The sequence below is a fragment of the Simochromis diagramma genome, unplaced genomic scaffold, assembly GCF_900408965.1.
Source record: "Simochromis diagramma unplaced genomic scaffold, fSimDia1.1 OVJJ01000304.1, whole genome shotgun sequence".
NCBI classification, from domain to species: Eukaryota; Metazoa; Chordata; class Actinopteri; order Cichliformes; family Cichlidae; genus Simochromis; species Simochromis diagramma.
In genome coordinates this window covers 9498616-9569570 of record NW_024387030.1, presented here as the reverse complement: position 1 = coordinate 9569570, position 70955 = coordinate 9498616, and the positions used below count along the sequence as shown (strand labels likewise).

The window sequence follows — 70955 nt, the reverse complement described above, 5'->3', positions numbered from 1 at the left end:
GTTGATGAGCCATCTCAGGTAATTTGGAGAATTTGATTTGATTAACAATGCATACATATCACAATTTATCAGTAATACTTTGATCACAAGAACGCTTTGACAGAATCGAATTACACTTCCCATTTTCCAGCCTTCTTTTCTTTTTTCTGTTTTTTTTCTACAGGGATTTATTACAGAGCATGAGTCGTTTGAGGATGAGCTTAATGGCACATATTCATCATCAAGACAAAAGAGTCGAGCAGCCAAGGGCAGAGAGCGCGGTTTTTTCGACTCCTCGTCCAGGTGAGCTCATGCAGTAGAAAAGGACATTGCATTTTATTATTTATTTAATTACTTTGTTCAGTAAGATTCTTAAAGTGTTTCATCTTCTAGGGTCTCACCAGAAAATAGGAAATCTCCCAATATGATGAGAGTATCCACAGAGTAAGTTCACCGACCTTCTGATTAGTAGACATAGACAAATTTTAACAATCTAAAGTAATACATTATCTAATAAATGAATTATTGTGTTTTGTCGAGGAATAGAGAAGAAGAATTAATGTACCTTGAATTCATTTCTGCTGTGACAGAAGATATCTTGTCCAGGGGACACATTTCTGACAGGTTGAAACATTTTAATTCTTTTACATTTTCTGTGCCATAGTTGGATGACAGATGTACAGACGTTTGCACAGCTTCTTAATAAATTTGTATGTGACTGATAAAGGAGTTATTGATTAAATAGTAGCTATGAGTCTTATTTTGAGTAATTACTGACATGTAAGTGTCTGTGTCCTCTGCAAGGGTCCTAGACCGTGTGTTAAATCGGCACATCGACATGAATCGTCATCAACTAGATGAGGTCAGCATGTAATTTCATGCATAATACAAAACATTTTAGGTAAGTCATGTTCATGGCTTTTTAAGCTATTCTTATAAGCCCGCTTTGCTTGTTTTTAGGGTAAAATGCGCCACCTGCTGGAAGTGTTGTGTAAAGACTTTGAAGAACCAACCAACATATCCAGCTCCACTGCAGAGCTTGAAAAAAAGAATTATCTGCTTGATAGCCTCCTACCGTGTCCGGAATCAGCGGGAAAACATGTAAAGACCAAAGAAGACAATGACTTGTTTCCTTATGTGTCCCCAATTAAACACTGTGATTTCCCAGCTTATACTGATCCCTTATTGGCTTCTACGCCCTTACACTCTCCTACAAGAACTCCTTCTCAAACTGAAATAACTGAAAAAGATAAGAAGGGTGACAGTGAGGGAAAGTTTATTGACTTTTCTTTGGTCAGTGAGCATGTCACTGATAATACAACAGCCAGTGAAGAGGATTTCCATATAGTAGGCACAACTGTTACAACCAGTGTCCACAGTGAAACCCAGGAGAATTCTGCTATAGCCAGTGATCAAGAGCAAGCTGATGGACAGTCTAATGAGCTTGAGGATCTAGGGAAAAGTTTGTCAGAGTCGTTGCATGTGTCCAGCAACACACACTGTGAAAGTGCTGCCAGTGAGCAACGTTCAAATACAGGGGATTCTGGCAGCGATGATGAATTTTAAGTTTTTATTGTACTGTGGGATTTTATGTCCGTCTACATTTTTACCGAGTGAAGTGTGTTCCAGAGAATGAAGTGATATTTCACATTTTTAAAAGGTGTCATATAAAAAGAAATAACACTGGTTATTTACGAGCCTCACTAAAGAGTGTTGTACTTCTGCTTTGTTTTCGATGAATTTTTAACAACAAAAGCACAATGAAAATGTCACAAAAATAAGTCTGAGCTTTAAAGTTCTCATTTAGGATGGGGATAAGCTTGATCACTGTAGTGGCTGAGCTGCAGTTTACCTCTGCAATTAGTTTCAGTATACTGCCCTGTCAGTTTTAAGTATGATGTAGCACAAGTTAACATTTTCAGATAAGGTGTGAAGTGTGTTCAACCTGAAAAGTCCACTGTTACCAGAAAGTGTCTTTACAACTGCAATAAAATTTGCTTTTCATTCACTGCTTGCTTCTGATTATTGAGACTATCATTGAGGTTCTTAACTTGGGAAATATTGCAACTGGGAAACTATAAAAAATAATCTATTATATGTATATAATAGGTTTTATGTACACTTCACAGGTAATCTGTAATATTCTACTGTTCAGTTATACATGTCTACATCCTCATACACATTCATTTTAATAACTCATTTTCAATGCTAATGTGCAACATCCTCAAGTAAATTCTTTTTTTTTTAAAAATCTTTTAAATACGTACCAGTGTTTACGGTGCTTAATAAATGTACACACACAAACACACACACATATAAATTATGTGTGTGCGTGTGTATTATTCTGTCAGTAAAGGTTTTATATTTATCTGTTATTTAATTTTCGTGCACTGTGTCAGGGATTTCGTTATGCTTGAATCTTGAAACTATTTATTTTGCAATATCGTGTGTTTGCCATTACAGCTGTCGACTAAACTATGGGTCGATGTAAAAAGTAAACAGACAGGTCCTCGCCAGCAGTGCCTGACAGCTGTCCCATTTCTGGCATTTTCACTGCTCGGCATTCCAGCTGTCTGATGTCATCGCTCTGAAAACCTGCATGTATCCTTCCGCTCCAGAGGAACTACAATAGATTTTAAACAGTTTGCTTATGAAAATACACCTAACCACCTAGCTTGTATAAATGTTTAGTTGAGTTGGTGTTGATTTCAGTGTAGTCCAGGAATGTATTGAAGGCTGATCAAACAAACGCCAAAGCAATAGCGCCGCGGATGAAGACCGAAACACTTGTTGCTCTTCTAATCCCAGGAAGCGAAACACGCTTGGAACTTGGAGTGAACACTTGGACCAAAAGGCATGTGGACTCTGTTAGTTTGGATCCAGAACAAACTACAGACAAACAAACTGCCTGTTAATCTAATAGTTATCCAGTAAGCAGCAATCCATTGACTTTGGTGGTGGAATCCCTAAGGACTGACCAATAGTTGGACTACCAAGTTGCATCTGGTGGCTAACGGTAACGTTGATGTTTTTTTCCCCAAAAAAATATTTACCGGGGGCGACGTCAGCTTCCCAAGGGTGTCGTCTATTTGCTGGAAGTTAGCGGGCTAGCGTAAACGCTAATTCCAAGCCAGTTGTAGTGAATGTAATGGATTTTCTTAAAGTGACTTAAAAGCAGCTAGATAATACCAAATATGTAGACCAAGCGTTTTAATTGTAGCAGTAAAGAAAGTCCAATTGTAACTATCAATAATTTGAAATATAATGGATGCATGGTTTATGATTTTGAAGTGCCTGCTTCTTATAGAATCGGTCGCACTTGTTGGTGTTTGGATCAGACTATTCGCCGGAAAGTGATTACTGTAGCCATAGGCGTAGTAAAAATGACTATTGTAGTTAGCAGTAAGTGCACAGGTCAGAGGGGACATCCGTAGGATTTGCCCTTTCTGCTGTGCCCAGATTGTTAAACAACTCAAGAGGTGGAGGAATTGTAACGTTACTGAAACCCAATTGCTGTCAAAATGAAGCATTAAGGGGATTACTTTACGGTAATCCCCGTGTTAGTCTAGTCTTTAAGGGTAAGTATCGTAACATATTCTTCAGTGATGAGTAAGGCCACGCTGTTAAAGCTAGATTTGGTTGTGGGTTTTGGATGCTCATCTGATTTGATTTTTCCGTCTGACTTTTCAGACCTGTGTGCTGATGATGACCCCCCTGACTTGTTACATTATCACAACTTTGTGGACATCAAGGAGAATACTTCCTCTGGCCTGAGTGGAGACCCCCTCTCCACTGTTTAAGACGCCTGAAACATGCCCTTGCCGTTTGGCTTAAAACTCAAAAGGACTCGAAGGTATACTGTTTCAAGCAAGAGCTGTCTTGTCACACGGATTCAGCTTCTCAATGGAGAGTTTGTTGAGTTTACACTCTCAGTGGAGAGCACTGGACAGGAATGTTTGGAGGCAGTAGCCCAGAGACTCGAGTTAAGAGAGGTATGTAGGTGTTTTTCACGCAATACAAGTGCTGATTGTTCTCTCTTATATGGACTCTTTAAGACCTGCCATCTCAGCAACAAAGTATTTTTGTGACCATTGTCTGCTGGTCACATTCTTACTTGAAACTAGTAAGCAGAACAACAGAAACTATGATAACCAGTTTGTCATTGTCTACTCATATAATGTCATTTCCCATAATATTTCCCAAGATGTAATGACTCAATCATTTCCCAGTTAAATGCTTTACATACACATATATATGTAACTCACGTTGAGAAACATGAAAGATGTTTGAGGCTCATGTACTGAGGCTCATGTCCAAGTCTGGCATTTATTTAGCATGTTTGGTTAGTGATGCTAATGCAAGGCCTCCACCTTCATTTACTTTATGTCACATTGTTTGCTTTTTTAGTGTTAGTAGAGTTACTAGGCGAATCATGTGGTGAACTAGTCAGTCTGTTAAACTACAAAAAGCACAATTCACTGTTGCATTTCAACCATGGATGTATCTGGGTTAGTAGGTCCTTTATTTTGAATATAACTTTTTAGTATTGCTATAAAAACAAATTTCTGTAATGTTTACACAGTGCTTACTCATAGACAGCAGCTATTGTCCAGTGTAAAATGCCAGTAAACACATTTCTAGTTGTTTTTTCCAGCTGCTCTCTTACCAGTGTTCATTGTGGGATATTCGGATAGAGAGGGCAGCACAATCTAGAGAAGTCTTCGATTTTAGATTTATTTTAGATGATACATAACAGCTACATAAAAAGAACCAGACAATTCGTATTAATGTTCCTATTTTTTGAGAAAATTTCATTTCACTGATGACGTTAAATTAAAACAGAAGAACCTCGTGTCTCTAGTCTTATTTCTATATAGATAAGTTTTTAAGCTCCTCTGTCTGTTTTCATATTGGTAATTATATAATTTAGCCTTTCTAGTTAATCTAAGTTTCCTAAGTGGGATGATATAAGCGTTTCATTATTTTGTAAATTTATCTTGCTGTGCTTATAACAAGAATGGCAAACTTTCCATTGAGTAGTTTTCATAAATGATTTTTAGCCAGTCTTCAAATTGTACTCACGTTTTACTGGATTTATTTCCCCGTCATAAAGTAGTACTGCCATTAAGCATTTGCCTTCATTCGTTGTTCTATGCTGTGACCCACATATACACTGTGAAAGTGTCAAATGGAAATGTGTTCTTAAATACGGTTTCTAAACATTTGTGGATATCACGCCAACATTGCCAGAATTTCAGACATTGCAACTTTGGATTTTAAGGTCTGTGTTATATTTATAAACAGGAGAAGACGAGCAGATTTACATTGGCACTGAGCTCTTAAGCGGTAACCTATTGGTCTAGTCTTTAATATGTAATATAAGTCTAAATGTGCCTGCCTGGATTACAGTTTACCCTAGAATGGTTAATGTTTAATCTGTCCTCTTGCATTTTTATTTTTATTTTTGCTTGTTAGATAACATACTTTAGCCTGTGGTACTTCAACAAGCAGAACCAGCAGAGATGGATTGACTTGGAGAAGCCACTGAAGAAGCAGCTGGACAAGTATGGGCTGGAGCCCACCGTTTACTTTGGAGTCGTGTTTTACATACCCAGTGTCACCCAACTGCAACAGGAGATCACAAGGTGATCAGTGGCAGGAAGTGTCTTTACAAAGCCACTGCTCTTTTTTTTTCTCTTTTACTGTTTGTCGCTCAAGACTACTGGCAAGAAAGACCTTAGAGAATTTTAGACAAAATTTAGTGCCGCCACATCAAGTATTAAAAAGTTGTACTGACTATCAGCTACAGTAGTTAAAACACTCTTACTTGATTGTACAGTTTTTTTGTTTTATTTATTGATTTGGCCATTAAACATTGAGTGTTAATTTATCTGGTGCTGTATGCTAGATGTTTTGTAATTAATGATGTTATATCTGAAACATGAAGATAGTTCTTGTTTTGCTTGCCAGTCTTCTGCTCCTAACAGTTACTTCCTCTCTCTACAGATATCAGTATTACCTGCAACTGAAGAAAGATGTTTTAGAGGGCAGGATATCGTGCTCACTCGAACAAGCTATACGTTTGGCCAGCCTGGCAGTGCAAGGTATTGTGGATGTATTAAACTAGCCTGATGGCAGAATTTGTAGTTTGGTAAGTCCTGTGTTCCTTCTTGCCCTCACAGATGGCACAACGTGTTCAGTGTGGTGTCACGTCTTCTGGTGCAAGCTGCTCTGTGTTGTTTCAGTTGTGCACATTGCAGGGTTTTTTTTGACCTGGTACAGTGCTGCTGATACTGCAGCCAGGAAGAAGACATGAGTATGTGTTCATGTCAGTTTTCACTACCAGTTTAATGATGGATGTGTCATTACAGAAGCATAGAAGTTACAGCATCAGCACTGGTACAAGACTGCTCCTCCTGTACCAGAAAGAAAAAAAGCAAGAGGACAGATTAAACATTAACCATGGTCCGCTTTAAGCTGTGGCGACGTTATTTTTGCGAGAAACACGACGAGTGCTGTGAATATAAAGGGGTCTCAAGTCTCAAGCAAAGAGATTGGAGGAGTTGTACTGGAAATGAGTTTTCATCAATTATTTCTGAATAGAAGTCTAGTTTTCCTCCTAAAGCACAGCTAAAAAAATTGAAATCAAGTTGCATACAAATTGTTGGGATTAATGGTCCTTTTTTTTTTTTTTTTTTTTTTAAATCTCAGCATCTTGTTTTAGAGGTTTGCTCCTCACAGTAGTTTGTCAGAAACCTCCGTTCAGCTGTTTAACGGATAGATTATAAGAACATTTTTACAATTTTTGATATATATATATATATATATATATCTCAACGCTGAAGGAGAACTCTACATCCTAAACATATCTATGAAACTGATCAACAGTGAGTGAATTTGAACACTCTTTGCTTGAGTTTGAGCTCCTGTAACGTTCGCTCAGCTGGAAGAATCTCAGACAGTGCTGGCAAAGTTATATCAGGCGCTGCAGCTTACTTGCCTGGGTGTTACAGCATAGCTGTGCTGCTGAGATCACTTACTGCTGCAGCCATATTCAAATGCCTGACTAACATTCAATGTTTAGAAAAGCACACTGAATCTTCTTGCAGTTGCCCTTCATATTTAGTCTGTGCTTTGTTTGCAATGAAAACTTGTGCAGTGTGCCGCGAGTAAAGCTGTGTTGCTCCTGTTTTGTGTAACGTGCAGCAGAGTTGGGAATGGAGGACAGTTGTAGCCTTTAAGCACAGCTGATGTCTGGGGAAAAAAAGAAAAAGAAAAGCTGTTAATGTTGCCAGAAGGAAGCCTGAGGCTGTAACGGTTTAGGACCTCTACGTTATCAGACGCTGGCGGGCTAACAAACGAACATCTCCCCTTCTAAATTTAGTCCATCATGTCATCATACACTACAGCTTTCCAGAAGGCATTACACCGTTCTGCAAGTCCTGAATGTCTATTTTGAATTATACTGCAAGCAGAAATAGACATAGGATTTATTGAGAGAGCCTTGGAGTCTGCTTTGCTACAAATGTCTGTACTTTATGCTCTATTGTTTCTTCTTGCCCACAGCTGACTTTGGAGACTTTAATCGATATGATTCCCAGGAATTCCTTCAGAAGTTTGAACTGTTCCCCATTGTAAGCATTCTCCACTTGTTCTCCATTAAACTCAGATGTTCTTTTGTGTGGATTGGATCAAACACGTTTCTCTCGCTCTGTCTTTGCAGGACTGGATTCAGGATGAGCGAGTGCTGGAAGAGGCTATTCAGAAAGTGGCTCTTCTTTATCAGTCCTTCAAGTAAGCCAGATTTCGAAGTATCAGTCTACCCGGTCACCAGAGATGGGCAGTAACGCGTTATTGTAATCTGATTACTTTTTTTCAAGTAACGAGTAAAGTAAGGGATTACTATTGCAAAAACGGTAATTAGATTACCGTTACTTTCCCGTAGGAACGCTGCGTTACTGCGTTACTAAAACCGTGATTTTTTTTTGCGAGAATGTCTCACGACAGTGACGTAAGCGAGTGCGCCGTTAGTGACAACAGCTGTGTGCAGATCAACAATGGATCACATATCGATTGTGGGAGAGAGTATGAGCGTGCAAGCGTTTAAAGCGTGGAAGCACTGACCTTACTTTGAGTTTGATTCCATAAAAAGTGACAAAAACATTAGCGTCCATCGTGCGTGGGAAGAAAACTTCTTTTTACAGCGAAAACACCCCCCTAAACTTCCAAGCAAGCACCGAGTGCGCAACGACGTAATGGGAAACTCACAGAGAAACTCGCGGATTCTTCAACTGACCGCGGCACACCTGCACCAGGGTAAACCTCCGCCTACCGCAGTCCTGCTTTACAGGTGAAAATAGAGCAACAGGACCGCTGAGTCTTTGACTTTATTTATTTTCTGCTGTGTTTTACTTGCATCTATTTGAAAGAGTGAGTGTAAACACAAAAAATATTTTATTTTATGTGCTGGAATGTGCAGAAAATAGGTTTAAATGTTAAACAAACTTATTCCAGTCAGAGAATGTTGCATATAATTAAAGTTTTGCTTGATGCATAAAGTTAAAAGATTAAAACTAATAAAACAAGTTTTAAAAAGAGACTTTTCCATTTGATTACATTTTGTATGATGGATTATGTAGAAAAAGTAGAATTGGGCTGAGAGATCTATCGCTTTATCACCTATTCAGGGTTGTAAATCGTGTTTTTAAAAAGTAACTAAGTAATTAATTACTTTTGAAAATAAGTAATCAGTAAAGTAACGGGATTACTTTTTTGGGGAAGTAATCAGTAATTAGTTACTGATTACTTTTTTCAAGTAACTTGACCAACACTGCCGGTCACACAAATGGCGAGCAGAGGAAACTCACTGGCTCTGATTTGGTCTGTTCGGAGATTGGGGCTTTTGGTTCTTGGTCGTCTCTATTCGGCGTAGAATGTATTATGTAAACGTTTAAGGCAAATAACGCATTTTGTTGATTTTTGTAACAACGGTAAACAGTTAATTTAACAAACTGTGATTCATCAGATTTTAATGACTATCTTTACCTCATGAGATTAAAAAAAAAAAAAAAAGTAAACAAATTGTTAATGAAGCTGTGTCACTTCTACTTATAATGTCATTAACTTTTTAGTATCTCCTAGGAAACATGAGGTGATGAAAGTTTCAGAGGACGACAAACTGTTTTACACTCGAAGCCTTTCTGTTGATCCTTGACCATTTTACAAACTGGGGTTCCCTAAATATCTGACTGAGGATGCACAATAAGGGGCTAAATGTTGTTTCTCCTAACAACAAAGCTGTTGTTAGGAGAAAAAGACCTTTTAGTAGTGGTACAGAGGTGAGAGGTTGGGCACTGTCGCCACACGGCAAGAAGATCCTGAGTTTGGATCCACTGGGTTGCATGTTCTTCCTATACCTGTGGCTACAATGGCTTCCTCCCACAGTCCAAAGATGTACAGGTTAGATTAACTTAAGCGTGAGTGGTCATCAGTCTCCGTGTGTGTCCAGAGTGTGCCTGGCCTCATGCTTCAGCTGGGATTGGCTCCAACCCCACCGTCACACAGAATTGGAGCAAATGCACAAGCAAATACATCTAAAGCCTGTTTCGATTAATACACATCTCTTCTGATTAATATGTTTATATGAGTCACAGTACTGTTATCATTTTCTTGATATTTTTTTAAAAATCTTTTCAGGGGCTTGCCAGTTCCAGAGGCAGAGATGTTGTACATGCAGGAGGTTGAGAAAATGGAGGGCTATGGCCAAGAAACCTTTCAAGCCAAGGTAGGTCTGTGAAAGCCACTGGATCATCACTGGATCCTTTAACAAGTATGACACTGGCTTACAAAATTCTCCTTTGGTCATAACAGGACAATACAGGTGCAGATGTTACCCTGGGTTCCTGCCTTGACGGCATCTTTGTCAAGCACAAAAGCGAGCGTCCGCTTGTTTTATACAGGTGAGCCTAGGAAAAATGATTGCAATTATACCTAAAGAACTGAAATCTGATTTACTTCTAAGAATGGGGGGGAAAAAAAGTGTGACGGCCACACAACTCAATCTGGAAGACCGAGTTTTGTGGCACAGCTTACTTACAAGCTATTCTTGGTTAAGGTTGTCTCCTTAATGTTCTCCAGCCTTGAATATGGCTCAGGAGGTAGTGGGTCAAGTAGACTGTGATAGCTGATGAGGATGTTTGGGAATGTTATCTGTCAGTTTTGTGAGTATGTGAACATTAAAGTATTTAGCTATGTACCAGTATGAGTTCTAGATGGCTTTTGATTGACTCCCACATATGCATGTTTTTAAAGCAACCATGTCTGTAAAAACGCCCTGAGGTTTTGTGACCACCATGACATCATGTGTTGTTTTTTTTTCCTTTCTTCCCCCCTCCTTTCTTCCTCTGTGCCGCTGTGCTTTAATTGGCTGTGTAGGTGGCATGATATTAACAACATGAGTCACAACAGGTCTTTCTTTGCCCTGGAGCTAGCCAACAGAGAAGAGAGTGTTCAGTATCAGACCGTGAGTAACTGCAGTGTCTTTTCCATCCCTAGTGACATTGCTGTCTGTTATTGGATTTTGATAATTTGGAGATGGCCTTCATCATTAACCTTAGCATAGTGTGTGTGGGGGGTCATGAAATCACACTGGCATTCCCAGGATTGCCTTTATTTGTCCATAACTAAGCAAATACTAGTCCGTACCACATGTTTAGCCATCTAATTTTTGTTTTTCTTTCTCATGTGTAGGAAGACATGGAAACCTCCAAATATGTGTGCCGGATGTGTCTGGCCAGGCTCAAGTTTTATAAGATTAACATGAGTAGCCTGTGAGTGTTTTTTCTCTCCACCCATCTACCCCAAGCTGTCTCTTTGTTCATCGTTGTCTCATGCATGGGTGTCATCTTTGGTGTAGTCTCATGTCTGTACTCCTTTCCTCCTCTCTCTTCAGAGAGGAGTGTGACCCCCTGCCTTCTGAGGGCTCCCAGAAGTCCCTTCTCTTTCTATCCTTTCCTCGTTTTCCAATGCTCTCTCGTCCCTCTCTGCCTTCTAATAAGGGGTGAGGAACACAGTCAGCCAACGCCTACAGTATGCCTGCCAGACAAGTGCCATTATTCATTCCTTGCAGCTGCTTACCCAACAGTGCCACCACAAATACGCTTCCTGCATATTTGAAATGGGCCTTGGGTTTTGAACCACACAGTGATTCTTAATTTAAGTGAAATACATTTTTAGATTTGAGTTACTACTTAAAGCCAGTACACAGGGATGCACATTTTATTGACTTTTAGATGAATTTCAGCATCTGTGAATCTAAAAGTAATGTAACTGAACTGCGTTGGGTTGAATCAAGGGACTATTAAGAGTGTCAGAACTCTATACGTGTTGAGTAATGAGTCAGATACTTTGATGAGACGAAGAGCTTAGTCACGTTCTTTCACTTCTGTGTTGCATATTTTCAAGTCTAAAACAAGGTTAGACTGCATTTTATTTGGGCAGTGCGTTGTGTTGTTAAGAGAAAATCTAACTTCTGCTAAACTGTCTTTAACAATTGGTAAATGAAAAGTGAATGTAAAATCAAAACATGACTCATCAAGCATGTACACTGGTGTGCTGGAGAAGAATAGCACGACAAGTTTTATGGACTTAACCTGGTCTGCACCTTTCCAGGTGTGCCATATCAGTGTCCAAGAACAACATCAAGTATTGCAAAACACTTTTTTTGTAACAGCAGTAGTGGGTAAGTTCATCTTTGCTGACTCACGTTTTGTTTTGGGTTTTTTTTTTTTCCTCTGCTAGCCAACCCCAGCCCACAGTTGTCAACCCAGTCAGACGGAGATCCTCTACTAGGGTATCTCTGGTAATGCCCACACTCACTTAAAACACACAGATTTAAAAAGTTGCATCTTTGCTTTATTAAAAAAACAAACAAAGAAAATGTATTTAATGTGGGGGGAAGGAAAATACATACAGCTTACAACATAATGGTCTTGTAAAACAGTAGTTTATTTTGAAACGCGTCCTTAAGAAAAATAATTCTGCATTTGTTTTTTAATTGAAAAGTTGACAAATTTTTGCACTCTTTCTCGTGGGTATTGTTATAATGAATAATCATTGTTTAGAAGCAGTGTTTGATTCTTTGCTCCTTGGCAGCGTTTGGCTCATATTAGCACTGATTAAATCCCTTTCTTTCTTTCTTTCTTGCTTTCTTTTTTCTTTTTTGATTTCCAGCCAAAGCCGCAGACCTACATGATGCCCCCTCCACAAATGCACTACAATGGCCATTTCACAGAGCCTTACACATCATCACAGGGTAAACTCTTCTTCTTGTCTTTTTTGTTTTGGTTACATCTAAATGCTTAAACTGTTCTTTAGTTATAATGGAATTTTCTCACTTGCTCATAGACAACCTGTACATGAACAGTCAGAACGGTTTCTACTACCACTCTCAGACCAGCCTGGACTGCTCTCCTCTAGAATACAGTAGTGGAGGACGTTTACGTAATGGCAGCGTGTACAGTGCCCACAGTACCAGCTCCCTAACCAATCCCCAGCACTACCTTCAGCCTTCACCCATGTCCTCCAACCCCTCTATTACAAGCGACATAACCAGACCAGACTACGTCCCCTCTCACCGGCACAGCGCTCTCATCCCACCTTCTTACCGTGCCACTCCCGATTATGAGACAGTGATGCGTCAGAAGAACCGAGGTGCAGGGGGAGGAATGGTTTTGTCTCAAGAGCACAGGCAAAGCCACTCTATGAGGAACCTAAATATTGGAAACTCCTATGCCTACAGTAGACCAGATCCTCTAGTTTACAGCCAGCCAGAAATCAGGGGGGAGCATGGCGGGGCAGCTCAGCACCACCACTATCCCTTGCATTTGGGCTCCAGCTTCCACAGCCCTTCTCCATACCCCTACCCTACAGAGAGGCGATCTGTGGTGGGGGCAGTAAGTGTCCCAGAGCTCACAAATGTCCAGTTACAACAGGCACAAGAGTATCCAGCCCCCAACATCATGAAGACACACGTGTACCGATCGCCTCCACCTTACCCATACGCTCATCCTAGACCAGCTAACAGCACACCTGATCTGTCACGTCACCTGTACGTCAGCAGCAGCAATCCAGACCTGATTATAACAAGGCGTGTGCACCACTCAGTCCAGACCTTTCAGGAGGACAGCCTGCCCGTTGCACACTCTTTGCAAGAGGTCTCAGAGCCTCTTTACAGCGGACCTCCACAAAGGCAGCAGTACCATGCTCAGAAACGTAACTCCATTGAGATTGCTGGGTTGGCGCAAAGTTTTGAGGGGATGAGGGTCAAAGAGCGCACGGCGTCTTCTTCAGCAGCTGAAATGGCCACACCTCCTCCAGTGCTGCATGGCGGGCGCTCTCAGGGATCCCAGCTCAATGTGTTTTTGGAACAAAAAAATCCAGAAGACATTGAAGACATTAAGGAAGATGTGCAGTACGGACATAAAAAGTCCCTTTCAGACGCCACCATGCTAGTTCACAGTAGCGGAGAAGAAGAGGACTTTGAGGATGACAGTGGACGTCACACACCACTTTCTCAGGAGGCATTCGTTCCCGAGCAGCCGCCACAGCAGCATCACAGTCTGACATCTCTCTCTTCCCTGACACCTCAGCAGCAGCAGACTCCGACGGAGCCTCCTCCTGCATATCCCATAGGCTCCTCTCTTGACCCCTCTATAACTGGCACCTTAACCTATAAGGTTCATACCCTGATCCATGAACGTGAGCCACTGTACCTAGTATCAGAGTTACAGCAGCCCAGGATTATGCCTTCGGTTTCAGAGGGAGACTTGAGTGGTCAGGAGAAGCCGAGGCCCAAGAAAGACTTCAAGAAGAGGCCTGTGTCTGATGTTCCTCCTGGGAAGAAAGCAGTAGAAGGTTTACCTCCTGCGGTGAGTCTTGTTTCCAAATTTCCCTCGTTGTTCAGAGTATTTTAATAATATGCTGTTTCTTTTTTGATTTTTTTTTTTTTTTTAACTGGGAGTTCTCCCAACCAGTCCACATGTGTTTTGTGGACTTGGAGACTGCGTCCTTTGTAGTATCCTGTGGGGATGCGTCATGAGTATGGACTGACTGCCCTGTTACTACAAGCCATTTGAACACTATAACTGTTGCAGGAGCTTGGAGCCAGCAAATAAGTCAGACTCGTTCTCAATGCATGTAGGACTCCGCCAGGGCTGCCCTGGTCACGGATTCTGTTTATAATTTTTATACAGAACTTCTAGGTTTAGCCAAGTGGCAGAAAGCTTCCACTTGGATGGCCTCAGGATTTCACCTCTGCATTTGGCAGCTGATATGGTCCCACTGACTTCATCAGGTGGTGGCCTCCAGGTCACAATGGAGCCGAGGATAAAGTGGCAGGAATGAGAATCAGTCTGGAGAAATTGCATCTCTCAGCTGGCTTGGGAACGTCTCGCTACTGCCTCACATTAGCTGGTGGAGGTGGCTGGTGAGAGGGATGGATGAATGGACCTACATTAACTATAATACATCAATGTATTTCTTTACAGTAGGAGCATAGTACGGTAGTGCTTTAATAAAAAAGTTGGAAAAGCACTCTTCCTGGGCTTTTCTTTTTTTGGTCATCGTTCCAGATCAATTTTCTTCTCACTCCACCTCGCTCCAAATTAGCTCTTTTGGTGCCTATAGCCTTAAAAGTATTGAAGCTGAAGCCACATATCTTTCAGCAAAAGGAGCGGCCAATGGGAGTACAGCACATGTATATGACCTGATTGATAGAAAAGACGTGAATTAAACATTCTAACTTTTTTTTTTTTTAAACAGAGCCCTAATTACAGTAGTTGTTTGGAACTAACCCAAATGTTGATTTTGTCAGCAAACAAGAGAGTTATAAAAAAATAAAATAAATTTAATGCAGAGAAACGGCTTGGGAAATAGCTTGTAAGAGGTGGCTGGTTTAAAAATTAAACAGATCCCAGTTAATGGGTTGTGTTTGTGTCCCCATTTTATACTCTTCCCATAGTTTTATTGGGAACTCAACTGCATTAAAACACAGCAAATAGGAGCACAGAGCAGGAGAGAAACAAACATCTAACGGGCCGAGGGGAAAACAAGCCAGCTGAGTTTGGCTTGTTCTGAAGCACGAAAGGCGACATGAAAACCAGTGACCCAACCCAGTCCTTGTTTATTGGATTCAGATCGGTTTTAAAGTTTCCACAATTTCTGATTATCCCTCAGGGTTATAATTACGACATAGCTCTGGCCTGTGGGAGTACAATCGGAGCTAATGTAATGTTAGCCACAAGTATTTCACTGTTGTTGTGGTGACATTGCCCTCAAAAAATCAAAGTAATCTGCTGGGTCTTCAGTGCCTCAGATGGCAGAATCGCATAAAGATACTTGTGTTCGCACTTACAACAAAGAACAGAGCATTTGCTCATAGCTCAGACATTTTAGAGCTCGCAGAAGCATCTTTTGCAAGAAGATAATAATGGCAGGCTGCAAGGCTGCTGCCTGAGGTTGGAAGGTGTGTCTGGATAGCCATAATTGTATAGCTGTGACACACAGCGTTATATAAGCCCTGATGGCATGTTTACAGGCAAAGTTCCTGAATATGGGCTGTGTGCATTTCTTTGTATCAAGTGTTTTTGGTATTTAAATAGCTCCTAGACCCACTTGATGATCAACAAAGACATGGTAATATCATTTTCTACAATATGCAGTTATTTTAGGTTTATTTGTTATTTATTTTAGACATTTAATTTTGTTGTGTATTGCTTCATTTTTAGCAACATTGTCATAATTTCACAATGATGTACAAATTACTAACAAGAAAACAAGTTTTTACGTGACACTAGCTTGGTTTGTCTGAGACGAGGGTTGTTGTCTTTTGGGTTTTTTTTCCTGTGTTGGTGTTCCTGTAATAATTACCTACACATAAAACTGGTTTTACTGTATACCTAATGACTTGTTACTGTCGCTAAGCACACTATGTATTTATGGTGAATACATTCGAAAGCAAAGTGGTTTGGAGTCGTGCAGTTGCAGCAGACTGTAATGTAAGACTGTAATGACATTGAAGACGCAGTCACCTGTGCTTATTAACAATAATCACCAATAAGGGAAAAACATACAAGATTTTCTTTGTTGAATCGTCAGTGTGATTGCCAGTAGTACAAGCCTAAGTCTGTTTCTGTTTTGGCCGGTTGCTGCACTGTTAATGTCAGAAAACAAAAACTGCTTTCTCTGTAACCTGATGCCTCTGCCCTACATCAACATCACATGAGTGCAGATCCTGAAAGAATTAGAAGAAGTTTCAGTGGCCAGCATGTAATGACGCAAACGTATTTGAAAAGAATGCGGTCGGTCTACCTTGGTAAACTAGATAGGTGACATTCCTCTAGAAACGCCCAGCGAGGCTGCGTTGTCCCCGCCTCTTGTCCGTCTGTTCTCTGGGGTTCACTGTCATTCTCACTTCTTCTCTGTCACCACTTTAACGTCTTTCTAGGGCATGAAAAAAGGAGCCAAGTCAGAGGTGAAGAAGATGGGCCCTCTGAAAGTTGCCCACCTCAATGGCCTGTCCATATCCAGGCAGCCAGTCCACAGCGAGATTAAGGATGAGCCTGAACGAGCCTCGAATGATGAAAGGGTATGGCATCTAAAAATGTTTGAATTCGTGAGTGATTTTCTATGTGAATGGGATGTGTTTGAACTTCGTTTAGACTCTTGGAGGACTTTTTATGGAGGGGTACGTGTTGTTGTTCAGAGCTTTGAAACACAACTGAACTTGTAAGGATTGCTAATCTTTATGGTTGTTGTGCTAACAGTGAAAGTAAACCCAAAAAGTTGGGACACTAAATAAATGCAGAATGATTTGCATATCCCATAAACCCATATTTTATTCACAATGGAACATAGAAAACATCAAATGAGAAAAAGAAAATGTTTTGAATTTGATGGCAGCAATGTGAGTCAAAAAGGCAGGGACAGGGGCATTTTTACTACTGTGTAGCATCTCCTCTTCTTCAAAAACAGTCTGTAAGTGTCTGAAGAACTGAGGAGACCAGCTGCTGGACTTTTTGGAGACGAATGTTTGTCTTTTATCTTCTAGCTGCTGAACAGGTCTTCTCTGTCATATTTTTCATTGATGCTGTGATGTCAGATGTTTTTAGTTGGTGAAATATCTGGACTACAGGCATGCTAGATCAGCTCCTTCTACCACGAAGCCAGGCTACTGTAAAAGATGCAGTATGCATATGCCTTTCAGCATTTATGCTGGCTTTCTAGAAATATTCAAGATGCCATTTTTATAGGCACTAATGCAGCTACTTGTCATCAGAGATGCAGACTTTTGAACTGAGTGCTAATAACGAGCATGATGGCTTCTTCCCTCTTTAGTCTGGAGGACATGATGTGAAAAATAGACTTTGCATTTCCAATTAGTCTGTGAAAAGGAGCTTTGTCCCAGAACCAGACAGTGGTGGTTGTGGATTATGATTACACATTACTACTTTGAATTTGTGGGAGACACGGTGAACTCTGTTCAGGCACTAATTTCTGGATGTGTTCCTGAGCCCATGCAGCACCACACGAGTGTAACCGCAGATTAGACATCCAGTATTGATTTTACAGTCATTGTTGTGACCTGTTTGTTAAAAGAATGCATTTTCTCAGTTTAAGCATTTGATATATTTTCACTTCCATGCAAAATTTCTTCTTTGACAGCATTGTCCATGACAGTGACATATTTTCCGTTTGCATTTGTCAGTGCAAAGTGTTGGAGCAGCACATGGAGAAGGGTGAAGTGTTGAAGGAGTACGAGAGCATCCCAAAACGTCCAAGAGGGGAGTACACGATCGCCCAGCTGCCAGAAAGCGGAGACAGAAACCGCTTCCAAGACGTCCTGCCTTATGACGATACTCGAGTGGAGCTGGTTCCCACTAAAGAGAACAACACGGGCTACATCAATGCATCACACATTAGAGTAAGTTGTTTTGGGGATGTATGTACATACATTTGCAAACCAGATAACTAGAAATACTGTGCAAACAACTCTTTGAAATTTCAGTCGTGCTTAATGGTTTGTGGTAAGGCAGCGTGTTAGTCACCTTTACTTCCTCTTCCTGGAGTTTCAGGCATGACAACATAACATCTTCCATAGATGAATAATATTTTCTGCTGTACTGGCTCTCCCTTTTTAAAAGAAATGACTGAGAATGCTCCTTATGTCTTATTTCTCATTAGATGACAGTAAGTGGGCAGGAGTGGAATTACATTGCCTCGCAGGGTCCCTTGTCGCACACGTGTCAGGATTTCTGGCAGATGGTGTGGGAACAGGGTGTCTCCATCATTGCCATGGTCACTGCCGAAGAGGTACGTTGATTTAATTTTAAACCCCTTCGTATTTTTTTCCCTCCCTGTCTCTATGTGCACTGACATATGCGCATCATCTCCTTCGTTCAGGAGAGCGGTCGAGAAAAGAGCTTTAGATACTGGCCCCGACTTGGCTCCCGGCACAACACAATGACGTACGGGCGCCTCAAGATCACCACGCGGTTCCGCACAGAGTCCGGCTGCTACGCCACCACTGGGCTAAAGATCAAACACCTCCTGACGCAACAAGAGAGGACTGTCTGGCACCTGCAGTATACAGACTGGCCTGACCACGGCTGTCCCGAGGACTTCAAAGGCTTCCTCAGTGAGTGGATCAGTATCAGTTTATAATCAGATCTTTACCTTTTTGAGCCTAATAACCTCTGCTACATTCAGGTTTCCAGAAATGTAGTTAAATATAAAGTTTGCGTTCTCATCTTTCTCCAGCCTACTTGGAGGAGATCCAGTCTGTGAGAAGACACACAAATAGCATCAGTGACCCAAAGAACTCCAACCAGCCTGTGCTGGTGCACTGCAGCGCAGGAGTGGGTCGGACTGGAGTTGTCATCCTGTCTGAGATCATGATAGCGTGTCTAGAGCACAATGAGGTAATTTTCTTACCCTAATGAAGGTTTTGTTTTGTTTTTTAAGTGATTTTTTTTTGGGGGGGGGGGGGGTTTCTGTGTATTATCTTTGTATTATCAAAAATGAATATTTTCTCTTTCAGCCATTGGATGTTCCCAAGCACCTGTTGGCGCTACGCAATCAGAGGATGCTGATGGTTCAGACCTTGTCCCAGTACACCTTCGTGTACAGGGTCCTCATCCAGTACCTCCGCAACTCCCGGCTGATCTGACCACGGGCATCAGCACAGATGATTGCAGTGGATTTTGCCCCACAGTTGTGCCAAACTGCAGTGCAGTGATGCAGATGTTTGAATCTGTTCTGAAAGGTGGCTGCTTACATTCTGTTCTGGCCGTGTATTAGAGCCGGCAAGCCGGGAGGTGCCGATTGTTGAGATGTGCAAGACGCTGTGCCACATGAAGGGGCACAAAGACTTGTGACCTGTCTCTAAACAGTATTATATATTATTTCTTACATATATTGGCTACTTTATAAAGCCCAGCACTTTCAGAGTACCATGCTGTACATAAAGAACCAATATTAAGCTGCATTAAATTCTTTTAGATATCTATCAAAAATCATTGGTTGATTTTTAACTTGCCTAAGAACACTTTTATTGTCAGTATGTTTTGAATTGCTGTTGCTTTATTAATTCCGATAATGAAGGATTTATTTTTTTTAAGTTTGGAAAAGCTTGGAAAATGTGTTTGATATGAAATCCATGGATTTAAACTTTATTTAGTGACCTCTGCTGGTGCAGACAGAAGGATGACAATTCATGCAATAAACACAGATATGGCTGTGTGATTTAGTGTAGTCATCTGTATTATTAATAGTACTTTTTTTTTTTTTTTTTAAAGATGCCATACCTGCCCAATATTTGTTTACTGAACCAATACACCTGCTGAAAGAGGCATGGGAAGTGATGGGGAAAAAAGAAAACACACACTGGACTGATCAAAGTAGAAATTTGCTGCATGGGTTTAAAAAGCTAAAATAAATGCTGGGTTTAGAGTAAAATTGGAAAATCTTTTTTTTAATACATTCGTCTATTTTTATCTTAAACTGAAGATGAAGTGTTACGTTTCTGCGCTGTAATATGGCGGGCCTCCGTAGCTTGGTAAAATATGAAGGAGTGCAGTGATGCCTTCAGAAACACGAGGGTTGCAAACATTAAGAAATTCAGCTCATCCCCGATATCATGACAGCAGCGTCTTTGTTTCAATGAAAGGCATAAAACTAAAAAAACAAGGAGGTGGTGTTGCAACAGTGTTACCATAAGAGTGCATGCAGTGTGTTGAGTTTTGCATCACCTCTGTTGGCCATGGCCATGGTGCTCGGTTTGAAGTGCAAACTTGTATGGATGGTGTATCTCTAGTTTCAGTATTCTGGCTGCCACACTTGTCCCGACTCCAATGAGAAATGTCACTCTGTAGATACACTTCCTGCTTCCACAAATGGCTGCCAGACTGTTAATGAACACTTGTGCAGTCATATTAAACCGGAATTGGGTTTAGCTGCTCTGCTGCAGCTGTGAGTTGCATCCAGATCTATTTTTTTCCCTGTGCAGAACAAAATTGTTCTGGATGCCAAAGTAATACTAGTTTTACTGACCTGATGTTTGGGGGATTTTTTGCATCAAAGGAACATGTTACTCAACAGGAGGGGGTGAAATGTTGCTGAGATTTATTAAGTGGAACTTTTTTGGGGGGTGGGGGATGACCATAATTTCCTTCTGATTGTTTGGTTTTGGCAGAAAGACGGAGTCTTAGTTTGGAGACTGAAAATATGATGCAAGCGTTTTGTCCATGTACAGGTTGTTCATAATGTACACAATGTAAAAGTCTGCTTTGATGAATATTGGTTGTTGTACAAACTGTATCTATTGAACTGAACTTGGTATGCCATTGGACAAAAACAAAAAAAAGTGTAAAAATTATTTTCAGCCAAGAATAAAAACTTGGAAATAAACTGTCGTCTGTAGCTTCAATTTATGTGAGTCCAGGCTGCCACCTTGTGGTAGAAATGTGCTATACCACTTCTGCTGTTTTTTTAATAATTTCAATACAACATGATTGTAGAATTGAAAGAGGTTTATTAATTAAAAACAACAAGAAAAGGCTTCTCACCATTATATAAATAACTATTACAGGACCCTGGAAGGGGAAAAAATAAAAACAGTCTCCTGTGCTTAAAGGGGCATACTGAAGGATCAATCAATGGAACTACAGTGTAGTTGTCCTCATTGTAATCAGGTTATTCAGATAGCAGTGGTTTCAGTCATCAGAGTCCATGCAGCATAGGGAGCTATTAATTTATAAAGGTCACATTTAAAATGCAGTCATCATTTTAAAAATCCTTCAATCCATCTGCCTCTTAATATTCCAGATGTGCAAATTTACAGTAATATGCACAAGAGGCACGACGTTACATTTTGTTCTGAAGCATGGATATGGTATATGTGCTGAGCAATGTTAAAGATACAGGCTGTGTCCAACTACTGCAACACTAAATACTTAACACCTGAACGCTGCAGAATGTGTTTTTGTTTTTGTAGTATATAAAAGGATCTCAGCTGGATTTATCACTTAAAGTCACTTTGCCAGTGTTTAGAATGCAGTCTTCATTTGGAGTGTAACTGCAATATTATGGCCACAGTGTTTGTGTTTGCCACTTTTGTATGAGTGAAAACTCATGTACTGAGTGCTACTTTCACTTTAAAAACACTGATGACAATAGTGAGGGGGGGGGACGATGAGCACAGATAAAAGCTTAAGGTTTTCCACCCAATACTGACAACCATCCATCAGCTTTTCATCCATAAAAACCAAACAAACAGTTGAGGTCATGTGAAAAACTACGTCTAGTGTCGCAAGAAAACAAAAACAACAACAAAACCCAGCAAAGGACAATGAGTGGAAGCTAATACTGGTACCGTCCTCGCTTCCCTCCATGCCCACTGTGTCCTCCGTAATCTCCGTGTCTGCCATGTCCTCCTTGATTCCACCCACCTCCTCTCCAACCACCTCCACCCCCTCCTCTTCCTCCTCCTCCTCCCCATCCACCTCCACCACCTCGTCCTCCTTGTCCCCAGGCTCCTCCACCTCGTCCCCCACCACCACCGCCACGTCCTCCCCAGTCACCACCTCCGCCCTCTTGTCTTTTCTGCCAGGGGGGCATCTCAGGAAGCGGGGCTTCGATCTCTGAGGGACGTCCTCCTCGATCTGGTACTCTTCCCATCAAGATCTGCAAAGACAGGTTAAACAGAACGTCTATGAAGAAAACGTCCAAATCGGCCCGACTATTCTGACCGTGGGAAACGTTTGCTGCACCTTGTTGACGGCACAAGCGGTCTTCTCCCTGCTCGAGCCGCTGCTGGTCTTCACCACATTGCAGAGATCTTCTCTGGCAGCCAGCAGCGCCGCTATGTCCACAAAGGACTGAGGCCTCAGAGAGTGTCTCTTAGGCTGGTAGGCTCCTGCCATGCTGTCCACCTTCACCTAAAACACAACACAACTATCTGAATGCTTCTCGCTATACGCCAAATAACCACAAAACATTCTTCAAACAAGCAGACGTTAGTTTGAAGTGTGACTGTAAACATACCTTGGCTCTGTCTGACCACCCAAATGACTGAACAGTGACGTCGAGCCGTTTGATCAGCATCCTGCGGCGACATTCGTACTCCGACGATAGAGTTGCGTTGATGCTTTGTAATTTTTCCTGCAAGCATTAAAAAGAGACCTGTAACAACAATACAACCAGATACATACACAGTACAGTGTAGCTACTAGCCGATCATATACATACCCACTGTTCACTACTGAGTGATTTCTTCAGCACTGGGTTTCCAACAGAGGCACCAGGAAGGGTTTTAAGCAAGTTTTCAACCTGTTAAACAAACAACAACAACAAAACGATCAAAGAGAGACAGTGATGTAAAAATCCAATGATTAATGTATCACACACAACAATTTCCTCCTAACTTGCTATCTCAAGTATTGACAGCTAATGAAGCAATGCAGGAAGAAAATGTGTCGATGTCTGTCTGTGCCACCTAATAATAATGAGCAGAGAGTGCTACACATTTAAATTACACGGCCAAGAGGGGTTTTTTTTTATGTGTTACTCTGATTATTTTGGAATGGGTGGGACGGTAGTTGGCTCACAGCAAGAAGGTCCTGGGTTCGACCGCACCATCTCCCCAAGGCCTTTCTGTGTGGAGTTTGCATGTTCTCACTGTGTCCGAGTGGGTTCTTATCTACAGCTTATAGAATACTTTTTTTTAAGATTGCATCATGCCTTGTGTTAAAGAAGGAGGAGCAGATCTTTGGTCATTTTCTTTTTTTGTTTGACAGTTTTGCAATTACCGTAAAAGAATTGCGCACACTGCTACTACTATACATACATTTTGATCAGTAAATTGAGCCTTATTCTTGCTCATCCTAACTGAAATCACGTGCAGTTTAAACAGCCTCACCTTATTTTGAAGTTGAGAGAAAACTCCTGCGGCCTCCTGTCCCTTTGGCACAGGTAGTTTCAGAGTTTCACAGATTGCTGTGAGCTCCTGGTTCACTGGACTCTGGCCTTGTTTATCAGAGACTTGCCTGCTTCTCACAATCTGGGCGGCCTGAAGCTCAGAGCTTAAAAACACTGAAAAACAGACACAAAAATCTAATCTTCCTACTTACTTACAGTTTACAGCCCACAGAGTGGATTACACAGAATGATACATACAGACAAACTTGAGATGGTCTTTTGTTTTCTGCCCAGTGCCCTTGAGAATCCCTGAAACTTCACAGGGGCAGTGCAGCTCCCTCAGCAGACCACTCATCTCCAGCTGGAGGCTGTCCATATCGTCTTGGAGGAGAAGAGCAAACAAAACAGATGTGAGCGCAAAGATTAGACACTGTTTTTTAGATCAGATTAAGGTGAGAATGGATGCTGCTCACCTGGGCCTGAGGTGATGCTCTCCTCCAAGTCACACAGGGGCTTTAACCTGGCTGACAGCCACTTGCAGAGGTCCACATATTCAAGCGACTGCAGGCCTCCTTCCGCGGCTCTGAGCAGCGCCTTCTCCTCAAGCAGAGGGCCGTCATAGCTACGGACCAGCACACACCACCAAAAGTCAAACACATCCAGGAGTTAGACGGGGGTCTTGGCTACTTTATTTTGATTGAAAACACGCCGCAGGATGTGGAAGCTAAACAGTTATGCTAGCAGTGACTTCGCTTACCCAAGCTGCTCTAACGAGTCCAAAATGTCACACTCCATCGCTGAAGCCGCGAGCTGTTTCACGCGCGTGTATCTACTAAAAACATGACAGCACAGGGGGCTTTAGCATCATCCATTCATTCCGTTATCGTGGATATCCGCCTCCACTGTGGTCCGACCAAGACAATGACCCGGAATGAAACGGGCGAATTTCGGAACTACGTTCCGAAACTTTGGTTCCGCCTAGGTTCCGCCAGTTTTAGCAAAACTGTAAGTAAAGCGTGTCTATTTCCAAAATTAGAGGTATATATTGTTAAAGTTAAAACAATAAACTTTATGCATTGATGTCGGAAAATAGATGACAAATACAAATGCTAACATCTAATCAGCCAATTATATGGCAGCAGCTCATTTAGGCATTTACACCTATGACCAAATTTAGCATCAGAATGGAAGAGAAAGGTCAATTAAGGGACTTTGAACCCATGTCTAGGGTTTACAGGGAATGGTCCGAAAAGATTGTAGCTATAGATAAATGGCTCCAATCTTAACCTGGGGGTTGTCTTGTTTGTTTTCTTGTTCTTTTTTTTTTTTTTTCACAAAAATTGGTTCTTTTATGTGCATGTAACCTTTAAGTTTAGCTCGAATCTGTACTTTTGTGTGTAAAGCTCTATGTCCAGGCCCGGATGCAGGGGAAATGGACGAGACTGGTTCGACCCACCTTCCAGTTCTTCCTGGTGTCGTTCTGTATGTGGGATACACGCGCGTCTCTGATTACAAACACCACCCGGGCGACGTCCTGGTGGGACTGCTGCAGGGCCCTCTCATCGCTGTGCTCACAATGAGTGCATTTCTGAGTCACTTTTATTGATGTTTATTATTAAAGCTGAGGATATTTATCCAATTATATAAGGTGAACACTTAAATCCTCTATTTTAAAGTGTAGATAAACATATGAAAGCATCTACAATGGGGCCATCAGCATCAGAACTGAACTGTCAGCCGACTGGTATGATGAAAGTGATGACGGCTGGATGCACCAAAGGAAGCAGCCAACATCATGGAGGCAGTGTGATGCTCTAGGGAATGTTCTGCTGGGAAACTTTGTCCTGACTTCCATGTGGGTGCTACCCCCCACCTAATGTTCTAGACCACTAACAACCACTTATGACAACTGCTTTTCCTGATAGTGGAAACCTTATTCTGCAGGATAATGATGAGTCCGCAATCCTATCAACATAACTGTTAATTATACTACTGCCCATCTAAGTGAGAATACATTTTTTTAAATCTTAGCAAGTTCTAAAGATTTAAAAAAAAAAAAAAAAAAAAAAGAATAATCAGGAATCTTTTTGAGGAACGTCATTGAAGACAACACGATGTTAAAAGGCCCTCTATATATACAGAAAATTCTGCCTTCATGGCTTCTGAGAACCAGCTCACATTTCTATTGCATACCATTACTGGCAGACATTGCTGTGAATTTTGTAGGAATTTAGCACATTGGGTCTCTCAGCTGTTGATAAAGTATCTTCTGCAGCGTCCTTTGCAACCACTGACATCGACTCAAAGTAGAGCAGCTACGCCTCTGTATCGAAAAGAGCCAGTTAACGTGGTTCAGACATCTGATTAGGATGCCTCCTGGCCATGTCCCATTGGGAGGAGATCCAGGACATGCTTGAGAGATTATATCTTTCAACTGGCTTGGGAATGCTTCAGTGTCCTCCTGGAAGACTTGGGGAAGATGTCTGCAGAGAGTGAGGTCTGGACATTTCTGCTTTGACTGCTGACCCATCAACACTGCCCCAGATAAGTGACAGAAGACGGATGAATCGATGGCTAGATGGGTTTTGGGCTTGAACTAGTTCTACATTTTGTGGTCCCACCTCACAACGTATAGAACCTAAAGAATCTGTTGCTGAAGTCTTGGTTGTCAATCTTCAGAGGTCCCCACCCATTTAATGTTGCGGTTCACTAAATGTATGTCTTCTTATATTTTGTCTTCTCTATGCAACATTGTATATGTTGGCTGTGATCAAGAAATCAATCAAGCGCAGGCAAAAGATTAAAACTCACCATTTTATTATGATAATGTTATTTGATATGTCAAATTACAAGTGTATGATGTAACATAAAAACAGTTACAAACATATGTATGCATATTTACATTATATTTATGAAAAGTAACAAGCTACATCTGTATAAAGAAAATACAACTATGACATGAGTTATTGGTACTATAAATTTTACAACAGATACTTGGTATTCTCGAACCATGATAATACCTAGACGTGTAGAAACCAATAAAACCAGAACAAGAGACGTTAAGATGGAAACTAGGATGGACGTGAGGCACTTTTTTGAGGTTGTCAGGATGTGAAAGCAGATGGCACTAAAAGGAAACCAAAAAAAAAAAAAAAAAAAAAAAAGATGCACAGGAAAAAGAAATGTGCACAAATAGAGAAAGTGAAAGAACGAAAAGTAAGAAAACAGGCAGTGTTTTACAGAATAGTTAAGAATAGTACCATTTATACTGCAAGTTTCAAAACACAAATGTCTTCCACTATTTAGAACTAATCACGTAAATGTTACATCGAGCGCTGTAAGATGAAAAAAAGCTTACGTATAGTATCATCAGTGCACCAAAGCATCGGAGAATTGAAACGTAACCACTCAACTGCTGTAAAAAGTAACCGTTTTTAAAACAATACACTGAAGAGAAACAGGTTTATATAGCTTTTTTTTCATCTTTCTTAATCTACACAATGTCAAGAATGTACACTTGTATGCATTCCCAAAGATATGCACAGTTTCCAAGATTGAAAGAGGATAAAAGACTAGCAGCAAAGTGGTTAAAACTGAAGTCTTTATATAATGCAGGTCAAAAAAATATATATATATTAAAGCGGACAGACACATGTTGCATATATAATACAGTACATGACAGGAAGTTGCACTGTGCTGGTTAATGCAGAATGAGAAGTGTTATTTCAGCATTCTCTACACTTTGTATAAATGCACGTCCTACATTTTGCTTCTCAGCCAGCAAGTTTTAATCAGGTTCATCAAACCTTGGTTCAGCTTGCAATAATGCAGGGTAATCAGATTACAATGGGAGAAAAAGACAACCAACCAAACATTTGGTTACACACACACACCAACGCACATGCACACCGCCAACCTACCTGGAATCTAGCACCCACACACATACAAACACACAGCCGTGGGCACAATATAGTAACACTCTCGCACCCACACACATGCACAAGTGTCCACTTTATCACACAGAGCAATCAAACATTTCAAAACTGACCGTTGTCGTTATATGCTGTTGGAAAATTAAGGTTTAACAGTCGTTCATAGCTGATTTTCTCTGTCAACACAATAAAATTAGTGATTGTATCTAGCAGCTTTATACGCATGTGTGTTTTTTATATATATATATATATATATATATATATATATATATATATATATATCTCAAACTTTAAAACCAAGTGGACTGCCACTACTGTACCGTGTTAGCACTATCCTTCCTTCTACCATACAAAACTAGAGAGAAACTCTATTAGAAACTCAATAGTCATTTCCATCACAAACGCCCTCTACTTTTCAATGTGAAATAATACTAAAAGGTGACCTATGTACAAATGCTGTCATTTCAAGCTACGGTATATGCTGACAGCAACGATAAATACAACTCTATCTTTAAAATTTCAAAGACAAAAAAAGAAGAAACGAAAAAAAAAAAAAAAAAAAAAAAAAAAAAAAAAACTGGGATTATTATCAGTACTTAAATATAGTGTTACATATTTACAGGTGTTTGGAGTTTGGTACCAGGGGTTTGTCGTCTACCTATATATAGCATATTAAAATGTCCCGTCTAGTCACTGACTCAGTCCGCCAAGAGGTCAATGCGTTTCCACACATTCGAAGGTTTGCATAGAAAGTAAAGGGAGCATTGGTTAGGGAGGAATCTGGAAGATAAATTGTTCTCTTGTACTACTAAGTGAGGTGTGGTTTCTCTCTTCTTCTTTTTTTTTTTTTTTTTTTTCCTTTTTTGAGTGACAGGAGGTGGGAAAACATGCATATCTGATAATAACAGCATTTGGATGTTGTACCAAATTTGCTATTTAAAAAAAAAAAAAAAAACAAAAAAAAACTGAGATGGATTACACTTTGCAGTTAGGGAGCATTTGGGTTATTGCAGCCAGATGTCCAAACTAAGCTGTTCTTGTAGTGACTTTTACTCTACTTGAAGCGTTAAGTTCAATTTTGAATATTCTGTTGGGTCAGACTGCCAAACAGTCCATGTAGATACTGTTTCCCAAAAGGTTTTTAAATTTGGACATTTGGGTGAGGAGTGCAGGATAGTGTCTTTCTTGCCAAGAGTTAGACCAGAAGATTATCATCATTCACATCTGTTTACAAAATATGAAGTGTAGTTAAGACTGAAACGGAGGCAAACATAAACCATCTCCTGAGGTTACCAATTTACAGGTCATACCATGTTTGTGCAGTGGACTACAGATGTCGACATGCTGCCCTCGTCAACCGATATTGGCCTACCAGGAAATCCAAGTGGACAATATTTCTGGTCATTAATTTTGGCTATAGCCCTGTCCATATATAAAGTGATTTTCGCTTGCCACCTCTCGCTTTGCAGCGGACAGCTGCTAGCAGACTTTTCAGACACTGGTTGCATAGGAAACCTTATTTCCTGCCCCATCTTTTGTCAGTCAGCAGTATCCCTTGCCATCCCATTGGTAGTTGTTTCAAATTGTTGCTTCTAGCCATTTCGCACCGCTAACTGTTATTCCATCTGTCATCACTACAAGACTCCGAATTTCACTGAAATTCCATAATCTCTGGTCTCCACGCCGCCTTTTTTTTTTTCTTCTTCTTCTTGTGAGTATTAAAAACAAAACAAAACAAAAAAAAACCCCAATGTGATGAAGAAGATTTTTAACAGTCTTATTTAGGGTGAAGACGGGAATAAATAACAACAAAAACACATTAAAATGTGGAAAAATATCATGCTAGCGTTGGCCAATTTATTTTTAAAAATCCGTGCATCCATATGCAATTCCTTTTTTAAAATGCGGAAAAGGGAAAAGGGATTCATGCAATTTAGAGATATCGGTTAGCTGCTTCCACCTGCTTTCAGTCTTCATATTAACAGAACGAGCGTCACTCTTCTCAATCTAACTTGGCAAGAAAGCCGATGAGTGCATTTCATTACTTTGTTTACTCTGAAGCCAGGGCTTCCAAAAGCAGGATGGTGGTCAGTACTGTTATGAGTCAAAGCCTGAATCACGTAGTCACCGGTGACGTTACGTAACATAAAACCACCTCTGCGTATGCAGACCTATGCACACACACACACAGAACATCTCAGGGTTTAATAGCTGAGATGCTCAGCGTTCCCAAAACAATGCATTCATTCCTTCACTCGTTCGTTCATTCATTCATTCATTCGTGGAAGGAGTGGACTAACTTTCAAGGAACAATGTAATACCACATTTGCACAACATTTGAAGGGGAAAAACAGAAAGATTCAGAGGTCAAACAAGGGAATTTAAGAGGGTGCTGCAACCAAAGCTTGGAGAGCAGTGCTTTAAAAAGAGGGTTGTTTTTTTGGTTTTTTTGTCTCTTATTTTTAACCCACTAAAAAAACAAACAAAAAAAAAAAACAACAACAACAAAAAACCAGGATGTTAACTTAATTTTTGAACAGACTAATTCCAAAATCTGGAGTTTTATCAGTCAAAGAATAGTCTAATTTAAGTGCCATGTCATTTTAACCAAGGAGCACTGTAACCCCTTACCTCACCAAAACAAAACTTGCTGGTTGAGCAACATTTTAACACTCGATTAAGAACTAATTGTAAAAATGAGCAGGAAAATAAGAAAAGAAAATAACAACAAACAAAAAACCCCACCAATTTCACTACAGCAGTAAATAACTGGACTATAACTGAAGTAAATGAAACTGTTGTGTGTTGGTTTCTATTTATATGGTTCAAGAGGTTCTAAAATGCAATTTTCTTATGAGGAAATAAAAATATATGGGGGGGAGGGGGTGTTTAATGTAGTGAAGTTGTTACCATATTTTTCCCTTCTAATCGTAGAATCGATCCCTTTATTTTGGAATGCAATCAAACGATCTAAATCACCTCAGGAAGGCGAGTTAGTCATTTTAACGTCTTTTAAATGAACTGTGCAAGCTGTGCCAAGGTGGACCTTCAAAATCAATCTGTTACTCTGCTTAAAAAAGTGATGGAAAGGAAAGAAGGAAATCAAATGGCCAGACATCCACCACAGCAACTACTCTCAAGCATTAAAATTACAATAGAACACGGTGGTTAATATACCACAAGAATTTCAGAGGATTACCTTTACTCGGGGGGGAATATCATTTTATAGTGCACTTTTCTCTGTCTAATAATTACATTGTCAGCGAATGCTTAAGCCATGAAGGAAAGGCCACTGTTACCTAACTGCAAATTCACAAACAAGCAAAAACATATCCCTTTTAGCATACCCAAACAGCAAGTACGTTTTTTCCTCAGCGCAGAATAGTTTTGATTTCTTTTTCATTTTTTTGTCGTGAAGTCGTCGCTCTCTGTACAAAAGACAATTTTCCTTCATGAAGTTACACATAACTTGTACTAGAAGTCTGATATTTGTGGCCTGGCTTATGAGTGTGAATGTGAGAGAGGTGTGTGTGTTTGTATGTGCAGATGTGTGTAGTAACATCTCCAAGTCTATTAATCGTGACTTCTCCTCCTCCTCTTCTTCTCCTCAGCTTAAGCTCCTGAGCTTAGCTTGATGCTCAGAGCCCCCCTACCCCCCACAAAGCATATGGTTTTGTCCTCCGCTGCTGCTTGTCGGCGACAAACACAAACTGAAATCTCCAAAAGCCCTCAAAGTGGGGATCAACAACATATCACCCCGTCTGAGAGGGGAATGAAAAAAGGATGCCAGCTTATAATTTTCTGCTTTTATCCACTTCCTTTGTTTGCTAGCTTTGATGGCGTCCCAGTGTCCGGTGTCGGGTCACCCCGCGGCCTTGTGCTTGCCCCCACAGCAGCGGCAGGCCTCGCCACAGTGGTGGCACGCGCGCAGAGGCAGGTAGCAGCACATGCAGGGTGCGATAAACGAGAGCGCCACCAGGGCCAGCCAGCGCAGACAGAACTGCTCGTCAGAAGTGTCACATGAACAGGGGTCTGAGAAGTCACCCTCTGAGTCAGACATGCAGTGATACAGCATGCTCTCGGCGCATAGCATACAGCTGACTTTGTAGATGCACTGTTTAATTGGGTCGGGGGCATCCTGGCACTGCCCCCGCCAGTTGTCTTCGTGGTTGAACATCTCCCGACAGTAGATGCACCGTGAACGCTCGCCGTCCTCTCGCCGCCGTCTGCTCTTTTTGGACTTCATGAGGGGCGACGGCTGAGTCTTGATGGCCGTGTCCTTGCCCAGCCCAAGCCCTATACCTGTTCCTATACCCATTCCGGGGCCTGAGTGAGAGTCTCCACCGGGGCCATCGGGGAAGAGGTACTCGCACTTCTTACTGTCCAGTTTGTGAAATGCAGTGGGGAAATCCAGGTCCTCACGGTCAGGTTCAGGTTTCCACATGACAGGGTGACGGTAGTCCTCATAGCCACGGATGAGCACGTCTTTGCGTGGGTTGATGCGGACGATTTCTTCTTCATCCATGCGAAAACTGACACGGCGAGTCGACTTAAAGAGGAAAATCAAAAGAGGAATAAGTCAGATTGCTCGAAAGACTAGAAATCAACACTTTGTGGAAAATACTACATAAAAAGTACCTTAATTTAAAGAATTATATATTGATATAAGCCAGTAAGGCAAAGGCAGACCTGTGGAGGCAGGTAGCGCCTGTTGCTGGAGGGGAACTCGTCAAAGGGCTGGGCGCGAACGTAGCAGCCCCTGAATGGCTCGGTGGAGACGACATTGTTCAGAGGAGAGAAGGGCTCTTTCATCGGGGTACAGATGGAAGGAGGCTCATCACACACCTACAGGCATACAGGATCAGGTAAGTATGCGAAACAGGATGAAACTTAAAACATGTTCAAATTTCTTCCCTAGTAACACATCACAAAGAAAATCTAGTGAATTACTGCACTCTGATGATGCAATAACAACTTTTGTAATTATTTTTAGTCACTTTGCTTACCAAAAAAAATCTGCAAATTTATCAATTTTTTTGTTAATCCCCCCTGAAAAAAAAGCCATTCTCACTTTTCACGATACTGCTTCACTGTTAAAAGCTCTAATGGTCAATCAGTTCAGTTTTCATGATTACAACAGCTTTGACTCAGTGTGTGTAGGCTGTCGTGTGTGTGTGTGTGTGTGTGTGTGTGTGTGTGTGTGTGTGTGTGTGTGTGTGTGTGTGTTCGTTCCACTTTAACCACCAGGGGGCATCCTGCACCCACGCTTGTCCAAATGACTGAGCTGTGTAGATGACTCAAGGCCCTTCTGTTAAGAACTCAGAGTTCCCATCAGCCTTGCATGTGTTCCCACAAACATTTTAGCTAATGCAAAAATCTACAAACACTGGCCTAAAAAGGCTCTTGACAATGCCGAAAAAAAGAGAAATGTTGGAAACCATGCGCTGCAACGTGAAAGCGAACAATTAATTCCTTCCAACAATTACAAGAAGAAAGCTCACTGTTGACATCAATCGGCCTATAAATAGCATCTTGTGAATGACACAGAGGACATCAAATGCAGGAAAATATTTTTTACACATCTACAGAAATTATATTTAAAAAAAGGAGCCTCCAACAGCAATAGCCTCATACTTTAAGTACTCATGGCAACAAAAATCAAAAGCAGCAGTGATTTTCATGATTCATGCATGCAGAGGTGATGAGAGTTGGGGGAGGATAGTTATTATGTTAAGAGCCTTGTGATATTTTGTGGAGCTTGATTTCAGTGCAACTATGTTCACAACTTCCAGCTTATTCAAACGTTCACGCGAGATACGGGAAAATAAGCAGAACTGTGCACCGGTCGCCCTCAAAACGTGGCTAAACTTCACATTCACGGACGTGCCTGCCTATTTCTAAACGCTCCTGTGATGTCTCAAAGTGACCCCGCTAAACTGAAGGTTCTTTCTCTCTGCGTGTCGCAACCGAAAATACACAAACACAGATGGATGCATGCCGAGGCGTCTTCGAGTTCGATCGGACCGTATTCGAGCCTCATATGCACTGGCTAGCTGACCCTCTTTTTTCCCCCCCCACACACATCTCGACCTCATCAAAGCAGGGTTAGTCCTCCTCTCTTCTCCTTCTCCCACCTTCTCTCCCTCTCTCTTTTCTGTGTGTGGAGGTGGTGCTGGCTGTAGTTAGTCAGTGCCGTGTGTAAAGTAGCCCACGCCAGTGCTTTAACGCACAGCGGAAATCTGGTTTGCTCCCAGCTGCTGCTACAGTAATTACTGTCCTGTGGTTGCTAAGAGATGCTTCCTTTGACTCCCCCCCCCCCCCTTCCTCCACTAGCCCCCTACCCCACCCACCCCACAGACTGCTAACACATGGTCTGTGTGCGTGTGTGTGACTTTGTTCCTTCATTGCCTCCAAACATACCAAGTGGTGCAACACACATCGACAGCGTCTGCAGGGGAATGTGAGGAACAGGAGACATTGGAGGCAGAGGGAAGAGAAAGAACAGAGCAGGAAAAAATGAGATTGTGTTGTATTTGTGTGTGCGCGTCTGAGAGAGCTAGAGCGAGCGAGAGAGGGGGGAGAGGGAGCGAGAGGCCAAAGAGTCTGCCGAGGGAATGTCATAAACCAGCTCCAGCTGGAGAAATGCAGCAGAGAACTTAAAAAGCCAGATGACAGCTGTATGTGTATGTGAGAGAAAGAGAGAAAGGAGCGAGGGGCGGCGGGGCAAATGGGAAACAGACTTGGGCTTCCTTTTAAAGTGCTAGCCCAAGCCCCCACTATTCAAAGGCATGCGTGGGGGCCAATCTGGAGCTGATCTGACCCTAGAGATGTGGCTGTTTGAGGGAGGAGACGAGAAGGGGGAGGAATGCAGAGAGGGCGTTGTAGGTGGTGCGGAGCCACGGGCAACCTGGCTCCACACCAACATCAGGGATCCATGCACTTCCGCCCTCAAAGGCACAGGGGTTGAGGACAGGGAAGGCTAGCTCACATACTAAAAGCTTACGACACACACTTCAACAAAGCAAAGGAACGTTTTGTGTGCGTGCCTGGATATTTGAATGCAAACATGAATACGTGCTTTACTTCTCTATGAGCTTGTTTCTCACAGGGTAGAAAGAAGCCTGATGAGTGCTCATCTCTGGGTCCTGCCAGCTTAAAATAAAAAAATTTAAAATTTTAAAAAAAGCCCACTCCTGATGTGTCCTAAAGGAGTGGTTGGCTGTTTTGGGAAGTGAGTCTTTATTTGTAAGAATGAGGAGAGATGTATGTAACCAACTTCTGGCCTGCTGAGTTACATCAATCTACAAATACATTTTTGTAGATTTTTGTCAAATTCACAGCAAAAGAGAATAAAAGGCATATTTCATAAAATGTCAAATGGCTACTTTAAACTACTCTTCTTCGCAGCTTAGAGATGTCTCATAGAAAACGACATCATCGGTCAGAGTGAGGCTGTGAAACTCACTGGCCAACAAAACCCATGTGTACAAAACAGATAAGAGAAAACTTCCTGCCAGTTCTAAATTAGATGTGGATGTTTTCCTGTGGTATTCGAGAAAAGAAAAAAAACAAAAGAACAAAAAACCCTCACATACATATTTTACTTAGTACTAGCGGAAGGACTGTAGCGGTACAGCATAATTCCTGGCAGTGGGTCATCACAGCTGAGTAGGGTGTTGTGCAACCACTTTTCTCTATGGGTGAAATATGTTGCATGTTCAGTGTGTGTGTGTATGTGTGTGTGTTTTTTGAGTGAGAGGAAGAATGTGGTAAGCTTGTGAAGGGCATACATGTGGGTGCTCAGCCTCAGTGGGCAGGATGTGGGTGGAGAAGACCATCTTCAGCGCACGAACACTGACAGTTCACGCGTGTGTGCGTGCACATACACGACGCACACAAATCTTTGTAACAATGCAAGGCTAGGATGAATTCCAGCAAATTTTGATACCCGTCGATTTTTAGAGCCATTTAATCAAGGAACAAAAACAAGGCTTCATGGTGACCTCTGGCATCTGTTTTTGGCACAAGGTCACAGCAAATCCATAGAGAGCTGCTACTGCTTCTAAAAAGACCTACCACTAATAAAAACTACATGTGTGGTCAACCAGGGGTGGGACAACATTTTGAAATCTTGATGCATCATCACACCGCTTCCTCTTGTGATACAATTATTAACATTCTGGTGCCAAATATTAGCAGAAAGTGCACACGCTCCAAATACAGCAACTAATCTGACTTACTAGAGTGATTATTTCATGACTGTGTGAAGTGAATGAAATTACTATCCATTTCCCACCTCTAGTGGTCATAACAATTTCTTTCTTTCTTTTATGCTTTTTTTGCATTTTGCCTTTTACACACCCACACATGGCAGATGGAGGGAGCCACAGAAAGGTTGGGAGGGGGTGACATGCAGCAAAGCTTCTGTACTTTTTTTTTTTTTTTTTGAAAGTCATCATTTATCTGCACAGACACTGACGTGACTTCGTGATGGAGCTTGGAGCCACACAGCTCGGCTAACACTTTGCTGTGTGGTGGTATTTGCTGCTTCTCTGGCCGCAGCCTCTGGTTCACTTCTCTTTTTCTGTAGCCCAGGTCTCTGACCGCAACATTCGGATGCCAAATCACCATGGTGACACCCTCGGTGGCTTGCTGAACACCCCCTTCTACCCCTCTCTGGCTGCACCCCTTACCCCTCCTCCTGCCCCCCCCCGCTGCCTAGCAACAACGGTGCCATTGGATTTCCTGTATGTTCAGGCTGATTCCTTAAAGAGGAACTTTGCCACAAGAACTGGAACACCACTTTCTCCTCCATCACTGCTCTTCTAGTCTGCATCATGCAGATGGGCAAGTACAGAGCAGATCAGAGGTAAGTATAAGCCTCTGGGAGGTTCATAGCTAAAAATTTAATTCACATGAGGTCCAGCATGAAGTCAACAAGAGACCACAAACGTGGTTCTGTCTATTCCATATACAGTGTGCAGAGTGGAGGAAATGATCAGAGGTGAATCAACACACCTCAGTGTTGCACAACAGTTAATCATTATTATGTGTAGGGATTCTTTACAGCACTGGTGCATTGGATTGCTTAACAGTGTCAGAGGCTTCTATACTGTCACTAAATGTGTCCTACAAGAGCTGCCCTTCCTACTAATGTGCCTTTATCAACTTTGCAATCAGAAGCAGAACAGGTGGGTGGCTGGCTTTCCTGTAAAAGGACAGATATCTAAAACAAATTACCAAGGGTGTGTTGCCTTGAACTATACACCTGCTGCCTTTCTCTGCTAAAGAGAACGTGACATTCTTAAACACACATGGTGACAGTCAACCGCTGTGCAAAGGCACTGAGTGTTGTTGTTGGTACAATACATGGTGCATGCAGTTATTGTGTACAGGTTTAGTTGGTCCCAAATTTAGTTAGCTAAAGTCAGAGTCCTATCTTCACGCAAAGGAAGAATAAAGAGTCTTACGAGATGCGACCCTGACGTCAGCATCATGGAGAGATTAGCTTAAACAGGCTAAACGCGAGTTCACAACTATCTACTGAGCACCTTAAAGTACCTTGTTTTTTCAGCTAAGACAACATCAACATCCTAAAGCCTTATTTGACTAGTAAAGATGAATGCTCCAGGTGATAATATATCATCTTCAATCTTGACAAGACTGACAGCTGCAGAGTTAGAGTGCACCACATTTGCTGGCCAACACCCAGCTTCACCTCAGGGTCTGGCTGACACTGGTTAAACATCTGTAAATCTCTAAGAACAACTGTGAGACAACAAAGGCAGGTGTCAGCACCTGGCTGGGACAGATCAGACCTCAACCAAACATGTGGATCATGTCATTTCAGAGTCGGTGACAAAGCAGAGAGAACTTCACTCTTTTCAGTCATAGCAACACAGGTTTTCTTTACTAAACCTTAATGTCACTCACCGGTAGTCCATCCTCTGGATTATCGCCCTCCCCAAACGGTCGACAACCTGAAAGAGAGAAAGGTACGAGAACTCAACAACAGCTCAAAGAGGCAAAGTATACAACACAAAACTCTCATAGCTAAATTTGATTGACAAAAGCAAGGGAAGACTAGAGGGTAAAAATTCAAAGAACCCAGGCGACAACCTGCATCAGTCTGAATCTTTCAGCAACTTCCTTCTACCAACAAAATATTTCTATTTGTTTGTTTGTTTCTCAAACTGTTCCCCTAAGCATGGTTTAAAGTTACCACGCTGACTCTTGTCGGGCCGGAATAGTTCAAGACTTCTGCTTTCTTCTGCCTGTGGCCTAATGGGGAAATGAAAGCTGCTTTGTGTTAGTGGGGTTCACAGAAGTTAATAAAATAAGCATGCAGAGAATAATGTAACCGTGACCTCGGCTAAAAACCCACGTGCCATTTTCGCACCCCAAACACCTCAGTTACCAAGGTGGAGGAAAGAGCTAACGTTTTTCATCACTGCACACATTACACAATCTACAGGAGAAGTCAATCTTAAGAAAGACACGTACACTACTTATATTTTCATAGTGTTTTGCTGAACACTATTGTCACAAACATCACTTTTTAAAAGATAACATTTTAATGGTGCTTATGTCAACAATGTGAAATAACTTGTTTAATGTATGCAGTCTGAAGATTTTTTTAAAGCTCGGTGAAGGTGTAATTGAATAAAGTCTGCCAATTTCCCTGCACGTAGTCCAGTGAAGTCTTGAGGTTTGTCAGATCACAACAAGCAGAATGCAACACCACCGTTTTGTGACATAAGATAAAAAAAAACAACAAAACTTTTCTTGGAATAAACCTACATTTTTAGTATGTGTAATATATGGCTGTTAATGTAACCAAATCCAAGAAAAATAACCAAAAATAAAGCATTACACAACTAAAAGATGCCACCAGTTAACCACTCATTCATGCAGGTGTGTGTTGCTTTACAGACAGCAGACATTTACTCTTACAGAACAATAATTGAAGTAAATCTGAGTTAATATGTGCATAACATTGTATAAAGAACTGTTAAATCACATTTAAAGTTAATAATTTGATAATATTCACCAGGTAATATCATCAGAAGTATAAAATCTAAAAGCTGAGTTCAGAACGATGAGCTATACCTATGCACTTCCAAGCATATGGTCAGAATTAACATAAAATGCAGCCATTTACTAAAAAATATCAGTGCACAGGTACAGCCAATCAAATTATTGTGGTTTCAGTCAGCTTAAATTAACACATAAAAACCACTGATGAAAGCACCAGCTTATACATTTAAAAAAAAAAAAAAAAAAAAAAATCAATGTTTAAGGACATTTCAGTTTGGCAATGCTGTAGAAAGCAAGGACAAAACTATCTGAATGTGGGGAGGGGGGGTGGTGGTGAATATATTTGTACCCAAGGGGCATAAAGAGGTTCTTTTTCAACTTTGGTTCACTTATTTAGGATTACTGAGGCTTTATTTAAAGCACTGAGGCATCAATCTTCCTGTCTGCATTCAGAGAGAGAATGCAGAAAAACACAGTAATGTGATCTCTGTCACAGAGAGGACAGAAGAATTCACTGAGCTTGTGTTAGACACAGTCTGTCCATCAGTCTGTCTGTCTGTCGCTGAGTCACATGGAGAAAGGTGTGTGTGTGTGTGTGTGTGTATGCATTTCTCCACTACTGAGAGAAAGAGGCCTCCTGCAGCCCAACTCTGGCAGCGCTGGGCCACAAAGCTGCCTGAGCCATGTGCCTGACGTTGCCATGGCAACAGAGGACTGCAAGACTGATACACACGTGTGCGTGCACGCAGATACGCGTGCGCAGACACACACACACACACACACACACACACACACACACACACACACACACACAGGCAAAAACATATATTCCCTTCCTGCCTCTTCTCTCCCCCACACACATTCACGCAGCAGTCCAGCAGCAGAACGATGCAACTGGAATACAGAAGAACTGAGGAGAGGCATTACACAACACTGGCAGAATACAGAAGATGCCAGGAGAGAGAGGAGAACGGAGGGAGGAGAGGACAGCAGGGGCGGGAGGGGTGAGAGAGAGAGAAATGCAAGGGAATGAAACCCCACCATCACCTGCTGTAGCTGACATTCACAGGAAGAAGCCGAAGCATTTATTAGCACACCAAAACTATACAGTCTCTGAATGAGAATCTTCACAATCACCCGGGCCCTGCTACATGAGATATCCATGCCTCTTTGCCATCTGATTATGTGAACAGCACTGAAACGGCCTCAAATCATGAATATCAGATATGTTACTGATATTTTGTTGTCAAACTGTGACAAAAGACCATAACAGCTTCCCAGCTCACAGTAACACCTTCAAATGCCAACACCCCATTCAAAACAAAACCCCTCAGGTTTCCACACATCATTTTAGCGTACCAAAATAGAAGACATTATTTAAGAAACTGGGAGCGAATTTTGGTTTGTTTAAAAGAGACACTAATCATCCTAAAAGATGACCCTGTGATAATGAAGTACGCCATTATTGCCTGTTCGTTATCTTCATGTGAAATTTACAGGAAAAGCAGCTTGCAAAGCAAGTTCTACATGACTACCTTTTACCTAGATGGTGTGGACTTGTGCCCAGGAAGTTCAAATCTCAGATAAACGGCTGTGGGCAAGAAGCAACTGATGCTCAGTGGCGATAAACCTTTACAAATGTTCCGCTGTACCTCCTCTATGCTCCCCATGATTCCTGGGTCTAGAGTGTAAAGGATATTACAGCTCCTCAGCCAGCCAGCCAGCCGGTCGACCAGCATCTTGTATAACACAGGGCTGGATAGCAGATTGCTGAGTTGGCAATTCTCCTACTAATTGGATGACTTTGCAACCTCTGGCACTGTGCTGAAAAATAATGCTTATTAGGACCTAAACCTGCCCACTCAGTTCCACGCATAAAGTAAATACCTATCTTAGCTTTAAAATATATAAATGCCACATTCAGTCCAAATACAAAATTTTGTTAGACTAGTCTAGCCAGTCCTCAAACTATCTTGCCAAGACAGAGAAGGACAAAAGCCCAGTCTGGTCAAGTTTCTTCTGCGTGAAGCTCAGCCCATATCTCAGGTTGCGATCCATTCTATGAGTTTCTCGTCTTTCCCACCAACCCTCTCCTGTCCTCTATCACCCACTGTCTGAGCAAAGCATTGCATTGCCAGTCTCTACGGATGTGGCAAGCTTATCTGGGCAGCTGGGCTTGATAAGATAACACAGGAGGGTTCAAGCTTGGGTGAGAGAGCAGGTAGCATTGGCGGAGGAGTCATCAAAGGTAATCAACGGCACACATCTCTTCTAGAACAGATGCTAGGTCAGCCTTTACAAGCCAAGATAAACAAGCAGGAATGCAGGCTGTGAATGCACACCAGTAGAATACACACCACATTCATGTGCATACATCCATCTACATCCAACTTTTACATGTACTGAATGGTTGCCAAGACACACAGTGCAAACTCTAGGTGGGAATTCTAAACAAATGTGATGTTTTGTCGATCGAGTAAGAGTTTGAAAGGTGGTGAGGGTAGTAGAGGGAAAAAAAAAAATCTGTGGGCTGCCTTGATTTCTTGATATGGAAACAATAGCCAATGCTGGCTGATGGACTGTTAAGTTAAGGTGCATTCTGCTGGCTTTCTATTGGCTTTGTTATCTGGTTTGACCTGTTCTAAACTAGCAAAAAGAAAACAAACACACACACGCATGCAGGCAAAAAGGCAAAACACACCCTGGTTAATGTCCTCAATGGCCCTCCGTATTCCCCGGTCAAAAGCACGAGCATCAGCAGGGCTCTGAAAGGTCAGTCCAAACTTCTTGTCGTTGATCCTCCAGTGGTGGAAGATGGGGTTGACCTTGTTGTATACTAGGTCTTTCTGCAGCACACACTCCAGTACCACCTGAAAAGAAACAAACAGAAGAGTTTGAAAGTGAACCAAGGCATGCTGGTGCTCTTTGAGATGTTTTAATATAGCTGGATACAGAATTTGATCTGTGTGGTTTAATCCAACCCCATAAGCTGTTGTAATGTGTCAAATTCAATTATTCCAACACAACAGGAATATAACAAAAAGACGTAGAAGATTTCTGCCATTTGAACTACACATATAGGCAGTTCCAGAGCTTCTAAAATCAAAAATAGAAAAAAAAAAAGAAAAAAAAAAGAAAATCCCCCCCAAATCCAATACTCAACATACTTCTTAGATAATTTGTAAAACACATTCTAAATAGTGGGGTTTAAAGTTAAACTTGAAGAGCAGTGGTGGCCCGAGAGTTGGAGTGTGTGGAGGTGTTTTGGAGCCAGGGAGCCCAAGTGTATGGCAGAGAGAGGCTGCGTTTCCAAAGCCTATTATTAATCAGGGCTACTGGGCCGCCTCCCGGTCTTCCTCTAGGCAGATTAAATGAAATGAGAGACGGCCATTAAAGTCTTTGAGGTTTTTACTGACGCGCACGAGAGGTGGCTTAATGGGGTGCGAATGTGTGACTGTGCGCACCGCGATCTGCGTGAGAGCATGCGTGAGCGCAGGAGCTGGTGCGATGAAAAGCTCAATGACCCAAGTGCTACGCTGTGCATCTTTGCGGTCCAAATGTCTTGTCGGAGGATAACGGTCACAAACAAAGTACTCGATTGCTGAAAGCAGATGGCACCGTTCCCCGTGGATCTGGACAACAGTCAACATGCACACTTCAAGAGGCTAATACGTGGCAGCTGTACAAGAGGTTGATGATATGTGTGTATGTGTGTCAGAGGGGGAGTGCTCAGGTCTGAATTTCATTCTGTCTGTGTGAGTCGCTTTGCAAGTGTGCTGCACATAATTCAAGCGTCTGTCTCCATATCATTGTTTCATACATGTCTCTAACAAGAAAAGGAGGCAGCGAGGGTTAAGCCTGCGTGACTACCCTAGAGCTACTGGATGAGTGCACAGAAGAAGGGAAGGATGGATGTGAGAGGCTGCTGGGGTGGCAAGGACAGGGGAAGGGAGGAGGGGTCCGCTGTGCCTCTGGGGGTGATTGTGGAGGCGAGACTGAATGGAGCCGGAGCAGGTAAGGTGAGCGCACAGCAAGGCCGACTGAGGAGGAAGTATCACAGTTGCATGGAAGGTTGATACTTAACACCGCATTCCATATTGTGCTTAGAGAAAAGAGAGGAGGAGGAGCCTTGCTGACAGAAAAAGAGACAGAAAGGGAACAGAGGCAAGTGATGTTAATGGAGGAGAGTGTCAGAGAGAGAGAGAGAGAGAGAGAGAGACAGACAGAGAGCAGTCAAGACAGTGTGTAAGAGAAGAAAAGAGGAACAGATGGAGACTATGCTCACATGAATGCAAGAAATCAGGCTTCTTTCAGAATGATGATTCCAACCTTGCTATCATTTTAAGACAAAAATTGTAAAGAATAATGCAATTTAAGTTAAACAGGGTGCATTGATTCATAGTGAAATAACCCAGCACACCCTCACCCCCTCCAAGACTTAAAGCTATAAATGTTACTGGTAAGTCAAAACAAACAAACAGGGTTAACAATTATTTAAAAAAACAAAAAACAAAAACCAAAAAAAACCAAAACAAAAACAGTCAAATAGGGCCTTGCCTCCAAGGCAATGCCATTTAGAGTAAACCTGGAATGCACGGCTGTACCAATCTGCAGGGAGTTGCAAACTATGAATGACAGGAAGCAAGGTGGAGTGAAAGAGCTTAACTGGAGATTTGTCATAATCCGAGAGCCAGCATGGTAAGTAATCATCAACCAATTAGAGCTGTAGTTTTAAGAGAGTCACCGAATAGCAGCGAGAACGAGAAAGAGAGACGGAGGGGAGGTGGGGGGGCCAAGGAGGAGAGTGATTGGTAGCTATATGGAGAGCCAGCTGAGTCATCACCAGTACACTCTGTGCCGCATCACTGCGCTTATAGACAGATCCCCTCCACCTCTCCTCTTCCGTCTCCCATCTATCTGGCTCCACCTCCATTTCCTGCTCTTTGACTACATTCGGCTTCCCGAATTCCTCTAAATCCCACCCCCCACATCTCCAGTCACCTCAGGAAAAAACAAAAAACAAAAACAAAAAACTTGTCTTTTTGATTTCAAAATAGCTGCATTTATGATTCATTTTCCTCACAGGTTTCTATCAGGGATCGGTGATGTCACTGCCTTTTTTCCCTTTGTGTTTATTTCTGGTTGGATTAAAAACACCCAAATTGTATCCTTGAAAAAAAAAAAAAAAAGAAAATGTCTAAATAAAAATACATCTAAAACCTTGCAGACCACTGTCCTATTTTGTATGTTAGACATAACCCAAACCAAGGAGCCTTAGTGACATTCATCACTAAGTCTAAACGTCACTCATACAACATAATTACACAGTTCATATTCTTATGTCTTTTTTTTTTGGGGGGGGGGGCACTGTTTTCTTCTTGGACGCTGCTTCTGATGCCCTCACACTGCCGGTGGCAAAGTGGTTGATGCCAACACCCTGGCACTGGGTGGTATCCTGACAGACCTACATATGTCTGGGTGTTTGTTGTGGTGGCTGGGGATTCTGGTGGTGATAGGGGTGTTTTACCACATCCCAGAACAGTTGTCGGGGTCTCTGAACCATGTCTATACCCTGTCTGAGCAATGCCGTTCCCATCACACCCTTTTTCTGTGCCACACACATCCTGGGTTACCAACGCACAAAACACAAGGACTGTAAATACGAAACATACATAAAATGTGTTCAGTGAAAGAAAAAAAAGAAAGAAAGAAAAAAAAAAAGGTCATTTAGGCACGGTGCTGTAAGAAGACTCTAATAACCATCTGCCAGAACGCACCAGATTCTGTGCATCATGGTGGCCGCCTTTTGTCATCTGGCATTTGACAGACAAACAAATAGATTTACACTCCCGATTACCACAGACCAAGGATTATCCCAGTGCATCTACTGGGTCTGTTTTACATCTACAGCACAGAATGAGTCTCAGGAGCTTTACAGCAACTACTCCATAAGCCAAACAGATTAAAGCCACAACACAGCACTTGATATTAGGGCCTCATTGTTACTTTCATTACGAAGAAGCCGACAATACCAACTAAAAATAAAATAAAATAAATAAATAACAACAACAACAAAGGTTGATCAAATTGACCAATACGGCAAGGCCATGATGATCCACTTGGTAATGTAAACCCGTTGGGTATTTTTGTTGGCCTTCAGACAACAATTCTGACGGCTAAAGAACCAAACGGGTCAGGTTAAAAAAAAAAAAAAAAAAAAAAAAAAGAGAGAAGAAGAAGAAGAATCTGACAATACATGTAGAATGCAGGTCTAGCGATTTCCTGTGAACATCTTTGGCAATGCCTGCTGACACAGCTTCATATATTCATTGTTAAACGAATCCTGTGGCTAAGTTAGGGTGCCACTGTTGCTGGTCAACTTTCTTAGCTTCAATCTGGGACTTTAAGAGAATACTTTTTAGACACAAATAATTGTACTACCCTATTAATCCAACTCTGTATATTATAACATTACAAACAGGCAGAACTAATAAAGTTTGCCTGCGCCAACATTAATGTTATAGTTTTATTATTAGCTCCAGCTGCTAGCTACAACTTTAATGATAACTTAACCGATGTGGCTATCCGATAAATGTACCTTATTTCCACAGCGTGTGCTTTCTGATGCAACCCTCCCATGTATCAGAGCCTGGGAGTGGAACTGAGAGTATACTAGTTTATGCCCAGTGAGGCAGGGTGTGTGGCTATCGGATAATAGCTAATAGTTAAGCAACTAACAGTAACGTGTGCACCAGCCAGGTTAACATTTACAGTGGGGCAAAAAAGTATTTAGTCAGCCACCGATTGTGCAAGTTCCCCCACTTAAAATGATGACAGAGGTCAGTAATTTGCACCAGAGGTACACTTCAACTGTGAGAGACAGAATGTGAAGAAAGAAAAAAAAAAAAAAAAAAAAATCCATGAATTCACATGGTAGGATTTGTAAAGAATTTATTCGTAAATTAGGGTGGAAAATAAGTATTTGGTCACCTCAAACAAGGAAAATCTCTGGCTCTCACAGACCTGTAACGTCTTCTGTAAGAAGCTTTTCTGTCCCCCACTCGTTACCTGTATGAATGCCACCTATTTGAACTCATCATCTGTATAAAAGACACCTGTCCACAGCCTCAAACAGTCAGACTCCAAACTCCGCCATGGCCAAGACCAAAGAGCTTTCGAAGGACACCAGGAAAAGTATTGTAGACCTGCACCAGACTGGGAAGAGTGAATCTACAATAGGCAAGCAGCTTGGTGTGAAAAAAATCAGCTGTGGGAGCAATCATCAGAAAATGGAAGACATACAAGACCACTGATAATCTCCCTCGATCTGGGGCTCCACGCAAGATCTCATCCCGTGGGGTCAAAATGATCATGAGAACGGTGAGCAAAGATCCCAGAACCACACGGGGGGACCTGGTGAATGACCTGCAGAGAGCTGGGACCAAAGTAACAAAGGTCACCATCAGTAACACACTACAACGGCAGGGAATCAAATCCCGCAGTGCCAGACGTGTTCCGCTGCTGAAGCCAGTGCATGTCCAGGCCCGTCTGAAGTTTGCCAGAGAGCACATGGATGATACAGCAGAGGATTGGGAGAATGTCATGTGGTCAGATGAAACCAAAGTAGAACTTTTTGGTATAAACTCAACTCGTCGTGTTTGGAGGAAGAAGAATACTGAGTTGCATCCCAAGAACACCATACCTACTGTGAAGCATGGGGGTGGAAACATCATGCTATGGGGCTGTTTTTCTGCCAAGGGGACAGGACGACTGATCCGTGTTAAGGACAGAATGAATGGGGCCATGTATCGTGAGATTTTGAGCCCAAACCTCCTTCCATCAGTGAGAACTTTGAAGATGAAACGAGGCTGGGTCTTCCAACATGACAATGATCCAAAACACACCGCCCGGGCAACAAAGGAGTGGCTCCGTAAGAAGCATTTGAAAGTCCTGGAGTGGCCTAGCCAGTCTCCAGACCTCAACCCCATAGAAAATCTGTGGCGGGAGTTGAAAGTCCGTGTTGCTCGGCGACAGCCCCAAAACATCACTGCTCTCGAGAAGATCTGCATGGAGGAATGGGCCAAAATACCAGCTACTGTGTGTGCAAACCTGGTAAAGACCTATAGTTAACGTTTGACCTCTGTTATTGCCAACAAAGGTTATGTTACAAAGTATTGAGTTGTATTTTTGTTATTGACCAAATACTTATTTTCCACCCTGATTTACGAATAAATTCTTTACAAATCCTACCATGTGGATTCATGGATTTTTTTTTCCACATTCTGTCTCTCACAGTTGAAGTGTACCTCTGGTGCAAATTACTGACCTCTGTCATCATTTTAGGTGGGGGAACTTGCACAATCGGTGGCTGACTAAATACTTTTTTGCCCCACTGTATGATAACTGTTCAGTACTTCATGATGTTTAAACTGGAGCTTTACTGACCTCTCAATAGTGTTGGATGAATGTTCATGTGTTCAGTAACTAGTGAGGGGAGGTGTTATGTGAAGTTGTGTCAGTTGCATGAGACAGAAACTGCACTGTTGGTATCAATACTGTTGAAATGAGTAGCTAATTCCACTGTATCAATTAAGATCAGATTTTTTTTGTTTGACAACCCTATTAGAAAACTAGCATTTCTGGCTACAAAGGAAAATATAAAAGTAATTGTTAGGAGAAGCTTGAAGATTGGATTTTATTGGAAAATTTTTTTTTTTTTGCATATATCTGAAATGAAATATTTATCAGAACTTTCAAAAATTATTCTACTTTTATTTTTACCACACTAACTACAGAGTGTGTTGTACAAAGAAGTATTTATGGGTTAAAAAGGGACAGATTAGCTTTAAACAGTCTTTACATCACAGTCAGGAAGTAGGAAATTCTAAAAAAAAAAAAAAAAAAGAAACATGGGGGGGCAAGTAGTTGAGTACTGATGGAAAACCAGAGTGAATGTGCATTTCCATCTCTCACATTCGATTCTCTTTAATAATTTCCTGTTCTTCCTGATGATTCATCACAGAAACACGCAGTGTGCTCCTATTTTCAGATACCTGTGCCATGGAGGAAAGCCTAACAACCACTTCCTGTGTGAGCACATGTATGAATGACAAAGCAGTGGAGGGTCCTGTCTGTAACAACTAAAAATAAAATAAATAAATAACAAGGACAACAAAGGTCGATCAAATGGACCAATACGGCAAGGCCGTGATGATCCACTTGGTAAAGTAAATCCGTTGGGTATCTTTGTTGGCCTTCAGACAACAATTTTGATGGCTAAAGAACCAAACAGGACAGGCGCAAAAAATACATAAATAAATAATAATTTCCTGTTCTTCCTGATGATTCATCACAGAAACACGCAGTGTGCTCCTATTTTCAGATACCTGTGCCATGGAGGAAAGCCTAATAACCACTTCCTGTGTGAGTACATGTATGAATGACAAAGCATTGGAGGGGAGTCCAGAACAGCAGGGTTTGCAGTGATCTCATTCAGATGAAGGGAAAAAAAGAAAAACAACTTTGGATGTCTGGCCATGTAGCATAAAACGCTAATCGCATTTATGAACTTGAGGTTCTCTTACCAATTTGTCTTTGAGCCTTTCGCCTTTGATGTGGAACTCCACAGCGGTGGGACTAGGGCTTGGACTGGGACTAGGGCTACAGGGGCTAAGGTTGCTGCTGCTTCCTCCACTGCCTCCACTGTGGGTGCTGTTGGTGTCCTCCGCCCGGGTGACCTTATAGACGGTGACACAGCTAAGTCCTCCACCGCCCAGGGGAAGCCACCCACCACTGGAGTCATCCCGAGTCATGACCACTGCTCTCACACGCGCATAACTGTCACTGTGGAGAAAAAAAAAGGAGGAAGAGAAAGAAGAAGGAAAACCCAGTGGTGTTAGTGAACATAATCTAGAATCATTAACATATTTTCAGTTGTCTCCTGGGTTCTTTTCTTTGCTTAAATCACCTTTATTACAAAAGCAGAACTACACAGCCTCAGCCTTGACCAGTAATACAGTTTAAGTGCAGCACAAACAAAAATGTTGACCAAAGAGAACATGCACAAATGATAACGTGAGAAAATTACAATTTAAACTAGAGATGGGGCAATTAGGAAATTCTGGGCCAATGTCTGTCTTTTGCTTTATTTGCCATTTACTTACTCGAAAAAACTGAACATAAGAGATTAAATTTTGCATTAAAGATACGTTTTTGGTTTTAGTACACAGCAAAACAACAGACTACGTCTGAAGTGCCCAGTGTGTGTGTTTAACCCCAGGCAGAGGGTGACTGACCGTGTGGCTAAGTTAAGTCTGGCCACAGCTGATTCCCAACCTTTCTCTTGAAACAGGTGGTTTTAAACTAGACAGCACATGATCTGGTTTCCAAACAACATCATCCGCTTTCCTTTAAATCACAGTGTATTATGACTATTATGAGATAGCCTTTAAGATAATTAACACTGTGTATGTAACAGAAGGCAAACACACTAATAAAAAGTTTAGGGGGTTTTTGTTTTGTTTTTTTAAATGAAGCAGAAATAAAACATGGTGTTGATCATTTACTGTATTATAAAAGTTTCAGATAATTTATAGAGAATTAACATGAAGCAGATGGTTGAAAAGTACCTAAAAAAAAAAAAAAATCATCTTCTTTGAAATATCAATAAGTCACAAACTCTAAATTAACAAGAAATTCAAATCAGAACAGATCAAATCAAAACAGATCAAACAAAACTCACAAGAACAAATTGCTATATTGTGCCAATGTATCAGTAATAAAGTAATAAGAGATTATTATCCCAATTACATAATGTAACTTTAAATCTGCTCGCCTCTCATTCCATGTCTTTTTCTGTCCCCTCACTTGGAGACAGATGTTCCGTGATTAGATAACACAGCACTGGGCCACCGGAAATGACAAAGGTCAGGGGGTGTTGAGGGCAGCGTTTTGCACAAACTGCTGGTAACATATTAAAGACTTGGAAAGATCAGAGCGCAGCCAGAAATAGTCAAAGAACTGAAGTATATAACTGCCGGATGTCTCCCTGTGACACATTGCTCTCTGGCCAACGTCCGGGTTAACCAATAAAGATGACATCAGAGTCTGAAACATTTGCAAAGAATGTCTTTTCAATCAGCGGCCAAATCTCAAGCATTGACAGAGGCAGAGAAATGTCACTATGAAGAACATGTAATATGAAAACAGTTAACATTTAGCTCTTGTTCTAAAAGAGGAATAGCATCATCCTGGCTTCACTCTTGGCTAACTCAATGAGGCCAACCTTTGGTCTCATTCCTTCCCCACCCTTGGCAAATCTCAGTGTTCAGGATATTGGTTAGTAATTAATCTAAGAGCCAGTGAGCATTAAATCTGAAGCCATCTTTTTCTTCATGTGAAAGCTTTGACCTGCCACCATGTAATAATTGACCAAAGTTTCCTCAAAAGAGTGATGAGTATGTCAAATAAGAGAAACTCAAAACAAGAGACAAATACAGAAAGTGATTTGAGAGTGGGGTAATGGCTTTAAAGAAATAAATGCTATATAAAGAGCATACATTCAAGAGGTGATCAAAAACATGCGTGTTCTAAATCTGCTGGTTGTGTAGATAAGTGCCTGTCTGCCATCAGAAATAAAAAAGAAAACCAAAGAAAGAAATTTCTGACTAGCAGAAAAACAACAGAATTAGCTGCCAAATATTAGTTGTCTTCCTTTTACACTTTTATGGTTCTACAACAGCTCATAGTGCATGAGGGGATGAGACATCTGCAATCAATAATTGTTGGTCGTCATCATCGGTGTGAGCCGAGCTGAGTCTTCTACTACTGCTTCAAATCTAAGGATTTTTCTTACTTCTCTGTTTGGACAAACATGTCACAGTCAAAGTCAATCAGACGAAAAATGAGGTTCACTTTGCAGAATACTGGTGGGTAAAAACAAAAATGAAAAAAATAAATAAAATAATAACTTTGTGCGCACATGTTAGACTCCAAACACATGGTGTAGACCACAAGCAGCAGAACAGGCTTTAAACCTAAACAGGCTCAAAGCACTTTAAGTTAAACTGCTATTGTGGTACAAACATTTACTAGCCAGTGTGGTCAATGGCGTCCTGATATTCACTTGCCAAAAGGAAAATGTACCAGCATCTGGCAGGTGTTAATTTCTAGCCCTGTTAACGTTATAATCTATCAAATGCCCTTTATATCCTTAGCTTTTCAAATTTAGACCTTTCAATTACTACTCAAACAAACAATCTCTCCATCAAACTGAAAAGTTACATCAAATTCTTCTGTGATATTAAATTAAGCACTGTCTGTCTGTATCTGACGTCAATTTTATTTTATTTTATTTATATAGCACTAAATCACAACAGCAGTCACCTCAAGGTGCTTTTTATTGTAAAGTAAATGCTCTACAATAATGCAGAGAAAACCCTAACAATCAAAACAAATCCCCAATGAGCAAGCACTTGGCGAGAGTGGAAAGGGAAAACTCCCTTTTAACAGGAAGAAACCTTCAGGAGAACCAGGTTCAAAAAGGGACAGCCATCTGCTACGACCAGTTGGGGTTGAGGGAAGATTAAATGAAGAGCAGTGTATAAACACACAGAGAGTGAAAATGGCGAGTATGAAGAAGCACCGCCTAGGTCTGCTGCAGAAAAACTAAGGGAGGATACAGGGTCACCTGATCTTGCCCTAACTATATGCTTTATCAAAATGAAAACTTTAAAGCCCGATCTTAAAATTAGACAACTACATATCTGTCTCTCGAATCCAAACTGGGAGCTCCTTCCACAGAAGAAAGGCCTGAAAGGCTTGGAATCTCCCAGTCTACTTTTAAATACCCTAGCAAGCCAGCTATCGGTGAACAAAGTGCTCTATTGGGGGAGATATGGTATTATGAGGTCTTTAAGATAACATGGGGCCTGATAATTCAAGATCAAGGTGCAAAGCTTGATGTCAGGAAGATTTTTAGGTTTTACTGAAGTTATCTAATTTCCAAAGATATTTTTAAATATTATTTTGTCAAGTTTATGAATATTACTTTGTGAATTTGTGATTTTTTCCCCTCACCTGATGATTCAACCAAGCCAAAAAAAAAAAAGAAAAAAAAAGAAAAAAAAAGTGTATTTAGATATATTTGAATAAAATATGCATATACACTCACACACACCACTTGTCAGTTCTGTTCCTAACACCCACCCCAGGCTTATTAGACAGTAACTGGCCGTGGGAGGATGCAGGGTGACAAAACGCAAACACAACTAATTTCCTCTTTGCAATCTGCTACAAACACCCTTTTCTGGCTTAACCTTAGTTTAACAGCAGTGTCACTAAATTTGTGCATGAGAACCCATGCCACACACACAGACACACAATGTACTTCTGAGCAGCCAGTAAGAAGAATATGCTGCTGCTGTTATACCTCTCTACAGCCCCCAATAAAGGATATGGGTGATGGGTGCAGAAGGGACTGTCAGTCAGGAAGGGGTCCCTGGGGTGAACAGAAGGCAGGCGGTGGTGTCGCTCAGCCATGACCAGGGCACAATGACCAGGGCCTGACCCTTCAGACCTACCATCACACACATGCCAGCAACCATGACACTCACAGGGAGGGGGGCAAGGCTCAGAAAGGAAGTTAACTGAACTGCATACATGCATTTATGCATCTGGTCTAAAACACCCATGTCACCCAAGAGAGACTCCTGAACAAGAAGTATTGTTATTACTGCACTTACTTAACATTTATAATCAAATAGACACACCTACATCCTGGAGACCAAGAAAAAAAAAAAAAAAAAAAAAGCAAAACTCAGCCAACAAGTTTTAGATCAGTTTTTCACAGCAGTTTCTGTTCATTCTTCTTTCAACCCCTCTCATTCTTAAGAGGAACACTAGCCCCAAAACAAATGTCACTGCAACTTGCTGCAACACATAATGCGTATATACAGGCGCACACACGTACAAAGTTCAGAGTAGGATGGCGGAGACAAAAGCTGGCCTCCACGCCCTTTGCTGAGAGCACACGGTCGACTGGACACACAATTGAGAGCGGAAGCAGATCAGCTGGCCTGGGCCTGCAGGGGAGGGGGCAAAAGAAAAGAGCCCCCAATTCTGAATTATTCCAAGTTGTTCTGCTGGATGACTGACTTCATTTCCGACCGAAGCAGGAGAGGAAAAAAAGAAGGAGGGGTGAGAGTGTAACAGAGGACTGCTGGTGGGGGTGATGAGCATGATTGCTGGAGACCAAGGTGACAATAAACAGCCCACAACCAACACATAAAGAGGAAGCCATAATCGAGTATCTCACTGTATCAAACCTCATTTGCGAAAAGAACATACAGAAGGTCTAAAATTATAACTTAGCTTCCACTTGACGCAAACTGTAGTTTCAGTACTGTAACAACACTGCACACAAAATGAATTCAAACACATATGTGTACTGTGTTTGTAGTTTGACAATAGATGGGAAATACAAAAACAAACAAAAACAACAAAAAGACCCTTTTTTTGGCTGAATGACAATACAGTTATGTAATTGTATCACATTTTGCATTATTTTTAGTGGTAGCTTTTTCCATGTTTATAAGCATAATAAACATGAAACAGCAACTTAAGTTAGCTTGCATGTTGCTACAGTGAAGTCAATGAATGTGCTCCTGTCGCTCACAGAACCTAGTAGATAGAGAGATGCAGCACTAGAAACTCTCTTCTTTGAAACTAGCCAAGGGTTTTTCAAAAAGCATGCTAAACGTATCACAAAAAAAATAAATAAAACTGGAAAAAATAAGGAGATCTCTCGAGTGAGTGAGATAGGAATGTGGATGGGGCTGCACAGACTCAAGAGATCCAAATACTATAGCACAGACTTAGCTAAAGGGGAAGAATTACTACAAAAAAAAAAAAAAAAAAAAAAAAAGGGGCTATGTAAACAGTCTTTTTCCACATCTTCTCCAATCAGTTTGCTAGGGATGTGCATAACTAGTAGACTAGACAATGAAATGTTGCTGCTCCTGCTAGCTAGTACCCGAAATACTAATAGTGCAAAACTACTTATTCATATTTATTAACGTACAATAGCAGCTAACTGTTTGAAAAGTTACAGCACCACTTGCTACTATTTGAGAGAAGACAACCGCACACCTCTTTCTACTTGACAGGAAGGCCTACACAAGCAAGGTGGAAAATAAGACGGAAGATAGCCACATAAACCAACAGAGTTTGGCAGATGTAGAAGATGAACAACTGTGTCAGAGTAAAACAGAATGTAAACACCAAGATTAAGCAAGAACCACATACAACACAGACATGTGGACATTAGCTTGTGAGGAAGAGGGCTACTTGTGTTAACACTGTTAGTGATCACAATCTGATAGCCACTTCTGTCCGCGTGACAAGCGCTGCAGTGGCATTTCAAAAATGATTTGATTACTGAAGAAAACAATTAACAGTTTCAAATATGCACAAAATATTTTGATTTTGCTTAATTTTGACTATTTTCTTACTTTTAGACTAGTCGGCTATTTGAACAACTGAAAATGAATCAGTCGGTCAGGAGCAAAGGAGTTGATATACAGTCCAGCCCTATTTTTTAGTGCATGAATATGTAAATGTGAGTGTATTTTGTTACTACATAAAGGAATAACCAAAGCTGTTTTCACACATCCGCATACACCTCTGAACTTTTCTAGACACGATCAGGCTGAGTTGTATGTGACAATGCAAAAGACCAAATCAGGCAGATTGGCCGTCCTACTCTCCATTAGAGAATAGAGCAAGTACTGTAACTGTCTGGACCACAGCAAGTAAATGTCTCTCTTGGATTCCTACTTGCTGAAAGAGAACCTCCTATTATGTACTACTGTGTGTGAGAACTAGAATATTGATAATTGCACTTTTTATTCATCTGCTATGTCTCACAGTTAAAACTATGTCACTCATGATAAATGGCTATTTACATACTTTATACATTGTGTACAAAATTACAGATATCACTTGCTCACAGAGAAGAGAAGAGAAGAGAAGAGAACTGGGGAGCATGTGCAGTGCAGGCAGGCAGGCAGGCCTGGGCCTCGAGGCCGGCTGCTCCAGTGTGGTGGAGAAGGGGGATCTTGGGACAACCATTTCCTAAGTGGACAAAGTGGCCGTTTGTCTGCTCCTCTGGCCCATGGCTCGCTGGACTGCAGCATGCCATCATGCTTTGCTGCTGTCTGAGCTTTGGGCCTCCCACCCCAAAGGGGAGTGGTAGAGAAGAGAGCAGGAGGATTGGGGATATTTTTTTTTGGTTGGGGGGGGAATCATGAAAGAAAGACAGGAGGGGGGAGAAGAAGGGAAGGAGAAGAATGAAGACGAAAGCAAGAGACGAGGGGAGAGAGAGAAAGGATGTGGCCTGAGCCCTGGGTGCTCTCCAAGTCGCCCTCCCTTTCCACTCCGTCTCCCCCTCCAGCCCAGCCCCTCCCTGGCCTGCCTCACTCTACACAATGGCCGCTTCTCTGCTGAAATTTCACGTTATTGGATCCCGGGCCTGGAGTTTTGTCCTCCCACAATGTCCAGGCAGCGGAGCATGCTGCAGGGGAGACACACTCTGCAAGCTAAAAGCTGGAAAACCATTCCTCCTTTCATTAGCATCAGAAAAGAGGAGAAAAGCCCCCTCGACACCACCTCTTTTATTTTTTTTTCCCCAATCACCCCTTTTCCCCTCACCATCTCTCCTCCATATCAAAACTGGAGGAAGGCTATCAAGCACAGTCAAGCTCCACTAGACCACTTTGGCTTGTAGGACTTTTTATATTATTTGGTGGGAGGTCATTAAAATACCATTGGGAAAATAAACACAAGCTACTTATGCCAATCCGATTCCATAGCTTATCCTCTGAGAAGAAAGTGATCGCTAGGAAAGTGGGTGGGACATGGACGATTTAGCAAAAAGGAACTCTGGGCGTTTGAGTCGCTTGCTTTACTTCAGAGGCTGTTATCACAGGAAAATTGTGATATTTTGACATTTCCTTAAGTACTTGACCTAAAATATACCAAGTGTAGTAGTATTAAGAACGGGGAAATATTTTACCTTTATTTAACAAGTTAAGGCGAGTCTTCAGAGTGTATATTGCAAGTTTCTACTAAAAATACCTCACAAATCATTTATTCTGCAATGCCAGTATATCCCACCTAATGCCATACTAAAGATCATTTCAGTACCTGTATCTTTGAAACCAGGTGGCCTACTGCCACGGCAAGAGTTTGAATGAGAAAGAAGAGCAGCCAGTGGAAGTAACACGACACACTCAGGCTACGTCCACACTAATGCCATTTCGTTTGAAAACGCGTCGTTTTCTTTCAGTTTTGTCCTCCCGTCTACACTGAGACGGCGTTTTTGTCAAGGAAAAACGCAGCGTTTTGAAAACGCTCTCGAAAACATTTCAAAACGGAGCTGTCCCGTCGCAGTATGGACACTGGAAAACGCAGACTTTCTAAAACGATGACGCATTTTAGTCATGTGATGCAGTCACGTGACCAATTAAACAAAGATAGCGGAGTGCATTATACAGCAGTTGTTTTGATCGCTCTCAATTTTGACAGCCCTAAAAAAGATTAATATGAGTTTGTACATGCTCCACGTAGCTTTTCTTCCAATTCTTTAATTCTCACTCACATTTGCGCATGCGCAGGACTGGAACATTAGCATTTTCGGCCGTTTCAAAGTGGACGCACAACTCTGTGAAAACGACTGAAAACGCTAGTGTGGACGCGGCGCGTTTTCAGACGAAAACGCAGTTTTCAAATCTATCCGGGCTAATGTGGACGTAGCCTTAGGTGAAGGCAGGGCAGTCGACAAACACGAACAAGATATCTTCTTCTTTTCAAACATCTCTAAGTGTAATCATGTAATTATAACAGGAATTTGCAATGTCAGTTATAAAACCGAAGCAGTGTGTATTGTGATTCTGTCTGTCAGACAACAACATGGTTATAGAAATAATAATTAGAGCCGTGCCAAGAAGCAACTCGAATGGCTTGAAGGGCTATGTTTCTGTTGTCATGCCATTGTCGTTCTGCTGTCTGACAACAGGAATACAAAAATATTTACATGGTAACAACTTTATTAGAATTCAGCTTTACTAAAACAAAGTAAATGTGAGGACTGAGAATATATGAGAGGTACAAAGATGGAACAGAAACCTAGCATAGTTAAGACCACACCTAGTCCTTGTTTAGTCATTGGAAACTGGGTCTTCCTCAATTTATGCTCTTTAGCATTTCAAAGACATTCTGGCCAGTTTTTGGCCTTACATTCAAAATGAGTGAGTGACATTCGCTTTATGACCTTTGTAATGTGCCAATTTAAAGGTTCTTTTATGTGCTTTAACAACAGGCACTTGGTCTGCTTTGCTCGCAAATGAGACATTTCAGAGTTGGGAGTTTGCAGAAGCGACTCTAGCAAGGATATAACAATGGCCAACTGCAGATAGTCATTCAGAATTTATAAGGGTAGGTCTGTGCTACTCAGACGAATCTGTTCACCAGACAGGGGTTTGCGCTTATCTCCTTTTAATGTGAGAGGGGGCTGCAAATCTGAGTGGCTTTTTTAGAGAGCTTTTCTGATACATGCATTAAAGGAAAAATAAAAAATAAAAAAAATAAAGGATGGGAATCTCTCATGTTTCATGGATCTCTTGGTTCACTGAAGACACAAAAGTGTGTTAAAAGTTGATGAAAATCTACATTTTACACATCTCCTTCACCATTTCATGAATGAGAGGTTCGCACATGCAATAAAACAAAAGAGTATGTTATTCCAAGGCTGAAAAGACAAACTAATGGCACACATTCTTTCACTAGGATCATGCCTCATTGAAGAAATAAATAACATGCAATCTGGGACTCAGCCATTGATTCCAACAGTGCATCTAATCTGAATGGTGCAAACTAGCTAGCCAATTAGTGATGGTTCAAATCTCCCAAATAACCAGAGGCAAACTCAAGGGCACAGACTTACCCCAAAACAAACACCAACATGGCCAAACATGGATGCAGTGCAAATTATGACATAAGGTCAGAGCAAAACACTTTTAAACAGACCATCTTGTTACTCATTAACAGAAGTAACAATAGGACAATGCCTAGAGAAACACCAGCATCACAAGCCTGCTTACATTAACTGCAGTGAAAACCAATACACTTGCTATAGAAAGAGAAATTTGCCCCATCTCCTCTCAACACCTCAGGCTGCTGGTGAGTCATCTCGCTCACAAGAACATTCAGCTTAGCTACCAACTGACTCAGGGAAAAAAAAAAAAAAAGAAAGAAAGAAAATATAGAAAAAAAAAAAAAAAAAAAAAAAAAACCCAACAGGCTTACTCTGCTGCTGCACCACACAGTGAATCTCGACTTCAAAATGTCTCACCATTCTTTTATACAAAAAAAAACAAAAAAAAAAAAAACCTAATGCATACGACAAATTAACCGCTCATTGTCATGTCTGTTGTTATCCGTCACATACAGCAGTTAGTGGCACGGATTACCATGGAGTCTAAATCAAAGATAGACCAAACCAGTGCACGAATGTCAGATCTACTCACTCAGACGGCATTTCTAACACTGATTTTCAAACCAACCCCTCCATTACTGGATTGGGCCCGCAACCCCAACAGCAATGTTGTAGGTGCCGCTGCACTGTGGCACTATAAATCAAAAGATTCCCGTATGTGTATCAAATGCCAAAAAAAACTATTCTCAAACATCAATCAAAGCCACATATTGAGATGATCTTAATTTGAACCACAAGCATTTGGAAAATTAAAACCTCGTGCCTGCCTTTACAACAAAAAGAGGAAAAAGAGGAACCACAAATTTCGACTGCTGCAGCGTCTCTGGGCTGCTTTGATGTAAGAGTAGTCCCCAAAGACCAACCATCTACTCGTCATAGCTACTTTGAAACTAATGGGGAAACAGGAAGCTAAGGAGACAAGGCAGCCATCTAGCTGTGGGAGAAACTATTGATATATCTCAGGAGGAACTTGGGAAGGTCAAACCACCAAACCAAGATGATGGCCCATGAAGGTTAAGAGAAACTGCAATGACATGTTGTACATCATCGCAGCACGCCCAGTTGTTAGGAGTACTATAACATTATCATCATTATGAATCGTGCATTTTTCAAGCAGCTCTTACATGAACCTCTTCCTCTCAATAAAAGTCTGTTCCAAATTCTAAATATAGCCCCTAGACAGCACAAAATGTGATCAAAACTTTCCTGAGCAGATAAAAATACATATCCTTACAGGCCTCTAATTTTAATCCTATTTAAAAATGTGAATCATTAAGCAATTTATTTGATAACACGTTATGTGCACATAAATTCCCTCATCTAGGATCTGGCTCGATCTTTCCCAGAAACCCATATACACGCCAAATGTTTCCAGAGAAATACCGTAAACACTGCAGTGTGTCTACACAGACGCGCACACACAGAAACCCCTTCCTGTTTTCAAAGCGTTTGCAAACTCAAAGACACAAGGTTTAGGATTTACATCTGTGCCCTTTTATGTCTGTGGCCTCACAGGAAAGAACCATCTTAGCCCAGCTGCAGCAGAGAGCTCACTACAAGGCTCAGCCTTCATGCTCCCGCATGCAGCATAACCAAACTAAAAACAATATCCACAATTCAGACACTTGGTGCTAAAAGCACTTCTTAGAGGCATTAGGATATGGTCTGTGAACATCAGAGGACCATCCTGACAAAGAAATAAAGATAATCACTGCTATGTGGATGCTGTGATGGGGACACACACACACACACACACACACACACACTCTTCTGGTGGCTTAACAGTATATGTATATATCTACACATAGCATACATTCACATCAGGTCTTTCTCTTAAAAATCTGTAAATTGGTTTGAAATATCCTCCAAATACACTGCTGACATTTATGGCAGTTTATGTGTGCTCCTAAAATACTTCAAGAGGAAATGAAAAACTTAAAGAGGGAAGTGGCTTGGGTTTTAAATACACAGAATCCAGGACCAAATCTGGCCATGGGAATGGAACAGCCCAACACTATACAAGGCCTGTTCGTATGTTAACATGTCTCGGTTACAGCCAAAGCCCACTGACTGTACAAAGGTTCATTGTCATTATTGAGACAAAGCAGCAGGTTCTAATAAAATAGGCAGACGTTCAGACATTGATACTCTCTACACAAGATAAGTTTTAGGATTACAAAACATTTTATTAGGTGGACACTGTGTCAAAGTCTGTAGAAAGACATTGTAAACTTCCCATTATATCCTAACATATAAGACATATATGTACGTCCTGAATCTGCCATGCATCTAATGAAATATGAGAATGCAACCATTAACCAGTCAAGTACAATACTTTTATAAGTGCCCTTACATATCTATATATACATATTTGTCAAATAACACCATTTCATTAGCCTCTTAACTACTGCAGCCACAACCATCACTTCCTCAAAAGAATACAGAAGCAAAACCAAAGACGTGGTTAGCTCAGCAGACTTTGTTAAAGGTAAGGTGTGTCTGCAAGCTTAGACTAGTAATACAAAGGTTTTGGAGGAGTAGGTGGTGGAGGTCAGAACTAACAACTGGCAGTAACCCCAAATAATACTATCTATAAAAAGGTCCAGGAAATTGTTTAGCTTAACATGAGGGCCACAGGATATAGGCAATTACCCAGGCCATAAAGCACTAGCCCTAACAGCTGAAGTAGCTGTCTCCCTTTGTCGTTTCAGGACATGATGGGGGTTGTTTGGGAGGAATGTGTTTGGAAGGCTCCGCAACAGGAATGGGAGTGCAAACCAGCCCACAGGTGATAAGATCACAACAATGGCAGATAAAACGCTGAGCTGTCAAATCAATCACACAGATAGGAAGAGGACACAGGGAGAGGAATCACTAAAAGATCACACTGACAACAGACAATACCACAGCACTACAGGAATCTAAAACAATGAGCCTATACCCTAGACATGTTCGGTGAGGTACTGAGGCAACTGACCTTCACTGATGAGGGGAAAAAAAAAAAAAAAAAAAAAAAAAAAAGAGAGTCCTTCATCCTTTTTAAGTAAAAAAAGAATCAGACTATATACTTGGACCAGCTAAAATATATTAGCAATATTAGCATGTGTTTATTAAAAACTGGAAGAGGATAATAAAAAACGGTAATTTGGAAAACAAGAGATATAAGCACAGTACACCTCAAAAGGCAGGCGCTTTGGTAGAGATGAATATTTTAGATAAACATGACATTCACAAAGAGACTGCTTGCACATACTGTGCTTGCATAAATCTCCCACGTCTCCCAGGAAGACCACAGTCCTCGTCTACAGAATTCACATTAGCCTTACATCACAGCACACATCCCAGACGAGACGCAAACCAAAATCTCACAAGGCTTTAAGTGCGTTCTTGTCATTTCAGCCATGTGAACATTGTTGCACCAAGGCCAAGTAACATGTTCTCAGCAAAGGGCGTGCTGTGTGTAAACCAGCTCGGCTTACCACCTATCATTTAGACTAAACCACCTCAGGGCTATCTGTTCACAAACCATGTGGATACTTTCACATTAAATGTTTAAAAATCGAGGCTGTGAGAGCAAAATGTAAAAGAAATTAATAATAAAATAAATAATACATCCCTAGTTACATTTGTAAATGATCCTACGCTTGTTCTACATATGAGAAAAAAGGCAGTTTGATTAAGGATTAAGAGGCTCAAAGACCAACATTTAATTTATCAGTGGAAAGTGGCTCAATTTCACAATGTAATATGGTGAACATTACTATGAGGGGGGGGGAATGATTATCCTTGACTCTTTTAAAAAAAAATAAAATATGTGGCACACCAAATCTTTTCTCTTTTTTTTTGGTCAATAGACGTGTCATGAAAAATATTTCATTAAATAGACGCTTTTCAGCAAAAATAAATGGCTCAGACAGTGCTCAGTATTCCGTTCACTCCATTACTATGAATCATACAAGAGGAAAGGTGGTGAAATCTTAGCAACAATGTTTGGATCGCTTCGCCATTTTAGCTGCTGCCATCATGCTGAGTGGAACTGAGGATTTTTATTTTTTAGCCTGTGGCAGTAGTTCTGAAAAATTGGGGATCTGGGGCATGGATGAGTTCCCGAGATTATTGAAGGGAGCCGCATCAAATTTAGGAGATGAGGTTTCACAAATTCACACAATTCAAGCTGAATCAAGGTTTAGAGCAAATATAGCCTGGAATGAATTCATGTGTGAGCTCCTGTGCTTTGACATGAGGAAAGATAAATAAATCCATGACACATGTTACATAAAAACAAAACAGCAGTGTAGTTCAAGGACAAAACCTCCATGCATTAAATCAATCAGTCTCACAAAGGCCAGAAAGATTGAATGGGGAAAAACAACCACAACAACAAAAAACATGGGTGTGTTTCAGACATTAAACCATGACACTGTAAATGGCTGAAAAGAGCATATGACTTCCTCTGTGACAAACGCATTGTGAAAGAAAAATCACGTCGAGATGGTTAAGAAAAAACATGTAAAATAAACGACTGGAAAAACGAGTACAGGCGCTTATATGCGACGTATTGTACCGCGAATGCAGAATATGTGATCACTGTGTGACCGTCGGTGCAATGCGAAACAGTGTACAGTGCTGTGAATGGGCAGGCAGGTACTTTATGAATGGAGGGGATCATGTGACCGCAGCACCTCCCGAAGCAGATATTTCTCACTGACTGTCAACAAGCGCACACAAGGGATCAGCCCATTAAAACAATACCAAAATGCGTCCTGAAATGGGCGCGACGTGTACAAAAACACAGCATGCACATATTATAATCGACGCCCGTAGGTTGTGAGGCTCTGGACGGGAATGCGATGCCGTTTATAAGCGTTTTTATGAATGGAGGATTGTGATATGTAAATGAGCATGATTGAGAAAAAAAAATGGCATCTTCGGCTTTTCAATGCCGACTTTGCCGCATTAACCGCGAAGAGCCTTCATTAAAGAAAGGCTAGACTTAAAGACAAACACAATCCGCAATATTTTAATCGATGATTATGTTCCGAAATCATGGCGGACAGCAGTTAGACACAGATCTGGGCTGTCAATGCAGAGGACTCGGATCGTGATGTACTGAGAAAGCACTCACATAAAATTATATTTAGATTACTGCCATCTATGCGTCTGCTCCGAACGATCCTTCGTGAATGAATACATTTCCCGAACATAAATAATAATACACCAAGCAAGTGCCTCGTAAATGAGCGAAGATTGGTACACCTCAAATGTTGTGGCTTTAATTTGAATTCTCACAGCATATACTGGTTAGCAGTATCATAAACCTGCAAAAAAGTAGCAACGAGATTAATATTTTACTACGGATCGATGCCACTGTTTCCCCGGCACGGTTCTGCTTAATCTCACAAGGCAATCCTTTCTATTAGCTTGATAAACAAACAAACACGGGGGGAAAGTACAACGTGTTTCTTATTGTTGATATTAGTAAACCAAGACGATGAAATGGCAACGTTGCTCGGTTAGAAATGTCACCGGGAACTAACGTAGCTCGATGCTCGGTGTGTTAATATCTACACATATAAGCACATATTGAAGATTAGCTGTGTGTTTAGATGTAAATGATAAAATAATAATAATATTAAAATAATGTGTGTGTAAAACAGGACTCACTCGTTGTTTGGATTTGTTGAATCTTCACTCATTTTTTTCCTCACGGGGATCCAAATCCTAGCAATAGCATCGACGACGCAGTGACGGCGGGATAAAATACCACATATATCACCATTTTCCTTCACATACAGAAATAACCCCTATTTCGGATAGTAAATAAACGGCGTACAAGGGGCATGCCTAACTCAGCGTCCCTATGAAAAGCAAGTGAAGCTAGCTGGACGTTAGCTTTTGCTGGCTGGGCTCTAACGTTAAATCGCGAGGAGGAATGACAATCGTTGATTCATTTTATCCTCCCTGGAAGTAAAATCCGACCACAACAAATGGGCCATCTGGACCATCCTCTTCAACTGACACAAATCCCCGGCTTGCAAAAATGTACATAGATCCTCAAAAAATGTAGAAACCGTTGTAGGTTGTATCGTTTGGCAGGTTATTCATGGCTGGCTGTCGAGCATCCATTCGCCAACTTCAGGTCCAGGACAACACTTGAAAAAGCGCTGTGCAGCGTTGCTCCGTCAACGTGTCCGAGTAATTTTCAGTAAAGGCATCCAATGCCCCCCAAAATGGTCCGACTGTTTTCAGTATTAGCACCGACAGTTAAAGTAAAAATACATAGACTTGAAATTTCCTTGAGAACTTGATGGACATCTGCTTTAATCGAACTCCATTTTCAACTCGGGGGGGAATGAAACATCGGAAAAATGGGCGGATATGTCGACCCTCGCTTGAAAAAAGGATCCTTCCGCGACGTAGTAAAAACATAACACTTGTGATAGAAAAAATACCAACCCAGCTCACACTTTGCTCTTTATGCTTAAAGAGTAGCGTATATTATACTAAACCGCGTTCCCCCGTAAGCGTATGCAATAAGTTAGTAAGATTTCTTTCTAAAGTTGACCTAAAGTAGTCCCCCCACTTCCCAAAAGAAGTTTCCCTTCAATCACGCATTGAAACAAGAGGGAAGCGTCTGTGTGATAGCACGCAAAGTAGGCTAGAAAATAATCTAGAGGAAGGACCTGAGCTGACACGGAGACTTGGTCATTAACAATTTCTGGTATATTCTTTTTTCAGTTGTATTATCGTGATCTACCTCCCTTCCGAACCGCTTTTAAAATCCTAATGCAAAATAGCGGGGAAGTGCTGCAAATATACACAACCGAGAGTGCTGCAGCACGTGGAATTATATCAGACCTGCTTCACGATTTAAGTGTTTCAAATCAAGACGGTATTTCTATCTCTGAGCGTAGGCCAGGGTTATTTATTATTCAGTGATAGCAGAGTGAAAAGTGAAAGACTGTAAAGACTAATTCAGAAAATGAGGATTTTTTTCCTCTGGAATGTAGAAACAAAAATCTGAGTAGGGCACGGTGTGGGATTTTTGAGAACTGTAATTGGCCGTAAATGTAAATAAAAGGCATTAGGATTACACTATAAGCTACAAAAAGGGGGTTTGGGTGATCACTAGAGAGTATGGCACTAAAACAACTGCGTGTGGCTCAAAGTTGTGCTGCTAAAACTGCCTTACCTAGCTTCTAAAACTGTACCAGGCAGCTAAAGCTCCCTCCAGAATAAAACAGTCAAAGAAGTTGCCAGAAAAATCCATGTGTGCTAGTATGAATCTTAGTTGCAAATGTGTTAAAATCCTTTCAGAGCAAATTGGCAGCCTGGTTGCATAAGACTTAAATGCTATTGGATTTCTGTGCTGTGTGGAAAAGGCAAGAGATCAGGCTAAATGATTCTGCCTGGTTGTCATAGTGACAACATGTTGTGTGAGAAGTTTCTTTGTATTTCTCTGGCTTTCATACAGCTTGTGCTACAGTATTATGCTGACGGCCATATGAAACATCCCTCTGTGTCACTGTACATACACTACCAGTCAAAAGTTTGGACGCACCTTCTCATTTAATGTTTTTTCTTTATTTTCATGACTATTTACATTGTAGATTCTCACTGAAGACACCCAGGCTATGAATGAACACGTATGGAATTATGTAGTAAACCAAAAAATTTGAAATAACTCAAATTTTGTTTTAGATTTTAGATTGGTCAAAATAGCCACCATTTGCTTTGATTACTGCTTTTGACCATCTTGGCATTCTTTTGATGAGCTTCATGAGGTCGTCACCTGAAATGGTTTTCCGACAGTCTTGAAGGAGTTCCCAGAGATTCTGAGTACTTTTTGGCCCTTTTGCGTTCACTCTGCGGTCCATCCCATTGTAGGATGTTGTGGTAGTTGTGCTGGTTCAGTATGCCTTCAGTTTTGAATTAATCCCGATCACATCTCCTCCTCCATGCTTCACTGTGGGAACCATCCAAAATCTCAAATTTGGACTTATCACCCCAAAGACAGATTTCCACTGGTCTAATGTCCATTTCTTGTGTTTCTTGGCCCAAACAAATCTCCTCTGCTTGTTGCTTTTCCTTAGTAGTGTTTTTTTAGCAGCTATTTGACCATTAAGGCCTGATTTGTGCAGTCTCCTCTGAACAGTTGATGTAGAGATGTGTCTGCTACTGGAACTCTATGTGGCATTTATCTGGGCTCTAATCTGAGGTGCTTTTAACTGGCGATTTCTGAAGCTGGTGACTCGGATGAATTTATCCTCAGCAGAAGTGGTGACACTCGGGTTTTTGTCAGTTTTGTCACAGCAATGGTCTTTGCGACTGCACTTCGGGGACAAATTTAAAGTTTTTGCAATTTTCCGGACTGACTGAGATTTGCTTCTTAAAGTAATGATAGACTATCATTTCTTTTCACTTAGCAGATTGGTTTAAAAGTCATTGGACTTGCTGACAAAAATTTTAATATCCATCCATTCATCTTTCTTCTGCTTATCTAATTTGGGGGCGTGTAGTATTTGACAAGGCTAACACCAGAGAGACAGTTAACTATTCATGAATAGTTAACTATGTCTAATTTAGACTCACCCGTTAATCTAATCCAGGTATGTCACTGAACTGTGGGAAAAAGTAAAGATAACCTAGGATACAAGGATTGTTTTTAATACTTGAATTGAAATCCTGTAGAAATAGACTGAAGAACCCACGGACATCAAATCCTGTTTCTTCCCTTGAGATGTTCTGCCAGGCTTTTACTGCAGCCACCTTCAGTTTTGTCTTCAGTAACTAAAATTATGCCCTACTGGGCTGAGATCAGGTGACTGACTTGGCCACTAAGGAATATCACATTTCTTTGCCTGGAAAGACTGCTTTTGCGGCATGTTTTGGGTCATTATCTATTTATACCCTGAAATACCGCCTGATCAGAGTATACCCCTATACACTTCAGAGTTCTTCCTTCTACTTCTATCAGCAGTCATATCGTCAATAAACACTAGTAACCTGATTCAGTGAGCAGCCATACATGTCCATGGCATAACATTGCCTCCGCCATGCCTGATAGATGACGTGAAATACTTCATGAGCTATTTTATTTTTTCACCATTATTCTGGCAGAAGTTAATCTTGGTAGAGCTGGGCAGTCTTGTTTAAAAGTTTTCTACCAAAGTCTAATTTGGCTGTGCTGTTCTTGAGTGTAACCAATCAGTGCTTTGCACCTTGTTATAAACCGTCTGTATTTACATCCATTAAGACTCCATTTGATTTTAGACTATGACAAGGATACACCTACAACCTCAAGAGTGTGCTTCACCTTTCTAGATGTTTTGAAGAGGTTCTCTTAACCTAGAAATGAATTTGTGATCTTCCAGGTCTATTGGCCAATGAATTGTTTTACATATTGTTCCAATTATTAATCTGATTACTCCCAACATTTTTGCTATCTCTCCAATTGGTTTATTTTGTCTTTTTTTCAGCCTTGTGTTGGCCTCATTCACTTGCATGGGCATGTCTCAACCTCATATAAAATGTCATGTCAAAAGCTATGAAATTCTAGTTCAAAATTCAGAATCAACTCTTTTATCTGCTTAATTTGTGGACTAGGCTTCTCTTTGTCATGAAACTGCTTGTCAGTCAATTGTCCAGTGAGCCTCTGAAAATGAAGGATTTTATGTATAAAAATGGCCATAATTCCAAAACAGACTGCCTGAGAGCAAAAGCTCTCTTGGGATTGTTTTCTCAAAAAAAAAAATGATTTCAAGCTGACATGAATGTTTATACAAGCAGTCTGTATTATAAACGGGGTAATCAGGTTAGGATACTGCATCTTTCTTTTACTTAACATGGCCTCTTCACTTATTTCTGATTAAGTTACCATGATCAGGTCCAAATGAAGTGTCCCTTGATTCTTAAAGAGCAGAAAAGAACAACGAACATGATTTATTTTTCCTACTAGCATGCCTTTATCCTTTAGAGTATTTAGAGTTCAGGAAGTCAGCCTTCTTTCTCATCTCACAAATATGGATGACCCTAGTCCATTTCCTGTGTTTTTCACACTGAACATACCACACAATGTAGCATATTTAAACCGGCCAACAGGAAGTTTAGCTGATAGAAGCATCCTTAACTTTACTCACTAAATGCAATCAGACTCATCATAATATTCTTCAAGGCAGTAAACAAGATAACATTCCTGTATTGCCAACAAGGAACTACAGAATGGATGATATTTTTAGCCCGATACAATCCTCATTCATCAGATCTAAGCTGAGGAGTGAAATGATTTACATACTGCAGTCTGATGTGACTTCCGTTAAGTCATGTTCCTTTATTTTTCAGTGACTTTGCAGCACAAATTTTTATTTACTTGAAGCGTCTGATGTATCTTGTAATGTGAAAAGAATGTGATAATTCAATGTGAACAAAAATGATAAAACTACCAGACAAACTTGTTTCCATTGCGTTTTTATTATTTTCGTGTTTGCACAAAAAATCAGAATCTAAACTTCAGTAGATAAACAAACTTGCTCATGACATGAAAGAGATTTTCTCTCCTTGAATGCCTTTATTTAAAATGCAGCATCAGAAAGCATTTGGACAGCAAAATGTGATCAACTGCACCTAGGATCACATGGGAACCTGTGATTCTGTACCATCCATCCGGTTCACAGTGAGACCATCTGACACTGGGCGAGTGATTGGACATTTCCTGGACAAGTTGTTAATCCTTCACAGGGCAAAAGTAGATAGACACATAGGCTCACATTTGCACCTATATAGCTAATTTTGGAATGGCCACTTAACCTAATCCTGAAAACACTACAAAAAAGGGCTCCAGCAATACTAAGCACTGTACCACTGGGCATGGGAGATTCATCTATAGCAGGCGTTTCCAACTCCAGGCCTAAGGGCCGGCATCCTGCAGGTTTTAGATGTGTCCTTGATCAAACACAGCTGTTTTAAATGGCTAAATGACCACCTCAACATGGTCCGGTAATGAACTAATCATTTGATTCACGTGTGTTGATCCAGGGTGATATCTAAAACCTGCAGGACACCGGACCTTGAGGCCTGGAGTTGGAAACCACAGATCTATAGTTTCTGGCCTGGCCAAGAGAGAGAATCAGATGTCTATCCCCAAACACATTGCTCTGATCATCTCAGAAGCACAGCAGCTTCTAGAAATGGAGAACTATAACTGTGTAGCCATACAGTCTGCAGTAAACTCAGGGCAACGAATGAACCATGTAGGCTGATGGTTTGGTGAATGAGTAATCTATTATTCATCCCTTTGTTTGTTATACAGATGTGTATATATATATATATATGTGTGTGTAAATATATGTATGTATATATGCAGAGATGGGCAGTAACGCGTTACTGTAATCTGATTACTTTTTTCAAGTAACGAGTAAAGTAAGGGATTACTATTGCAAAAACGGTAATTAGATTACCTTTACTTTCCCGTAGGAACGCTGCGTTACTAAAACCGTGATTTTTTTGCGAGAATGTCTCACGACAGTGACGTAAGCGAGTGCGCCGTTAGTGACAACAGCTATGTACAGATCAACAATGGGTCATATATCGATTGTGGGAGAGAGTATGAGCGTGCAGCGTTTAAAACGTGGAAGTACTGACCTTACTTTGAGTTTGATTCCATAAAAAGTGACAAAAACATTAGCGTCCATTGTGCCTGGGAAGAAAACTTCTTTTTACAGCGAAAAAACCCCCTAAACTTCCAAGCAAGCACCGAGTGCGCTATGACGTAATGGGAAACTCACAGAGAAACTCGCGGATTCTTCAACTGACCGCCGCGGCACACCTGCACCAGGGTAAACCTCCGCCTACCGCAGTCCTGCTTTACAGGTGAAAATAGAGCAAAAGGACCGCTGAGTCTTTGACTTTATTTATTTTCTGCTGTGTTTTACTTGCATCTATTTGAAAGAGTGAGTGTAAACACAAAAAATATTTTATTTTATGTGCTGGAATGTGCAGAAAATAGGTTTAAATGTTAAACAAACTTATTCCAGTCAGAGAATGTTGCATATAATTAAATTTTTGCTTGATGCATAAAGTTAAAAGATTAAAACTAATAAAATAAGTTTTAAAAAGAGACTTTTTCATTACATTTTGTATGATGGATTATGTAGAAAAAGTAGAATTGGGCTGAAAGATCTATCGCTTTATCACCTATTCAGGTTGTAAATCGTGTTTTTAAAAAGTAACTAAGTAACTAAGTAATTAATTACTTTTGAAAATAAGTAATCAGTAAAGTAACGGGATTACTTTTTTGGGGAAGTAATCAGTAATTAGTTACTGATTACTTTTTTCAAGTAACTTGACCAACACTGTATATATATGTATTGTAACTGTAACTAATTGGCAACACTAAACTTTTAACCTCATTTAGCCACATGTGTTATTGTGTAGTTTCCAGAAATGATCATCTCCAGTTTGTCTGTGAGGTTCACTCAACTACAGTGGACTCTCAGTCATGTAGGCCAAGAGGTGTGGCTTACACAAGATGTGTTGATTTTTTTAAGGCCTGGCAGCTGAACACAACAATGCATACCTATGATTAGTGTGGGCCTGGCCTCGGAAGTCTACAACTTTTAGGCAAGCTAATTGCAGGGTGGTGAGTAGAAAAGGTGTAGTGGCTAGAGGGGAAGGAAGTGTGAAGGCCTTCAGGCGTGTTTGATGTGCTTTGAACCATCTCTCTCTTTCACTCTTTCGGACTGTTTATGTGCATATGGTATGTACCAAAGATACAAACATTTATTATCTTGCCTAATCGCCCTCAAAATTCCAGTTTTGAAATCTCTGACAACATTCAAGCAGCATGAGGGGATTGTCAAGAATGTCTCCAAACAAATCCATCTCTCTTTTGAGAGAGATTTATGTGGATAAGTAGATGAGTAAAGTGTGTAAAGCTTAAAGAGCTGGTCTTGTGACCACGCACAAGGATGTTCATATGAAAGGTCAGTATGGATTCAAAGCCCTTGAGAGAAATACATCTCTAGAGTTATCAAAGTTCTGTAAATCACCAGAATTTGAACTATGTGGAGACCAACAAAACTTTCTTTCTGAAAGGCATGGCCACACTGTGTGCTTTATATAAAGAGTGTTATAATAAGTTATATGTCCCATGTGTGCAGAAAAAAAATGAATTAATAAATAGTAAGTGTGTTACTTCAAATAGTTTGTTTTGCTTTCTTAAATGTCTGTTTACATGTTATGCATTAAATTTTTTGCAGCTAGGACAGTTTTTCCATTCCATTTTAGACTGACTATTACATTTAAAACTACATCAGCTCTCAAAACTTGATGCACCAGTTGGTAATGTCTCAGCTACAAAAATGGGAAACTAAATTAGTTTCAACCACAGTTCGCTTTTTCAGTATTTGAGACTCTGTCACTTCCTATTGTTTGCATGTTGTGTGTGGGCTTGACTGAAACTTGATCTTGCTGGGGAAGCTGTGTTT

The 70955-nt window shown here is 41.1% G+C and overlaps 4 protein-coding genes across 10 annotated transcripts in view; 2 read left to right on the top strand and 2 right to left on the bottom strand.

Moving 5' to 3' along the window:
* Positions 1-1987, top strand: part of spata7 (spermatogenesis associated 7) — a 5559-nt gene extending 3572 nt beyond the window's left edge. For 3 of the 5 annotated variants that reach the window (XM_040042886.1, XM_040042883.1, XM_040042887.1), the window contains 6 exons: positions 1-18; positions 131-282; positions 373-423; positions 520-603; positions 784-841; positions 940-1987. The exon at positions 1-18 is cut by the window's left edge and continues 28 nt beyond it. In XM_040042886.1, coding sequence (XP_039898820.1) covers positions 1-18; positions 131-282; positions 373-423; positions 520-603; positions 784-841; positions 940-1545 — 969 coding nt within the window. In that variant the 3' untranslated portion in view covers positions 1546-1987. The remainder of the gene's footprint in view (positions 19-130; positions 283-372; positions 424-519; positions 604-783; positions 842-939) is intronic. The other 2 variants (XM_040042885.1, XM_040042884.1) reach the window with 2 other exon arrangements.
* A 651-nt stretch (positions 1988-2638) lies between these two features.
* Positions 2639-20943, top strand: ptpn21 (protein tyrosine phosphatase non-receptor type 21). Of its 2 annotated transcripts, XM_040042881.1 has the most exons (20): positions 2639-2995; positions 3670-3971; positions 5455-5624; positions 5986-6083; positions 7546-7613; positions 7703-7773; positions 9676-9763; positions 9850-9938; positions 10414-10501; positions 10729-10808; positions 10931-11038; positions 11779-11839; positions 12211-12292; positions 12385-13907; positions 16484-16624; positions 17744-17959; positions 18220-18348; positions 18439-18673; positions 18796-18956; positions 19076-20943. In XM_040042881.1, exons 2-20 carry the CDS (start codon positions 3792-3794, stop codon positions 19202-19204), a joined length of 3717 nt encoding a protein of 1238 aa, XP_039898815.1. In that variant the 5' UTR covers positions 2639-2995; positions 3670-3791; the 3' UTR covers positions 19205-20943. The 2 variants fall into 2 exon arrangements, with proteins under 2 accessions (XP_039898815.1, XP_039898816.1); XM_040042882.1 differs by lacking the exon at positions 10931-11038 and having other exon boundaries at positions 2643-2995.
* A 107-nt stretch (positions 20944-21050) lies between these two features.
* On the bottom strand, positions 21051-24408 carry fam98b (family with sequence similarity 98 member B). 2 transcript variants are annotated; one of them, XR_005697387.1, is made up of 9 exons: positions 24209-24408; positions 23925-24073; positions 23710-23832; positions 23453-23625; positions 22783-22863; positions 22579-22695; positions 22305-22472; positions 21799-22218; positions 21051-21329 (listed from the first exon to the last, which is right to left on the bottom strand). XR_005697387.1 is itself a non-coding variant. In XM_040042891.1 (8 exons), exons 1-8 carry the CDS (start codon positions 24244-24246, stop codon positions 21895-21897), a joined length of 1173 nt encoding a protein of 390 aa, XP_039898825.1. In that variant the 5' UTR covers positions 24247-24408; the 3' UTR covers positions 21051-21894. The 2 variants fall into 2 exon arrangements, 1 of the variants encoding a protein (XP_039898825.1); XM_040042891.1 differs by having other exon boundaries at positions 21051-22218.
* Positions 24409-27644: 3236 nt separating this feature from the next.
* Positions 27645-64180, bottom strand: spred1 (sprouty related EVH1 domain containing 1). Its single transcript, XM_040042890.1, has 6 exons — positions 63136-64180; positions 48005-48263; positions 41122-41290; positions 37317-37363; positions 32073-32228; positions 27645-31932 (listed from the first exon to the last, which is right to left on the bottom strand). Exons 1-6 carry the CDS (start codon positions 63165-63167, stop codon positions 31246-31248), a joined length of 1350 nt encoding a protein of 449 aa, XP_039898824.1. The 5' UTR covers positions 63168-64180; the 3' UTR covers positions 27645-31245.
* Between the last annotated feature and the right edge of the window lie 6775 nt (positions 64181-70955).

What these genes read in the sequence shown, in the direction of transcription:
- ptpn21 (XM_040042881.1), top strand. Translation starts at nt 3,792, where the DNA reads ATGCCCTTGCCGTTTGGCTTAAAACTCAAAAGGACTCGAAGGTATACT. An exon ending in AGAGACTCGAGTTAAGAGAG is followed by an intron (nt 3,972 to 5,454) that starts GTATGTAGGTGT and finishes TTTGCTTGTTAG; the next exon opens with ATAACATACTTTAGCCTGTG. An exon ending in TCTCTGCCTTCTAATAAGGG is followed by an intron (nt 11,039 to 11,778) that starts GTGAGGAACACA and finishes TTCCTCTGCTAG; the next exon opens with CCAACCCCAGCCCACAGTTG.
- fam98b (XM_040042891.1), bottom strand. Translation starts at nt 24,246, where the DNA reads ATGGAGTGTGACATTTTGGACTCGTTAGAGCAGCTTGG. An exon ending in GACTCGTTAGAGCAGCTTGG is followed by an intron (nt 24,074 to 24,208) that starts GTAAGCGAAGTC and finishes GCTGGTCCGTAG; the next exon opens with CTATGACGGCCCTCTGCTTG. An exon ending in GAGCATCACCTCAGGCCCAG is followed by an intron (nt 23,833 to 23,924) that starts GTGAGCAGCATC and finishes TTCTCCTCCAAG; the next exon opens with ACGATATGGACAGCCTCCAG.
- spred1 (XM_040042890.1), bottom strand. Translation starts at nt 63,167, where the DNA reads ATGAGTGAAGATTCAACAAATCCAAACAACGA. An exon ending in TCAACAAATCCAAACAACGA is followed by an intron (nt 48,264 to 63,135) that starts GTGAGTCCTGTT and finishes TTTTCTCCACAG; the next exon opens with TGACAGTTATGCGCGTGTGA. An exon ending in GGCGCTACCTGCCTCCACAG is followed by an intron (nt 31,933 to 32,072) that starts GTCTGCCTTTGC and finishes TTCCTCTTTAAG; the next exon opens with TCGACTCGCCGTGTCAGTTT.